The sequence below is a fragment of the Daucus carota genome, chromosome 3, assembly GCF_001625215.2.
Source record: "Daucus carota subsp. sativus chromosome 3, DH1 v3.0, whole genome shotgun sequence".
Classification (NCBI taxonomy): Eukaryota; Viridiplantae; Streptophyta; class Magnoliopsida; order Apiales; family Apiaceae; genus Daucus; species Daucus carota.
In genome coordinates, this window is record NC_030383.2 from 55,609,282 (window position 1) to 55,679,581 (window position 70,300).

Genomic DNA, 70,300 nt, shown 5'->3' on the forward strand with positions numbered 1-70,300 from the left:
TTTTTTTTATAATATTAGGCAGTTACAATGGTTATGATGCAGTAGATGATTGAGTGTGATGTAATACAAGAAACAAGGCTGAAACATACCATAACAAACGAAACTTTAAGCAATTATATAACTATGCATTAATCGCAGCAGGCGAAGAAGGCTTTTTTATTATTTAATCTTTTTTATTGTATCTATCTGCATCTCGATTTTATTCCATCCTTTGCTGATCATCATATCTGTGCTCTTGCTGGCGTACATGATCAGTGCTTGATCCATCTGGTTTTCAAATTACTCTGCCCCCTTCTGATCTTCATATAATTTGCGCACTTCCTGTTGTACAACATTATCACCAAATCCAATCATTTCTGCAATGTATTCCATCCCTTGCCAATCTTCAAATTTGGGCTCTCGCTGCGACACATGATTAGTACCTGATCTAGGATTTGGTTCCCCAATATATTCCATTCCCTGACGATCTTCATATTCGCGCTCTTGCTTCCACACATGATTTGTGCCTGATTTAGGATCTGCTTCTCGAATGTACTCCATCCCTTGCTGATCTTCAAATTTGCGCCATACATTATTAGTACCTGATCTAGGATCTGGTTCTCGAATATATTCCCTTCCTTGCTGAACTTCATATTCGTGCTCCTGCTGACGGACAACATTAGTACCTGATCTAGGAATTGCTTCTCGAATGTATTCCATCCCTTGTCTATCTCCAATTCCCTGGTCTTGCTGACGGACAACATTAGTACCTGATCTCTCTGCTTGTCGCATGTACTCCATCCCTTGTCGATCTCCAAATCCCTGGCCTTGCTGACGGACAACATTAGTACCTGATCTCACTGCTTGTCTCATGTACTCCATCCCTTGTCGATCTGAAAATCCCTGGTCTTGCTGAAGTACAATATTAGTACCTGATCTCTCTGCTTGTCTCATGTACTCCATCCCTTGTCGATCTCCAAATCCCTGGTCTTGCTGACGGACAACATTAGTACCTGATCTCTCTGCTTGTCGTATGTACTCCATCCCTTGCAGATCCTCAAATCGGTGCTCTTGCTGACTGACAATCATAGTACTACCCGCTCTATCCACGTCTCGAATTTTATCTCTCCCTTGCAAACCATCAGGAGAAATATCTGATGCTGATTTTCCCTCAATATATTCAACCCCTTGCTTAATAAACTCCATCCCTTTCTGAATACTCTCCATCTCATGACGCATTTCAGCATACATCAACAGACCTGACCGTATTCTCCCTCGAATATATTCAATCCCTTTCCGATTATACTTCATCCCTTGCCGAAAACACTCAATCCCATAATGCAGTCCTGCATACTCCATGCTTTTTCTTGCCTTTTCTTCAAGAATCTCCATTTCTTTCTGCATGATCTCCATCCATTGTTGAAGACTCTCCATCTGCTGCGGCACTATTGTTCTTCCTTGAATATATGTGATCTCTCGCTGACTAAACTGCATCCCTTGCTTAATAGAAAGCATTGCCAACTGCAGATCAGTATCCATAACTGATCTTTTTCTATAATTCGATAAGAAAATTGATGGAGCGAACTTTAATGGTGTGTGTTTAATAGACAGCTTGCTATTTCTGTGTGTAAAATCTTACTGTCATCTTCTTTGACTTTGTCATTAATGTCAATGTGCTGTACTTTCGATGGCTACCTACAGGATCATTCAAGTTGACTTTCTATTTCCATTAGATGCTTAATGTAAGTTGAATAATTAGTTGCAGTAGCGAGTTTGCGTTAGTTGTAATGTACTTGTTTATATCATTTCTAAAGATCATATCACCCCGTGGCCTCATATTGAGAAGAAAAGATCATCCTTTCCGTATCACTCTCTCAAAATCTCAAGGTGTTATGAGTCTCTCGCATGCTTAGAGCTTTGATAAAATGTTATGTAACCAATTCTCCCAATACCTCGAGATGCTAGGAAGGCTTACGAGGATCATATAGTATTAACAAATGGGTACAGTATTTCTCTATATATTCATCCTATTTAATAAATGGTTCAAGTTTCAGCTGTGATTCAGATTGAAATTGCAAGTACACACGGGTTGTGAATTATTGGAGTGCATGTAACACTGTAAGTTTCATAAGCAAGAAATTGGCTAGTCTCTGGTAACTAGTAAGAAAATTAAGTAATCGTATTCGATATAAGAGCAAAAATAGAATGAAACATTTTCTCACAGAAAATAATATAAATTTATATCTGACTAATAATAGTCAGATTACAAACTATTCTGACAAGGCTCTACTGATCTTTCAATTGCTTCCCATTTCTAGTTGAGTATCTTGTTCTTCCTTGAATATACTGCTTAGTACTTGCTGCGATACACGATTGATACCTCATCTTCTTTATCTTCTTGGCTCTCGGATATACTCCGTCCCTTGGCAATCTTCGAATTTGAGCTCTTGCTACCGTACAGGTTAAGTACCAGCTCTTATTGATCTTTTTAGTTCTCGAATATATTCCCTCCCTTGTCGTTCATCAAGTCCCCCTTCCTGCTTCTGTACTGGATTAGTATTCGTATCTGATTTTTTTGCTCTTTTTGGTTCTCAAATATATTCCATTCCTTGTCGATCTTGAAATTCACCATCTTGTTGTGGTCATTGTTATCAAGTCGACGACTAGTCGACAAGTCGTTTTATAGAAAAAGTCAACCAACGACTTATTTAGTCTGGCGACTTATTTCAACATATCAGTGTCTCCCTAATCTTTGTATCATTTCAACTTCACATTATTATTTCCTTCTTATCACTACTTTTTGGCTTCAGGCTATGTAATATTTGTATCATTTTCAACATATAAGTATATCCCTAATTTTTGTATCATTTCAACTTCACATTATTATTTCTTTCTTATCACTACTTTCTGGCTTCAATTTATATGTGAACTAACAATCTGCTACGTCGTATACATCTCCCTGTTGCTTATTATCTTTTACTTTTTATTCAAACTATAAACTAATGTATGTTCAACTATATTTTGTATATTAAATCTAGTAATAATATGTATAAGAATTACTTGTCGACTTTTTACGACTACTTAGGGGACTTGTCGACTAGTCAATAGTCGACAAGTCGTTTTATAGAAAAAGTCAACCAACGACTTATTTAGTCTGGCGACTTATTTCAACAAATCAGTGTCTCCCTAATCTTTGTATCATTTCAACTTCACATTATTATTTCCTTCCTATCACTACTTTTTGGCTTCAGGCTATGTAATATTTGTATCATTTTCAACATATAAGTATATCCCTAATTTTTGTATCATTTCAACTTCACATTATTATTTCTTTCTTATCACTACTTTCTGGCTTCAATTTATATGTGAACTAACAATCTGCTACGTCGTATACATCTCCCCGTTGCTTATTATCTTTTACTTTTGATTCAAACTATAAACTAATGTATGTTCAACTATATTTTGTATATTAAATCTAGTAATAATATGTATAAGAATTACTTGTCGACTTTTTACGATTAGTCGGGCGACTTGTCGACTAGTCAATTCCAAGGTATCCGGGCGCCGAGGCTCGACTTGGCGCCGTAATAAGCTTGGTTGTGGTACCGGTTTACTATTCGATTTTTTTGATCTGTCCGGTTCTCGTATATATTCCATTCCTTTCCGTTCTTCAAATCTAGGTACAAGATTAGCACGTTTATGTGATCGTTTTGATCTTTTTGGTTCTCAAACATACTCCATCCCCTGTCTATCTTTGTGCTCTTTCTGCGGTACTGATCTTCTTGATCTATCCGGTTCTCGAATGTATTCATTTCCTTGTCGTTCTTCGAATCTAGGCTCTTGTAGGCTGTAGCTGCACAGGATTAGTACGTTTACGTGATCGTTTTGATCTTTTTGGTTCTCGAACACACTCCATTCCCCGTCTATCTTCGTACTACGATCTTTTTGGTTCTCGAACACACTCCATTCCCCGTCTATCTTCGTACTCTTTCTGCGGTACAGGATTAGTCCCTGATCTTGATCTATTTGGTTCTCGAATGTACTCATTTCCTTGCTGTTCTTCAAATCCGCGCTCTTCCCCTTGTACAGCTTTAGAAGCTAGTCTTCTTGGTCTTCTTGGTTCTCGAACATATTCCTTCCCTTGTGGTTCTTCAAATACATTAGTCTTGTGACCATTTTGATCTTCTTTTTTCTTCATTTCCTTGTTCACTCATACCGGATCTTGTTCAACACTTTGATAGCAAGATCGATCAAGATCTCAGAAATTGTAACATATTAGTATGGCGCGCGTTTTGCTTAATGGTAAAGATCGTGAGGTTTTCGTTGACTTTGTTAAGCTCTCAAACCAAGTTAACATGCTAAATATGATTGCGATCATTAGTTTTAGACTTAGTTTTGAGGATTTATGTTGATAATAATTTTACAGGGGATTTAACAGATGTCAGAGAAAATGTTATATATATACCCAGAATGCAAACAATAAAAGAGCACATAAATTTATCCTGCATGCTTGTCAATAGGATGAACAATGACATCCAAGTAAAAACAACAGGGCTGTATATAATCCAAAATTCATTATACTTCTTCCAAATCTCTAATCACTAACATTCAAATACTCAAAAATCCTCAAAAAAAAAAAAAAGGAACTTAAAAGGAGGGTTACATTTTGACATTTGCTGACCACTCCAGAACTTATCTAAATCTAACGGTGCAGGCAAGCCATTCTGCATCAAAAAATTATTTGACCGCAGCAATATTACCTTTCACCAAATGAATATTCATAATACAATTCTATGTTAACTTGAAAATGTGCATACATAAGAACAGTTACACAAGTTCATTACTCACTAAGTGACTTTATCAAACCATAAAATTAATCCAAAAACCAAGCAACTCAATAACTCGAGAAATAGCAAGCAAAATTGTGTCAGGCAGACATACGTCGATTTACACAGTTTCACCCAACAAAGTACTACACTTTTATAGAGAAATTGATCATATGCCAGCACAAGAAAATCAGCAAACTACCAACTCTAGCTAAAGAACAATACCAAAAATCAATCTATAGTTAAAAGTTGAAACATTGCATTGCATATAATGTCAAATAAAGGATTTTTGCCCACCAAATAATCTCCGATACAATACAATTCATTTTAACTAAAATTCTTCAAAAACAAAACATAGATCTACAATTGCGAGATACAGATCAATCTAGGTTACAAAAACCTATCCAAACTGCTCCAAAAAATTTCCGACGCAACATATGGCATTCTCGAACAATATTCAGTAATTAACTAAATCATCTAATAAAATGCACGTGAAATCAGATCCAATTCAACTCGTATAACTTGAAATTGACCTAAATTGACCTTTTTAGACGCGCGTGACCACAGCAGGAGCCGCCGCCGCAGCAGCAGACGACGCAGCGCCTCCGAGGAACGACAAGAATCCGGAGTTCACCTGTTCCTGATCATCCAAAAACAAATCCTCCGGCACTCTAAACGCGCCGTGCGCGCACACAATCGCCAGTCCAACCAACACCGCCGTTATAATCACCGATCCAACGCTCGTCAGGAACACCACAACGATTGTACTCACTATGAGTATACCTAGGGTTTCGCGATCGGAGAAAGTACGGCCGAGCACCACCACCGGCTGATCCGCCGGCCTAAAAAGGTACAAAAACAGCCACGCGCCGAGGAGAGAGACGAGAACGATGAGAGAGAACGGATGAGAGAGGAGAGAGAAAGCGAGTATGACCGCGACTACGGTGAGATAGTTGACGCGGAAGTACGAGAAGTTCTTGCGGACGCGCGAGGCGGCGTCGGTGATGGAGTCAGGCCGCGAGAGAGAGGAGCGGTCGATGAGCTCGTACCAGGGGCGGCGTTGAGTGAAGGCGCGTCGGACGGAGGAGGAGAGGCGCGTGACAAAGGCGCGTAAGGCGGGGGTGGTGAGTGGGGTTTGGGAGTCTGGATTGGAGATTGGGAGAGGGGTTTGCTGGGATGCCATGTCGTGGCCTGTGGGAGAGTGGAGTGTAGACAAGTTAGCGTGTTTTGTGTTGATGTATGTATACACAGTGTAATAGTTTTGGAAGGTATATATTCCCTCCTTTGTTTTATTAAATGTGATCGCTTGAAATATTATTGACCGGTGAATTAAGTTTATTTTAAATTTTAGTTTTTCCAATAATTCTTATATTATAAATAGATAGCAAAAATTATATATATTTATATTATATTGTTTATAATAATTATGGAGTTGGCATGTTTTAAATAATACGGAGTAGGCAAACATGGAGCACTTTAATTATTTATCAATTAGCAAAAATATATAGGTAATTGTTAACGGAGGATTTTGGTTAACAAGAATTTTATGATTTTGAGAATTTAGGGTTTACGAAAAAAGAGCGGTTGAGCTTGAAAGATGTGTCTTGTGTATCAGATCTCATATCCCAATATGCCTGCGTACCTATGTTTTTTATAAAATCAAGCCCACGCAGTTCTGTTCTGTTAGAATTGAGCCTGTCTCGAAAGATTTTAAGGATAATGCTGAATTAATTTATTTTAATTTGATATAATTTTCGAGTTGTGATATTCTTCCGGATTTAAAAGATATCGTTTGGAGATATCTTTTGTGATAGTTGATTCTTTCCCCGTTTGAGCGAGGATAATTACTTGTGGCCAAGTAATTAATTAATAATCTGAATCAATAAACAAATTAGGGGATAATTAGAGAAAATAGGCTATGCTAAAATATGAGAGCATCTCCAATGGTGTTGGCTAAAAGTGGTTGGCTAAATTGGACCAGTAAGACATTATGTAAAATTCGTTGAAGCTGTAATCCCTTTTGTTTCGATGGTACTGGCTATATTGGTTGGATATATTTCAAAAATAGTAAGTTATTATTCTTTCAAGTTGTTATAAATAGAATGAATATTATCATATGGTAATATATAATACGAAATCTTGCAACAAATATTGCTACACGCCTGTAGTGGTTGGCCAAATATATTGGTTGGATATATTTTTAGACAAGGGTTATATGTGGTCGGAGTGAAGCAAATTTCACACATTATCTATAATTTTTATTTATGGTATGATTTAATGAATTTTAGCTAAAGGTTTTGATGGATTGGAGACATAACAGTAATCATACTTGATAAGCAACATGTTAAACCAATATATTTTTACTGTATAATTTACCTAATCATAATTATAAATAATTTTATAAAAATACATATCGTTCTCTTTAATAAAATTTTATATTATCAATATAACTAATGATAATCATTTCATTTATCACACTTGGTGATGCCTCTGAAACCATAGAGTCCACGTAAAAATGGACGGAAAGTAGTCGACCAGTGCCCAAAGGGTTATTCTGCTCTGAATTTAACTAGCTGAAAGATATATAGGCCCAGAAAAGTTGTCTATAGGCCCAGAGGACAAAAAGAGGCTTCTTTCTTACCATGCATAATTTTGGAATAATAATCTGCCTGTTCTGTCTCTTAAAAATAAGTGTTATTCATCTTTTACACGCATTTTAAGAATTTTAAGATAGTAAAAATTGTATTTTTAAATATTATTTTTCAGATTTCATATATTTCAAATAAAGTTATAGATGTCAAATTTTAATTTGAACTATTACATGTAAATATGTCTTTTTATTCCTCAAATTACTTGTAAAAAATCAAAACTGTTAATGTGCGTGCACGACTGAACACTAGATTAGGTTGACTGAACACTAGATTATGTTTTTCTATCAAATATATTTGGTTATTTTTTTTATTGATTATTTCTTGTAATTTATTATATTTTTATTTATTATAATATTAATATTTATTTGAAACAATTATGATATAAATATTAGATTAATAAATTTCTTTGAAATATGATATGATTTCTATATATATAATTAAGTGATGTAGAAATGTGATTATAAGAATTATATTGATATTTCTAGTCGGTTTTGGGAAATATTCTCTTACTACTTAGAAATTTTTATAAAATTTTCAGATTTTAATTCAAATCCGAATCGAACCGAAAATCGACGGTCTGGGTTTTGTTTTTAATCTTAGATTTTAATTTGGTCCGGTTTTGATTATGAAGAAAAAATTCAATTCGAATTTATTTTTTGTCAAAATCGAATTATAACGACTACAATAGCTGAATATGATTTGAAGATTCGTTTCGTAAACTAGTGAGAACATGGTTTTAAAATATTTGGTCCTAGAGTTGAACATGTTGGGTAAGAAATAAAGGTTTACACAACTTGCCTCTTGCGACATAGCAATGCCATGTTACTATGTAACTAGTCAACTGTTTTTCATTCGTTAACAAGATGTAATCACCAACTGCTTTCACTCCCATAAATTGGTAACGTACAGCTTTGATTTCCAGAGTACACAGTACTTGATAGTATAATAATATCATTCCAACTACTGTAAGAAGAATCGTGTGGAGTAACAAACATGCTTATCTGTTCATATTATTATCCCAGTTGACCTGGAGAATTCGAAGTCGTCGAAGACTCTGCATAATGTTAATTGACAGTGTAGCTTCTTCAAAATGCATATAAAGCAAGTTGTTTCAGTTGTTTCATCTCTTAGCATCCGTCCTTACATCTAATTTGAGTGCCTCAGCGACTTTTAAGTAGAGGTAATTTTCTTTAATCTTTCGAGAACTGGTCACTTAACATGTCGTGACTTGATTGCGTGACTACATTGATATGTTTTGGTGATTGATGATCAGGAGGAGAAATGGCTGGAACTGGAACAGGTGGTTCAGCATTTTTACGGCATGAGCACTCTATTGATATAATTACCCCGCCGCATCCACCTCTGCCGATCACTCCTTCTCCACCGCATCATCCTCGTTCTGCACCTAAGTTCCCTTCAGATATTTATCTTTCTGGTTAGCCTTTTTCATTGTCATTACACGTACGTGTTTTTGTGTTTATATATATATGTTTACAGTATCGCAATTCATTTACCTCAATGTGCTAGGAGTGCTACTTTTGGGTGCCCATATTTGGGGCATAGGGGCTTGATCATATTATATTTTAACATTCACCCAATTTTTAAGTATCACTTTAGCTTTGTGTCCATATTTAAATATAAGAATATTGAGGTTGCGGGGAGTAGAACCCAGTCTCCCGTGAGCTCAGTTGTGATACCATGTTAAGTGACCAATTCTCCCAAAATCTAAAGGTGTTAGGGAGGACTTATCAGGATCGTATTATATTCTTAACACAAACAATCCCATACGTATGAGTCTTTTAGGACGCCCAAGAACAAGAGGTTAAAATGCACACAAATAATTAATGGAGCTATAAATCTTCTTGACCATATTGTTCTTCATTTTTATCAGAGGATTGAAAGAGTTGACTACATTTTCCTACACCTAACTTTCTTTTCTCTTGTGGAAAACCGAGGATGAACATGAGAAGACATAAAATTAATAATAATGACCTCATAAAGTATGCTGGAGGTAGTTTGATTTAATTGATTTGGTGCAAGTAAATTTTTAGGTACCAAATGATGTCAATATTGTCTACTCTATTCTCTCTTTTTTTCCTTCTTCATTCTTCGATTTAAAAAATATTTATTCTTCAAATAATGAGACTACGATGTTGTGCACTAAGCTTTTATCTTTGAACTTTGTAGAGGATGAAAGGAAAAATTACCTAGCTATATGTTTGCCCCTCTATGAAGCCGCACTTAAAGGTGACTGGCAAACTGCACAAAAAATCATAAGCAAATGTCCAAAAGTGATTAATGTGAGCATTACCAAGAATTATGAAACTGTTCTTCACATTGTCTCGTCAACAAAGCATGCTCACTTTGTGGAAGAGCTGTTAAAGTTAATGAAACCTGAGGACTTGGATCTTCAAAACAAAAACCGGAATACAGCTCTCTGTTTAGCAGCAGCAGCTGGAACAGTAAAAATTGTTGAGATGATGGTGGAGGTGGAGCCTAACCTTCTCATGATACGCGGAAACAATAATATGTCACCACTCTTGATGGCAGCTTTGTTTGGACACAAAGAGATGGTGTCATATCTTTACTCTCGGACTGATAACATGACAGGCGGTGATTGGACTGATACGGATAGAATAATGCTACTAAATGCTTGCATCAGTGCAAAACTATATGGTAAGCTTTCTCCTGGTAGCAACATACTGACTAATAAAAGCAAGTTATTTATTAATCTTATATGTTTCCTATGTCATTTTGGAAAGAATAAGTGTGATTACTTTTCATTATCCCTTTTTATCTTCGATGCCAAATTAAATGATGCAAAACAGATGCACTGAGATCACAAGGGTTCACAAGAACTGACAGAATATAGTTAGCTTCTAATTATTGACGCCAGAACCTACAAAAAACCTAGTTTTGTCATATCTTATAGGTCTAATTGTATTGCAATAATTGATGATCAACAATTTGTAATATGGAAGACAACAGAACCCTTGTCTGGGAATAAGACCTGTTGAATTAGAAATATGCAGGACAAAAAGCCTTGTTTTTTCAGTATAGATATTGAGCTTGACATTTAGCGAAGTTCAAATATCCTGATGCCGTGTACCTGGATTCTGAAGTATCCCAGTTTAAGATCTTGATCATAAAACCACTTATTACTATAACTTCGGCCTCAGAATTTATCACGCTTTTCTGTTTCAGCGAATGACTTGTACTGTCTTGCTATATATTTACTGATTTGATTTACGCTGTAGTTCCATTTAAGTTGTTATAACAGTTTGTTAATTTTTGAAGATGTGGCATTAAAATTATTGGACAAACACAAGAAAAAGCTGGCATTGGCAACTGACAAGAATGCACTCCATATATTGGCTAGAAATCCATCAGAATTTGCTGGAATACGGCAGCCTGTTTATTGGAGACTACTTAATAAAAGTAAGTTTGATGCATATAATAGTTTTTTATATAAATAAAAAGGTTTAAGAAATCAAGAAGAAACCAACTTTCTAAAAGGAAAAACTGAACTCGCTTTAGGTTCTCTATGATGTCTACGATGTTTATTAATATCACTCGATTAATATATTTTTACAGTAATTCCTGGACCAAGAATAGGACCTGGTGAGAAGAAATGTCAAGCACTTGAAATAGTCAAGGTAATTTGGGGAGAGATTGTTCAACAGAAGGATGATGACATATGGGACATAATCAGAGGCCCTCAAGAGATTGTAAGAGTTGAAGAAAAAGACCAACCTAATGCTAGGTATGTTGAGAAAAAAGTACATCAGTCCCGGCTTCTGTTTGTCGCTGCTTCATTGGGCAACACTGAATTTTTGATCGAGCTTCTTCGATTGTGTCCTGAGCTGATATGGAAAATAGATGACTATGAACGGACAATTTTCCACGTGGCAGTTTTACATCGTCAGGAGAGTGTCTACAATCTGTTATACGAGATAGGATCAATTAAGGACCTTGTAACTACTTTTAGGGACACAGGTGGCAACAATATACTGCACTTGGCTGCTATGATGCCAGAACAAAATCGACTCCATATTGTGTCGGGAGTAGCTCTTCAAATGCAGCGGGAACTACTATGGTTCAAGGTACTGTCCCTTCTTTAGAACTTACCTCTAAGAAGAAAAACTTTCTTTTCTACCAACTAAGAAGAGTACCTTTTTTATATATTCTTTGGGGCAACGGCCAATTACAGACATTTAAATAGTCATGTACACATGTCTCCACAGAGGCATGAACCGTTACCTCTCATTACCATGAATAAGAGGGGCACCCCGTAGGAAGTCTAGCAGATCTGCCCTCCAATTTTCTCAAACTTACATGCTATTCCTATATGTTAAATCTTACCCTTCCGTAACAAGTTGATATGAAATTCTTTTAGGAAGTAGAAGCTATGGTGCATCCTTCTTTAAGAGGAATGAAGAACAATAAGGGAAAAACTCCCGAAGCTTTATTCAGTGCTCAGCATGCAGATTTGATGGAAAAAGGGGAAACCTGGATGAAGGATACAGCATCTCAGTGCATGGTTGTTGCTGCCCTCATAGCTACAATTATGTTTGCAGCAGCTTTTACTTTACCTGGTGGTAGCAATCAGGATAGTGGGCATCCAATATTCAAAAAAAGAAGTGCCTTTATGGTGTTTGTAATAACAGACGCCATATCATTGTTCAGCTCCTCAGCTTCGATACTTATGTTCTTGGCCATTCTCACAGCACGTTATGCAGAAGGAGATTTCTTGAGATCTTTACCTATAAAGTTGATGATTGGGCTCCTGGCACTTTTTATTTCAATTACTACGATGATGATTGCCTTCAGTGCGAGCTTCTTCCTAGTTTACACAAAAGGTATGAAATGGGTACCTTATCTGATCTCCGGATTGGCTGGAGTGCCTGTTATTCTATTTGCTAGACTTCAGTACCGTCTACTTTTTGATGTGGTTCGGACAACATTCAGTTCCAGGTTTCTGTTCAAGCCTAGGAAACATATGCTTTACTAAAGCATTCCATTTTTATTTATGTTCATTATTTGATATGTTGTGACAGTTTATCTTCTGCTCAAAATGTACTCTGGTCCCACTTCATATTTCAGGAATGTGAGCTCATATATTTTTTGTTGAACTCAACACACGAATACAAGTTCCATTCTTTTTCAATCTGTAAGGTGCTGACAAAGGGAAATAAAAGATGTTTTTGTTGGTTCTAGCATTAGTAGAATGTGTAATCCACATTGAATTTAACAGTTTACACTTTGCAGTCAGCACTACCTAACACTTGATGCTTTTTGGTCCTTGTCATGAATCTGTATATCCTACATAACAAACATACTATGGTAGTATGGAGTTTTGAAGTGCCATTCTGATTTGTGCACAAAGCCCCCTGTTGTGTCTAATGCCTCGCTGGCTTCAGTTCCTAGGAATCAATCAGCGACAAAATACTCTAATCTAATAACCATTATATGCCATCATCCAACTGGTTAGAACTGCTGCACAATCTTAACTCTGCATTTTATTTGAAAATTTGTCCCAACTCATCACAGGAAGAGTAGCTTATATGTAAAATGTGTGTGAATTCTGAATAAAAATAACAAATCAAGTAACGCCTGTAGCACAGGTGTGGATCAGTGGATGGGTGATGTAGCTGGTTAAGGTAACCTGTCCTTGTTTAGGAACTATGCAGATCATACTGTAATTAGTCAACTGCATGTTTTCATCAGATGATTGGCTTTCCCAAACCCCAGCTGTCGAGTAGTACATATATAATAACATTTTTACAACAACTCCAAGTATAATTGAGAATTGAATAACTAATTATCCAGTCACACATGCTTATCTGTTGTATTACAGTAATCATAGCCGATGTGGACAAGTTAAGGTCATGAAAAGTCTGCTGCTGAATGTTCAGTGACAACGTAAGACTCATCGCCTTCAATATAAAGAAAGCAGGGTGTTTCATCTCATTCTTGCTTACAAACAATCTATGCTTGTTTAGTGAAGGTGTATCAGCAGATTATGAGTGAAGGTAAGCTCCTTGAACTAACACTCCCATATTGACTCAGCTCTTTAATTTATCTTACTCTGCGCCTTTTATCTACTAATCTGTCTTGCTTGCAATGTTGAAACAGAAGGAGTAATGGCAGGGACAAGTACTCCGAAATCATCTGCTGACATTGAACTACAGCCACATCACTCTATTGACATCACAACAGCTCAACCAAATTTTCCTTCATCTATATATGTTTCTGGTATGTAGTCATGTTATTATACAAATCAAACTAATCGAACCTATGATTTAACGGTGCAGATGTAGGTCATGTATAAGAATTTTTCCAACATAATAATCACATCAAATTCTATAAACAAATGTAACTCTAATGCATTTAGCAAAAAAATAAAATAGATAACTATAGTAGAATACATATCAAAATTCTATAAACTGCATGATAAGCTCTGATGTAGAACTTATATTACTTAATTTCTTGATTGGCCTCCACAAAAGTCTCTGCTTCTATCTGTGGAAGCCAGGAATCTGATCCAGATAATAATATAACCATAAGAAGTTGTACCTGTGGACTGGTAGTTTATTTTGTGTCATATGAAGAAGTTTTAAGGCACCAATATGATGTCGATGACCGTTCATTTTGTTATTATAAAACAGAAGGCTCAACTCAAAAGCAAAAGGAGGTAGATAGTTAAAAATAAGAAGATTTGAAATATCAGTACCAAGCTCTTATGCTTGTATTTTACACAGATAGAGAAAAGTACCAAACCATCTGTTTGCCGCTCTATGAAGCTGCACTCAAAGGTGATTGGCATGCTGCTCAAGGAATCATAGGCAAATATCCACAGGTGATAAATGTGAGCATTACTATGTATCATGATACTGCTCTTCACATTGCATCATCGACGAAACACACTCACTTTGTAGAAGAGCTAGTGAAGTTAATGCAAGCGGAGGACCTGGAACTTCAAAACTCTTACTTGAATACAGCGCTCTGTTTAGCAGCAGCAGCTGGAACTGTTAAAATTGCAGAGATATTGGTAAAAAAGAACCCAAACCTTCTCACAAAGCGGGGAGCCAACAATATGTCACCACTCTCCTTGGCGGCTTTGTTTAGACACAATGGCATGGTTTCATGTCTTTATTCTAAAAGTAATAATATGACGGATGATGAGTGGACTGGCACGGACAGAGTAATGCTACTGCAGGCTTGTATCAGTGCAAATCTTTATGGTAAGCTTTCTTTAGGTAGGAACATATTATCAATTATAAAAAATCTAGTTATTTCATGTGTTATTAGCTTTCTTTACGTTCTAAATCTAAGTAAATTATATATGCATTTTGTTTTGGTAGATATATTTAGCGGTGTTAAAATAATGCACGCAGACTTGATTGCAAGGAATTTGTTAACACATTTAAATCTAGCCCTTTATGTGATGCCAGCATCTACCTAAATGAAAAGAAAGACACAAGTTTTCTTTATGTGATAACTGTAATGTTATTGCAATTATTTTATGGTCAATAATCTACAAAATCAAACAAGACAAATTGTCTGAACATTACACCGGTGAATTTTAAGGTTTTGTTTACTGTAAATTGTTTTTACAAAATTATGTCATAGGGGATTCATCAGCACTGCATGGTCTCAGAGTATATATGTCAATCTGTGGCTTTAGATCCAGGGTGATACTTAGCTGATACTTATTTTGCATTACTGATATTGTGCTTGACATTCAGAAAATTTCAAACATCTTGATGCAACACATCATGATTCTTAAGTATCTTACAATTAATTTAGTTGCTCCGTACCAGTTTCATAGTTAAGAGCTGAATCAAACTACTAATAAGGATTTATAAATTCAGTCTAAAATTTCTTATTCTTCCTATTTCATTGAAGGTCTTGGACTAGTAGATTCTTATGGTTGGCTTGTCATGCTATAAACATTAGCTTCACTTAATCTGTTACAGCTTTTCATCAATTTTGTAGATATTGCACTGAAATTATTGCACCATCACAAGAAAGAACTGGCTTTGGCAACTGACAAGAATGCACTACACGTTTTGGCCAGAAATCCATCAGTATTGGAGGAAACAACGCAGGCTTTTTTTTGGAGACTATTTAATCCTTGTAAGTTATCCACTGATAAATTTTTTTGAGACGCCTGCAATATTCTTAATAATTAAAAGATAGAAAAATTCAGGGGAGAGAAACACTTATCTTGTCTGAAAGAGAAAGAAGTGAAGCGATTCAGTGTCCTCTATGGTGTGTGTAACATATATATAGTTCATTTCAATAATATTCTTTTCTCACAGTACTTTTTGGACCAAAAATAAGTTCTGATCATAAGAAGAAATGTCAAGCACTTGATATACTCCGCATTATATGGAGGGAGGTTGCTAAACTGGAGCATGATGACATGTTGAACATAATCAGAGTCCCTTCAGAAACAGGAGATAAATGTCAACTTCTGTTTGTTGCTGCTGCATTGGGCAACACTAGATTTTTAGTCGAGCTTCTTCGGTTGTCTCCTGAGTTGTTATGGAAGAAAGACAACAATGAGCATACAATTTTCCACGTTGCAGTTTTACATCGCCAGGAGAATGTCTACAATCTCATATACGAGATAGGCTCAGGTAAGGACATTATAACTTCTTCCAGGGACTCAGATGGCAACAGTATACTACACTTGGCCGCCATGAAGCCAGAACAAAGTCGACTCCATGCTGTCTCAGGGGTAGCTCTTCAAATGCAAAGGGAATTACTCTGGTTCAAGGTAATTAAAGATTTATTCCTCAAAACATAAACCTACAAAGAGTACTTTCACTTGGAAATATCTCTATACTCCCTCTGTCCCAATCATTTCTTTACGGTTTCCTTTTTGGGATATTCCATCCAATTCTTTACTTTTCAAAACTTATAAAAATAGTCAATGGTCCCACAACTCTCCCACTTTTCCTCCCTTTTCACACTACTTTTACTCTACTATCTCTCTCCGTGCCCAAATCAACGTAAAGAATTGGCTGGGCCGGAGGGAGTAATTTTTATAGCTCAAATTTTGTGACAAATTACAATGATATTTTTCTATCAGGAAATTGAAACTGTTGTGCATCCTTCTTTAAGAGAAATGAAGAACAAACAAGGAAAAACACCGCAAGATTTATTCACTGAGCAGCACGCGGAACTGATGGAAAAAGGGGAAACCTGGATGAAGGACACAGCAGCTCAGTGCATGGTTGTTGCAGCCCTTATAGCCACAATGACATTTGCTGCAGCTTTCACTCTACCAGGTGGTACCAATGGCGACAATGGGCAGCCAATATTCAAAGACAGAAGCGCCTTCATAGTATTCATAATAACAGATGCTGTGTCCTTGTTCAGCTCCTCAGCCTCCATTCTCATGTTCCTGGCCATTCTCACAGCACGTTACGCGGAAAACGATTTCTTAGTGTCTTTGCCTCTGAAACTAATGATCGGGCTCCTAACACTTTTCATCTCGATTGCCACAATGATGATAGTTTTCAGTGCAAGCTTCTTCTTGGCTTATACAAAAGGTGTGAAATGGGTTCCTTATCTCATCAGTTTTCTTGCTGGTCTGCCTGTTGTTATGTTTGCTGCTCTGCTGTATCCCCTCTTCTTTTCTGTGGTTCGTTCAACTTACGGTTCCAGGCATCTCTTCAAACCTACAAAACACGTACTATACTAAAGACTTCCTCAGTTTGGCACGGTTAATTATAATTTAGATCACTTATTCATTTTAATATATCAAATATATTATCGATAAATTTTTAAACAAGTGGTAACCAAGTGGTATATTCAAATAAAAAAGTGATCTATTCGATAATAAGATAATACTAATTTTAAACTCGTGCGTGCGATTATAGTATAGATGTTTTGTCACAGGTTCATGTGCTGGTAGAATTACTGTAACTAGTTTTTAGGTGCACGGGATTGTTAATATTTGTTTTTGAACTTTTAATGTTTAATTCAATTTAAAAATGTTAATCACTCTTGTCTATTAATTCCTGATCATCCGATTTTTAATCAGCACTTCAGGGTATTATCATGCAAGCACTTCAGGGTGTTATCATGCAAACAAGAATATCGTGCTTGAGTTGAGGCTAAGATTTATACAATTTTTCCAATCATGTTTGAAATATAGTAGTTTGTATATATCGGTGAGATTAGTATGCTCCGATGAGGGCGGGGAGATATGACCTCGAAATTTGATAAAACATTTTTATAATACATTTTTATCTCGTCTCATCTTCGAAAAATCTCCGAATACCCGATTTGAGCGAGACGCGGATCGAATCGGGGTCGATGGGATACCCATCCCTGATAAAATCAATCAAATATCATTAATTAAAATCCTGAAAAAAAAATTGATCACAATTTTTGAATACCTGGCGATGTTCTTTTTTTATCTGTGATGCACAAGCGTGGGAGGATCGAAACAAAATACAAAAAATTATTGCCACACAAGCGCCACGTTAAGGCCACACCAACCACAAAATATTGAAATAATCCGAGCCAGATAAAAATAAGATTAGCCACGTCAGAAAATCTTTAATTTTATTTACACACAGTTTTTGGTACGTAAGTTTTACATTTTCTTATCTGAAACTGAAAGTCGATAATGAAACTACACACTCCCCGAGGACTCAGTTCTCTCCCACACTTGAATTTACAATTTTACCCTTCTCCTCATTATTCATGCACACAGCCTGAATGTAAATTCCGGCTACACTCGGACGGTGATTTTAAATTCATTTTGCCGACAAAACACCGCCGGATCATAAACTCCGATGATGTCAGCTCACTTGCGGCGAAGAAAACGAGGAAACACCGGCGGAATTTCATCTCCGCCGGTCAGATTAGTGATTCCGATGATGTTTCTGGTCATAACCGCCGGAGAGATTCAATTGCGAGACGGAGAGACGTGATTGTAGCGCCGTTGATTGCGATTGGAGCTAGTGTTTTGAAATCGGCCGTCGCGAGAGCTGACGAGAAGTCGCCGGAGAGTATTGCGACGGTGAAGAGTGCGGCGGAGACTCCGGCGGTGGTTTCTGTGGAGAAGAAGAAGGAGGAGGTGATAAATTCGAGGATTTACGATGCATCAGCGATTGGAGAGCCGATGGCGTTGGGCAAAGATAAGACGAAGGTTTGGGATAAGTTAATGAATGCGAGAATTGTGTATTTAGGTGAAGCGGAGCAAGTTCCGATACGTGATGATAAGGATTTGGAGCTGGAGATTGTGAAGACTTTGAGGAAGAAGTGTTTGGAGGCGGAGAGGTCGATTTCATTGGCTCTTGAGGCGTTTCCGTGTAATTTGCAGGAGCAATTGGATAAGTTTGTTGTCGGAAGGTGAAATTTCTTGACCGGAGATGATCATTATTTTTACTACATAGTTTATAGCTGTTTAATCATTTCGTTAGATTAATCTATGATGAGACAATAACCTTGATGCTTAGTACTGTATGTATGCCGCAGAATTAAAAGTTTACTATATAAATCATAAAAGATGTTGAAATTGGGCATCTACCTAGTTGAGCATTCAAATATAGCGGTTCTATGTTTATATATTAGAACTAAACCTTAGCATTGTAACACAAATTTACAATCAATGAATTTTAAGGGGAATTATTAGGCTGGAACAGACAGACGTGAGTGACTTCTGCACAATAGGCTGTAGATCTTATCCTTTTATAAATATATAGTCACGACTCGTGATTAGCATATGTATTTGTTAAGTATTTTTCAGTGTCATGAGAGAATATGATTAAACCCTAAGGCCGACTACGATTAGCACCATGTCAAATAATCCAAATCCAAATTTTATCTATTGTCCCAAAGCACACATTGTGATTTCATTAGAAGGGGTTCATCTGATTCTGAAATTTGACTGCTTGTTCAAGGTAACTGCTCTTTTGGAATTGTGATTTTCAGTGTCATGAGAGAATTTGATTAAACCCTAAGGTTGACTACACTTAGCAGCATGTCAAATAATCCAAATGCAAAAATTTTATCTATTGCCTCAAAGCACACATTTTGATTTATTCTGATTCTGAAATTACACTGCTTTTTCAAGGTAAGTCTTCTTCTGGAGTTCTGAATGAAGAGATAAATATTACATAATCACTGGAGAAACCATAATGTCTGACTTGTATTGCATAGCAGGATTACAGGAGAAACCTTAAAGTCTTTTGTACCGCATTGGCCACCTCAACGCTGGCAGGAATATGAGCCTCTTCTAAATTACGCCCGTGACAATCAAGTGGGCCTTGTTGCTTGTGGCACACCAATTGAGGTAATTGTACAAATTTATACAGTCAATGCTAAATTATTATTAAAGTTTTTTTTGGCACTGTACATTGCTTAAAGGAAAATGGGCGTTGTTTTAGTAACACACTCAAGGTGAATGTTTGTAGTGCTAGATTAGTTAGAACTGATCATTAATCAGGGGATAACTTATATATACATATTGCAGAACATAAGTGGTCTCCAAGGTCTCCAAAAAAATGTGGTCTCCATAGAACTTAACTCTCTCTCTCTCTCTCCGCATGCGCGCGCGGGGTTGTAATTATTGACTTTTTTTTTTTAATCTTTTCTTAAATCTGCTTACACCCTTTTCTGTCTCTTCATCTATTTCTTGGCCTTTATGAAACTGCCCTGCATCAAGTTCACTCATATCCTTTGAGGATGGTGTAGCCAGTATCACCTCTATTGTAATATACCCACTGTTCTAAAAAGCGCATTAAGCGGCCGTCTAAGCGGGCGCTTAAGCGGAATCGGAGTGTAAACGCTTTGATTTTCCATTAAGCGGGTGATTAAGCGTTTTCGAACATTAAGCGGCCTATTAAGCGGATTAAGCGGTCATTAAACGGATTAAGCGGTCAGAATAATGTTGACTTGCTAATTTTATATATTTTTTACATAAATATTTATTATAAATTTTATTAAAATTATAATAAATATTAAATATATCCTTTTTAATCAAAAACATTTTATGTTTAAATCCTTATTACTTAATTATATTATATTTTTAATTTTACATATAATATTATTATATATATAATTTTAAATATATATTATTAATCCGCTTAATCACCCGCTTAAAATTCCGCTTAAGCGTCCGCTTATCCGCTTAAGCGCTAGAAGGTCCCCTCACCGCTTAGGACCGATTTGCGCTTTTTACAACATTGAATATACCAAATGCTTTACTCCTTGAGATAAATAAAAACTTTTCTTAGATGATTTAATCTAATAAGTTTATTTTATCACTTTCATTTTATACTCTCCATAAGCTTTTTATGTACATGGTTAGATTTTCTTTAAACCATATAATTCTGCCATTAAATTTATTTATAATATCACTTGTTCACCTTTTATTAGGTTCTGAGGACTGTTCAAGCTGAAGGTATTCGTGGGCTGTCAAAGGCTGACCGCAAAAAATATGCCCCTCCAGCAGGTTCAGGATTTAGCTCTGGCTTTGCCTCCATCTCACGTCGTTCGTCTATGGATATAAATTCTTTTAATACAACTGGTACTTTTGGGCCAAGCTCATATCTATCTGCACAAGCCAAAGTTATCGAGGATTATACCATGTCTCAAAATATATTGCAAGCAGTTGCTGCTGGGGGAACTGCTGGTATGCTAGTAGTGGTGACAGGCGCAAATCATGTTATCTATGGATCAAGAGGATCTGGGCTGCCTGCAAGAATTTCAAAGAAGATGCAGAAGAATAAGCAAGTTGTTATACTACTTGATCCTGAGAGACAGTATATTCGGAGGGAGGGAGAAGTTCCTGTAGCTGATTTTTTGTGGTATTCTGCTGCCAGACCCTGCAGTAGAAATTGTTTTGACCGTGCTGAAATCGCTCGAGTGATGAATGCAGCTGGCATGAGGCGAGATGCCTTACCCCAGGTTTGTTGTCTTAGAGGTTGCTTAATTACATAGAGACATTTTTTTACTTCTGTTGATGAAAGTATGCTCATATACACAAATCCTCGTTAATGCAATAACTTTATGGTCAAAACTTATAGTATGTGATCTTGAACTATAACTAGGTTTATTAGGTTTCCTTTACATTCTTCAAGTTTTACAATGATGTTAATTTCTTTTGAGTCTATTCTATTAATGAATCTGTACCAGGACTAGACGTAGCTTTCAAATGGCAATGAACCATCAAATGAAACACAACTATATCAAATTCTGATATTGAAAAATACAAAAAGAGACCTACTTTACAAAGTTGTGCTAGGTCCAGTATATGATTATTGTAACGAACATTTTGACACGTTTATGCAGGCATACAGAACTTTTTGACACATTTATGCAAACTTGTGCTAGGTTCAATATATGATTATTGTAACGAACATTTTGACACGTTTATGCAGGCATACAGAACTTTTTGACACATTTATGCTGGCATAAATGAAGAGTAAATTTACCAGTCTCTGAACTTTTATGTAATGTACTTCTATTTCTAGGCTGGCTTGTTCTATTAATTAGGTGTACAGCTGCTGGAGGGTTGAGAGCTTTAAATAAGCACGTACACTGACACACACACACACACACACGATTAGTATGCAGGAAACTTAGTTAATATATATACAATCCATGTTACAAAAATTGTAATCCAAGATATGTGGTGATTTGGTTCTCATATAATAAGAAAAATTTCGAAGTTAAAAGGTTTTATGAAAACATCCTATGGCACACTTTTACAGTATAATATCGAGAATAATCAAGACTCTGGATTCTGGGAACATTTAACTTAGCTTCATTATATTAGGAAATTTTCTGGTGCTATTTTTCATTTAATTAGAAATTTCTACGGGACCAAAAAAGTGATTTGATCCTGGGAATTTGGTTTACTATATGCAATGATTGTCTATATTGTTATTACAGCAATTTCGAGGTATTAAATCAAGTAGGTTACATAAGATAATTTGACTGTTTAATTAGGTTTCCAAATAGCTTGTGTCTTTGTTTTTAAATTGACAAATCCTGTTTAATTAGGTTTCCAAGTAGCAAATTCTGTCTGTATTTTGATTTGATAATTCTTGATTATTAATAGATGTAATATGACATGCTTTCAGGATCTTCAGAGAGGACTTGATCTTGGGCTTGTATCTCCAGAAGTGCTGCAGAATTTTTTTGATCTGGAGCAATATCCTATGATTTCTGAACTTACTCATCGATTTCAGGTATGGTTGGTTTGTTGATGTTATGATTCGTTATCTAGGTAAGAATAGAACCTCCTCGGGGAATATAAGGTTTTCATCCCAGGCTAAACTGTCAAATTTCTTCTGATAACCATCCTTTTGCTTTTTATTTGATTTGATATTGAATTTAATATATAATACTAAATAATTTTGTATGTACTCAAGGCTGATCATTGCTTTCTTGTATCAGGGCTTCAGAGAAAGATTGTTGGCAGATCCCAAGTTCTTGACTAGACTTGCCATAGAAGAATCTATATCAATAACAACCACACTCTTAGCACAGTATGGAAAGCGTAAAGAAAATTTCTTTGAAGAAATTGATTATGTTATTACTGACACTACCAGGGGAATTGTGGTTGATTTCTTCACCGTATGGCTTCCTGCCCCTACATTATCGTTCCTTTCATATGCGGATGAAACTAATGTACCTGATAGCATGGAAGCACTGAAGGGCCTTCTTGGATCCATTCCTGATAATGCATTTCAAAAAAGTCTTGCTGGGCAGGATTGGAATTTGAGTCATAGAGTTGCTTCTGTCATCATTGGTGGCTTGAAGCTTGGCGGTGTTGGTGTTATATCTAGCATCGGAGCTGTGGCTGCCTCTAATATCTTGTATACAGTGCGCAAGTTTCTCAATCCGGCTCTTGCCAACATTCAAATGAACAAAAGATCACCTATCTTTAAATCAGCAGCAGTGTATGCAGCCTTCCTCGGAACATCAGCTAATCTCCGGTATCAGGTAGGGAGCTACTAGCTAGAACATTGTGCTCAACATGAGTTCCCATTATTACAGTGTTGCCTTGATTAAAACACCAATTCATTTAACGAAATAAAAAAGGAGAATGCTTTTGTTTTCCCCTTACATATAAAATTAAACATAGTGCCAATTATATTAGCACAGCTTCAATTTTTTGTTGGTGCTTCTGGGGGCAGGGTGTTATCTGATGGTCTTTCAACTATAAAAAAAAAAAAAGGGAACGATTAGGTTCATGGTTCATCAAATTTTTGTTATATCTCTTATACAAAGGTGAGAAAGAGAGCACTAGTTTCAATTTAAACTTCTTTTCACCTTGACAACTTCTGCCACTTTGTAGTCTCAACAAAAAGAATATTTTCCACTGCAAAAATCCTGTTCCAGTAATCTTCTTACTACTAATGCTGGTAATCTTAGAAAGTACTATTAGCTACTTTTAGTTATGATATATAATAATTATTATAATTCATAGTACTACTTAACTACTGCTATATTTACTTTTTCTGTTTTTGTTTACAATAAGCAGAAGGTATATGTTGCTATATATTAGAATACATTAATTCATGACTGAAGTTTGTATTAGGCATTTTTCACAGGTAATTGAAATTTTGTACTTGCCTTGATAAAATTTTTGTACTTGCCTTGATAAAAATTATTACACTGGTATTGCAGGTTATTGCCGGAATAGTGGAACATAGAATTTCGGATCAATTTTCTGATCAAGCATTGCTTGTAAATATGCTATCTTTTGTTACTCGAACTATCAACTCCTACTGGGGAACCCAGGTTAGATACATCGTATTACTAACAGTTCTTTTTTATCATGATTCATTGTTCTCAATATATATAGGTGATGGCACCTTGTTGATGTGGGTTTATTCTGTATGACTCTTTGAACTGCTGAGATGTCGAGAATAGAGACCATATTAGTTTGTTTACAGTAGGGGAGTGAGTCTCATATATGTGTATAATTATCTTATCTTCACGTTGTTTAGCTCATATAAATTTACTACTAATGAGATTAAGCAATCAAAATGTCTTCCATTTTTTGCAGCAATGGATTGATCTTGCCAGGGCTACTGGATTGCAAGCCAAAAAGAGTCAGCCAGCCTCTGATGAAGCTGTAAATACTGCTAACATCGCTGCACTGGGTTGCAACACTCCCGAAGATTCAAATATCGAAGATATCAACAGCACTGAGATGTGAGAACTCAACCCTATTTTCCAAATCTGTTATATGCAGGAGGGCTCCATATGATGAAATATTTATTTATATGTAAGCCTTACTCTCTTTCAACTAAATCATACTGTAATTCTTCAAAGTTTTAGTTAGATACGAAATAGGATTAGACTAAGCTGCTGAGGATAGAGAGTTATGTTTTTTTTCAGAGTTGCTCTGTTACCGGCAATGATTACATAGAACTCACACGCGGGAGATTTAAACAGCTTTTTCTATATGTTGAAGTTAACCACTTGTTTCTGTCTTTTACTATTGTACATTACTGTTATCTTCGCTTAAATGTTTTATAGACGAGCAACCTGTGTATGCAAAACCTTGACCTGAGCTGTTTTCCTAGTTTGTTCCATGACATTGCAATGTGTAAGGCTGTTAGCTTTAAGTAAAAAGGTATATACTGCATAAAAGCGGCTGGGTGTCGAGTTTATTTTGAATGTCACCTGCTGCCGTCGGGTGGACATAATTCGGTTATCAGCTAAAGGAGTATTTTTGGTGAGTGTGACAATTGATTAAATGTTGGAAGATGAGTTTTTCTACCACAGGTTTGCATCTAATCTATCTTTTAGTATGCGGTGGTTAAAAGAGAGTTTGGTCTTTCACGAAAGAGAGTTGGTTTTTGACAAAGTGATTTTTTTTTTTGTGACATACGTTTATTCATAGCATGCGTAGCACATGAACGTGAAAATAAAAAGGATTTTCTATGTGTGCCCAAGGGCACACAATAGTCCCTAACTCCAATAAAAATAGCTCCTTTTGATTGGTGGATGAATAATAAATGAAAATGGCCTCCCTGCATTCACATCAAATCCACCAATCAGAATAAGCCATTTTTATAGAATTTAGTGATGATTGTCACACAACTTATATGTCACTTCTTGCTTTTGAACCGAGTGTATGCCCCATTTTACTTGAGGGTGTTTTTTTTGTTTGGGTGCAAACCACATTGTACTTAATTTATTATTAGCTAATAAACAAACTATCGTAATACTTCTCCTGTCTGTGTCATACTCGTCTTTTCTTAACCACTGATCCAGTGCCTTTGTTTAATCCTCGCACGAAATTGAACTAATTTCACCTAAAATTCGGTATTATGCGTTGGTCCCTTCAAAACGAGACTGAGAGACTACCTGGAGATTTATGACTTTTAACACTTCTATGCTGTTGAATTATTTGTTTGGAAAATTATATATTATAAATTATTTATAAATTATTAAAATATAATAATAAAAATAAATTTGATCAATTATTTGTTTTGATGTTAAATTTGATTTTTATTGAGGGTAATTATATAATAAAATAATTCAAAAAATACATCCAACCAAATTGTGTTTTAAAGTCTTTTTTCAGTTTACGTTTAATTTTTGGGAGCTTCTGACTAATTATAACTATAAAACATAGGGAATTGATAAATAAGCTCCACATTTTACTATTTAAACTCCGATTCCAGGATTTATACTCTATTTACTTTTACTTTCTCCCCATATTTCATCCATATTAGTGGTGATAATGTGATTTGGATAAATAAAAAAATTGAAATGGAGCGTAAATAGTAAAGTTGAGAGCTTATTTATCAATTCTCAAAATGAGAAAAATATATATGTCCAGCTTAAAATCGAAAATGAACGGCTTAGAACCATGCAAACCACCTGTGAATTTACGCCAATGCAAACAACCTCTAAGAATGACCAGAACATTAGCCACTTTAATTAATTTCCAACAACCAGAACTTGAAAAACAATTACATAGTGTCACCAATTTCAATTAATTCTGGAGAGAGTTTGCTTACAATTTGTTCTACCTATATTTTAATTTTTAAGAAGAAAAGTTGTACAATATAAACTTCAAAGAAAGTTAATTTACAGTTGAGTCTACTGCACTTTTTTTAAAAATAGGTATACTAGCTGTTACATGAACCGTGTGGAACATCGTGCATGAATGATTGAACAAAGTTTTGGTTGCATTTTCTTCTTTCAGAGTTTTTTACTTGAGTTTAATGGTCTTGAATCTGCAAAGTAAACTTCTGAATCAATATTTTAGTTTTTATGTTAGGTAATTATATTTTAAATCATACTCCTATTATAGAGATTAAATAGCCATGTGAAGATGCGAAAATTCAGAAGGTTCTCTTGATAGAATCTTCTGATTAAGATTCAGACCAGTTCAGTTTCACACTGGACAAAGAAGTCAATATGTTTTAAGTTACTACAAGTTATAAATCAGAAGTTTTTCTGTAATGAAAAACAAGCTAACACTGCAGTTTATAATCAAGCTCTTATACTCATCTTTTCATTTCTCACTTCATTGAAAATCTATCTTACTGCAGTTTTTCTTATGCTCCATGCAGACTCATCTTATTATAGTTATCTGGTTGCATTATACACTCTCCGTTTTTTAAAAGATAAACCAAGAAAATTAGAGAAGATTTAAGAATATTTCAAAGACCAAAATTTTCTTTTGAAAGATTTTGATCGAAATCTACAATGTCCGGATCGTCTCATGAATTTCAGTCAACTGTATCTGCAGAAAGGTCGAGTATTGAATTTGACAGCCAGGAAGATGAAAACCAGCAGAGGATCGATTGTATTCGACCGAGGGATAGGTCATTTTCTGAACCTGTGCAAACAAGTCAAGATGAAAATCAGCAAGGGATCGATAATATTCGAGAGAGACTACGTTCTTATTCTGAAGATGTCCAACCAAGTGAATATGTAAATCAGCTGGAGGAATATAATCAACCAAGACTAGGCCCAATTTCTGAATTTGAGCAAGCAAATGAAAGTTCTACTTCTCAAGTTGTGCAAGTGGATGAATATGAATATCAACAAACAATAGAGGATATTCAGCCAAGAATGAGATCGATGTCTAGACTTGATCGAGCAATTGAATATGAAAACCACAAAGTTGACTTCATTCAATCAAGACCAAGTCCAATTCCTGAACTCGAGCAAGCAAATGCTGATGAATATGAGCAAGGGATCGAGCATGTTCAACCGAGACAAAGATCAATTTCTACACATATGCAGCCAGATGAATATGAAAATCAGCAAGGGATGGATAACATTCATTCGAGACTAAGTTCAATTTCTGAACTCGAGCAAATAAACGAATATGAAAATCAGCAAGGGATTGATAACATTCAGTCGAGACTAAGTTCAATTTCTGAACTCGAGGAATATGAAAATCAGCAAGGGACGGATAACATTCAGTCGAGACTAAGTTCAATTTCTGAACTCGAGCAAGTAAATGAATATGAAAATCAGCAAGGAATTGATAACATTCAGTCGAGACTAAGTTCAATTTCTGAATATGATGATCAAGAAGTGATCGAGTATGCTCCAAAACTACGTTCAAGTACAATTTCTGAATCTGAACAAGCAAATGAGTATGAAAAGAAAGAGATCGAGTATGATCATGTGAAGATCAATTCAACAACATATACTGAAATGCGGAAAGCACAGGAAGTACTTGAAAATCTCCAGCAGGTCGATTTTATTCAAACGAAATTAAGATCAACGGAGGTCACTGACGCACATCAACAAGAAAAGCAAGGCACGGATATTCCGTCAGAGCATGCAGATCAAGATGAACACCATCAAGGAATCATATATGTTCCCGCAACAGAAAGTTCAACAGAGAAAAGAAGTGAAGAGGAAATTCAGCAAGAGAAACACGACGAAGTGTTAAACGAATTTCCCGAACATAAATTTATTTTCCGTGACCTCAAATCTGATGAGCAGCTGCATTGGTAAATTTACGGAAGTGTGGTGATATAACGAATCCTTCCAGGATTACAAACGCAAATAAATGCTACAAAGGATTGTAGCATATGTGACGCTGCAGTAGAAAGATACGTGATGGAGATTTTTATTTATTTTTCTTGTTTGCATGAACTTAATTTGGGACTGTATAATTGTTCAGAGACTGTAAATTAACTTTCAAATATATCAAAGTATCATAGTTCTTCTTCTTTCTGTGACTTCTAGTGTCCTATCGCTTTTTCGGAAACTTTCTTTGAAACCTTCAAAATTGAATTTATCGTAACATCTGAGTCGATTTTCAGCGGGAGTAACTGGCTTCCAGCTCCATGAGCTGGATCAGTACCTAGAAAGGAAGTCCTCATTTCTAATTCACTATTCCCTTTCTTGACTTCATTCATTAGTTTCCTTAATTTGCCGGGTTAATAGCAATCGTTAGAGGGTTCAATCTATTTAGAATTACTAATAGGAATCGGGGATGAAGACGAGAAGAGGAGAACAAATTTGAGCGGGTCTTAGAGCAACTCCAACACGCTCCTTATTCAAGCTCTTTATCTGTATTTTAAGGAGGATTGTCCAAACCAAGCTCCAGGAACCTCTTTAACTCTTCCTCAAATATTTAAGACTAAGAGTCTCTCCTCTCCTTACTTCATTTTTTAATAAATCTATTTGTTCTTTCTAGTTTTATTACCTGCACTTTTCTCTATTCCTGTATCATGTGTACATTCATTAATAAAACAGCGGTTTCTTGGCAAAAATAAAACAGCGTTTTAGGAGAATAGATGAAGAAATCATTGGAGATGAAAGGTAATTCATCTGGTCCATTATATAGTGCGTTTGACTTTTTACACATATTTTAGGTGTTTTAACCCTATAGAAAATATTAATATTTTTGTAATTTTTTTTGCAGAATAGATATATAACATAAATATTTTTATTCCAAAAAACAAAAATTAAAGATATTAATTTTAAACATGTGGACAAACCTCATAAAGATCCTGGTAAAAAGTCAAACGCTCTGTATAATGGACCAAAACAAATAATAACAATTAAATGCTCCTAATCCTGTAGGCTGAGGCCTGAGGGCATATGTTAGCCATGCTGTTTTATGATTTGAGTGTTAAGGTGGTCACAGATTGAAGGAACCTGACTATCTGACTTGAGGTTGGAAGTTCCGCCTGCAATTAATCATGGCCAACGCTCCTGTTAATGTTCTGACATGGAAATTACTCCATCATAAATTGGAGCAATTGTTAGATACTCCATAAATGTAAAGTTACTGTTCTCATCATATTCAAGCTTAGTAGCTTACTACAGAAACTTCTGATCTCTTACTTGACACCAGTTATTCAATCTTCATACTAAATTCTTGACAGGCAGAATTTTAACAACTTAATCAGGACACGCTACTCTCTCAATACTCAAATGGACTTATTCCATTCAAGATCCAATTTAATCAATTGCAATTATTAAACGTTAACTAGAATACAAAAACTTAACAACCAGACGGGGACGACAAATTCACGAAACAAGAACTCATTGTAACAGTTCTCAATTTATTTCAATACAGATTTCGCAATTAAATCTACGAAATTGTAAAAAAGGGTGTACTTTTCAAACTTCAAAAAAAAAAAGATTTATTGACATTTAAGTCTACTGTTATTAGTAATGTACTAGCTGTTCGGTGAACCGCGTGGAACAGTAGATGGATGATGGAAAAGTATTTTGGTTCCGAGTTCAGACTCATTGAAAACTCGGGATCGGCTCTCCGCGACCGAAACTGAACTTTCGAGTGAGATGTACCTGGTTACTTAACATTCAAAATGAACTTCTGTTTATTTTCTATAACTAGCCATGTGCAGATCATGTAAAAACTAGAGGATTATGTTCTTTCAATGTATCTTCTGATGACAGTTCAATTTCACACCAGACCACAAAGTCAATGCTAGAAAGTTACTCTTTTAAATCACAAATTGTTCTGCAAGGAACTTACAAGTTTCCTCTGAAATCTATAATCTTGGTCCTCTTCTTCCTATCTTAAACTCAGCTTTTCATTTCTAACTTTATTCAACATCTGTCTAAACCAAAACTACTTGATCAAAAGCTGTGATGTCTGGATCGTCTCGTGAAATTCCCATGCCAACCGAGTATATTCAGCCAAGAGAAAGATCGAAATTTGTGCAAGCAAATGAGTTTGAAAATCAAGAGATTGAGCATGTTCGGCCGCGACTAAGTTCAATTTCTGAAACTGTGAGAACGAATGTATATGAAGATCAGCAATGGGAGCATATCCGACCAAAACATAGTTCAATTTCTGAACATGTGCAAACAAATGAATATGAATATCAGCAAGGGATCGAGCATGTTCGACCGAGACTAAGTTCGGTTTCTGAACGTGTGCAAGCAAGTGAAAATTGGATTCAGCGGGAGATCGAGTATGATCCAGCAAGACTAAGTTCAGTTTCAAAATATGTGCAACCAAGTGAATACGAAGATAAGCAAGGTATAGAGTATATTCAATCGAGAACAAGGACAATTTATAAAATTGAGCAAACAGATGAATATGAAATGCAGCAAGGGATTGAGCATATTCGACCGAGACCAAGTTCAGTTTCTGAATTTGTGCAAGCAAATGAAAATGAAAATAAGCAAGGGATCGAGTATATTCAACATAGGATGAGATCGGTTTCTGAACTCGTGGAGGAAAATGTATATGAAAATAAGCAAGGGATCGAGTATGTTCAACAGAGGATGAGATCGGTTTCTGAACTCGTGGAGGAAAATGTATATGAAAATAAGCAAGGGATCGAGTATATTCAACAGAGGATGAGATCGGTTTCTGACCTTGAGGAGGAAAATGTATACGAAAACCAGAGAATCGACCATATTCAACCAAGACTTATGCAAGCAAATGAAGTACATGGAAACCAGCAAGGGATCAACTACATTCGACCAAGACTGAGTTCAATTTCTGAACTTGCGCAAGCAAACGAGTATGAAGATCAGCTAGGGATTGAGCATATTCAACCGAGATTAAGATCAATTTCTAAATTTGTGCAGGAAAATGAATATGAAAATCAGCAAGGGATCGAATACATTCAATCGAGACTAAGTTCAATTTCTGAACTCGCGCAAGCAAACGAGTATGAAGATCATCTAGGGATTGAGCATATTCAACCGAGATTAAGATCAACTTCTAAATTTGTGCAGGAAAGTGAATATGGAAATCAGCAAGGGATCGAATACATTCAGTCGAGACTAAGTTCAATTTCTGAATTTGGGGAAGGAAATAACTATGATGATCAAGAAGCAACCGAGTATGCTCCAAAACCACGTTCAAGCACAATTTCTGAATCTGAACAAGCAAATGAGTATGAAAATGAGAAGGAATTGGAGTATAATTCAACAAGGTATAGTGAAATGTTGCAAGCACAGGAAAATGAAAATTTTCAGCAAGTTGATTATATTCGACAGAAACTAAGATCAACAGTGGTCACCGATGATGCATCATCAGAGAATGCAGATCAAGATGAAAACCGTCGAGGACTCAGACATGTTACTTTAGTAGAAAGTTCAACAAAGGAAACAACTGAACTCGAAATTCAGCAAGAGATGCATGACAAAGTGCTGGATATGTTTCCTGAACACAAATTTACTTCACGTGTCCTGAAGTTTGATGAGCACCTGCATTGAATGATTCCAGAATTACAAATGAGCAGATAAAAACTACAGAGTATTGCGCAGGCGTGATACTGTAGTAAAAAGACGAGAAGGAGAATTTTCTGTATAATTTGTTGTTTGCTTGAACTTGATTTGGTTTTTTTTTTTTCCGAGACTGTTTCCTGAAGGTCTAGCTCCAAAATTTTATAATAGCATTGTTGTTCATTTTCGTCTATACAAGTTGTGAGTTCCTTCTACTCTTGGATTCATCACAAACTTATGACTTGATCCGTAGATATTTGCAAGAAAAATGAGGAATTTCAGAAATGATTCCGCCTTCATTTCAGGGTCTTCTAGATATAAAATTTTACTGTGTGCAAAAGTATACGATCAACTTGACTATCACTGTCAGGTGCACCGCAAAATTGTGATTTCCGGGGCTCCGTGGATAACCAAGTTGTTATATGCACTTCTAATGCTTTGGGAATTCAGATTCGAAAGACACCTGATTTTCGAGAAAAAACTTAGAATTTGACCTGAAATCAAGATCTAAGAGATTTTAATAACCCAACTCAATTAAATCGGGTTTCTAGATTAATAACCCAATCCACAAAAAAATAATTCGAAACTCCATTCATAAAAATCATTTCGGTTTGGATCGGATTGATAGGTTTAATGGATATAGAAAAAACAAATAAAACTCAAAAATAAATTGGTAAGATAAAAGTCGTATGTTCTCGTAAAAAAAGAAGATATCAAATAACTAGAATAATTATTATTTCATTTATCACAAAGAAATTTTATTATAAACATATAACATGATCTATTATATGATTATTAGTATAAATTGATTAAAAAAATTAATTACTAGTATAATATAATATAAACATTATATTAAAATTATACTAAACAAAACTTGTGAATGGATAAATCAAACGACGTTGCAATCAATTTCAACCGATGTATATTAATATTCTGAGTACCAGGGATAATACCGAACACACACATACAGTAAAAATGATCATATATATTAAGATGAAACTTGTCCCTTGTGTATTAAATTGGATAAATGAAATGTACATTTATTAAATTTCTAACTCTTCTAATTTTAATCGGATCGGATTGGAATGAATTAGTTTGAAACAAATCGAAACCCATATCCAATCCATTAAAATCGGATAATGTATTTTTAACCCGATAATATATCGGGTTGGAAACATTTTTTTTAATTATATATTATATTTATATTTAGGTCGGGGTCGGGAGTTTATCGGATTATTTACGGCTTTTCGTGAATGTTTGGTGTGCTAGTTTTGAGGTACGGATTCTATTCCTTTTATTCAACGTTACTCCTTTTGATATATAATGATTTTGATTTGTCCTCTTTTAATCCGTCCGATTTGCTAAGTTTGTTCTGTGCTATTCCTTTGACTGTTTTGATTTCCGAAAAATATTTTAAAAATTTGTTTGGTTGAATCGATCGAAAAATGATCGATTTGGACGGATTAGCCGACCCGTGTACACCCTATTAGGGCTGAGAAAAAACTGAATTAAAATCGAAACTGAACCGAAACCCGAAGATACTGAGAAAAACCGATCCGAACTGAAAATTTAAAACCGATCCGATTTAAATGGTCGGGTTCCGGTTATATGTCTCAACCGAACCGATAAAACCGAACCGAACCGGTTATTAAAATATGATTTAAATAATAAATATTTTATATATAATTTATATAAATTTTTTAGAAATTACTAATATATTCGATCACAGAATAAATATTTTATTTGCTTTTCTATTTAGTAAATATTGGATTACTGGTAGACTTTAATTTATACTGGTGTTTTGCAGATGAGCCGCAAGTTGGAAGCTCTTCAGTTGTCTGCGCAGGCCTTGTGAAGCAGGAAATGATTTAAAACTTTTGCCTTGATGATTTTTTTGCTGCTTGGCGCTTGTTGATGCTCTGCAAGTCTGCCTTGATCTTTTGCCTAGACGATCCTTTCATTTATGTCATGTTTATGAAATTCTAACTTGATTCCCTCTGCTGGAAGCCTGGAACATAAAATGCATTCCTCCTATTATTTGTGTTTAATTACGATGTAAAATTATTTATTTTTGTATTGCAATTATCAGCCTATTTTGTATTCAATTCCTCGTATATATATCTGTTATTTTTGTAACCGAAACCGAACCGTTTACAATCGAACCGAAGTTTTTTAAATCGAAACCAAATCCGAACTGACAGTTGCAGTTTTCGATTTTAAAAGCCGAAGATATATGGTTACGGTTACGATTTTATTCAAAAACCGGACCTAACCGACGCATGCTCTCCCTAACAAGAACTGGAGTTGTCTTCATTCACATAAATCTATAATGGATTCACATATGATGAATATGAGTAACTATTTTATTGATTTATTATATGCAAAATAAATTGGTATAACTCTGTCATGGAATCTTTTGAGCTAAATCCAGAGCAGCTCCAGATCACACAGGACAAATAGTCGTTGCTTCATTATCGCCACTTTCAACTATAATCCAGAAGGAACTTACAACCATACAACCATTAGCATTGTACTAATTATCTTAATCTGCACAGAGTTGCGTACTATATAGCGCAGGCTAAAGATTTGCATGATCAATCAATGTCAACAGCAGATTCTTTGCTTGCTGATCCACTCCTCTCTTGTAGTAATTTGAACATCGACGGTATTCACCACGAAGAAGGCTCAACTGCTGAAGCTGAAAATCCACAAAAAACCGAATATAATAGAAGAAGAAGAGAAGAAGAACTAGGTCAGAAATATATCGAGGAAATGCATATGAGGAGACTGAATCAGCAAAGGAAAGAGCATATTCAACAGGCATGGAGATACCTAACCACAAAAAAAGAAAAAGAGGCAACGAGATCATATGCGGCTGAGAATGTACTTCAAGAGGCATGGAGATACCTAACCAAAAAAAAAGAAAAAGAACCAACGAGATCATATGCGGCTGAGAATGTACTTGAAACACACGTATATGAAGACCGGCAAGGGATGGAATACATTCGAGAGGTAGGGGACGCAAGATCACAAATGGTTTATGTTCCGGAAACAGTTGACGGGTATAAACAAGGGATAGAGTACATTCGAGAGGCAGGGGACGCAAGATCAGTCTCGACGGTTTATGTTCCGGAAACAGGTGACGGATATAAACAAGGGATCGAGTACATTCGAGAGGTAGAGTACTTAAGATCACATGATGGATACCAAAATCAACAAAGCTTCGGGCACATACAAGAGAAACCAGAATCACCTCCGCCTTCTAAAGGGCACATTACAGAGGAAACAGAATCACCTCCGCCTTCTAAAGAGCTGCAAACATATGAAAACGAAAACGGGCAAGGCATCCAAAATCAACAAAGCATCGGGCACATTCAAGAGAAAACAGAATCACATTCACCTTCTGAAGTGCTGCAAACATATGAAAACGAAAAAGAGCAAGGCATCCATCGTATTCGCGCAAAATTGAGATCATTCAGAAATTACATTAAGAATGTAATTCAGCGAATGCATCCGAAACGTTACATGAAAGGAGTGGGGCGAAAGCATTAGCTGGTGGCCCTGTTCTTCTATTTGCTGTGCTGCACTATCGTCTCATCGTCTACCAAATTAGATGTTGCATGACTGCAATAATCTTTGTGAAATGTACATTCCAAGTGTTTTAAGGATGTTCTGCATTTAATTCATCGTGCATAGACTTTTTAAACTTTGTCGATAGATCATACTCCATTTGGGAGAGCGTTTATTCTGAAGCACGCAAACCTGGGTACTGCCAAGTTAATCATAAAGTATCACATTCGATCTGTATCAATAAATGTAGCAAAATTTTCTTGTAAATCAGCAGGCGTGGCAAGCCAATAATACATCAACAGCGCGTGTCACTCCAGATGAACGTAGTAAAGCAATCGACTATGCTTTCAAACCAAAAAAGGAAACAACTGAACATGAAAATGAGCAAGATACTGAAGACAATTACTTGAAAAAAAAATATTAATTTCCTTTCCTGAACTACGATTTACTTCACGTAGCCTGAAGTCTTACGACTACTTGAATTTGTAATTTAGTGAAGATCCACATTGATCCGTGCAGGCTGCAACGCAATTGAAATACTTGAACGTGTGGTTTTATTATTAATACAGTAGTATTCTTTCTGTTACTTTTTCCCATTTTTTCTTTCCAGAGGAAGAAACTATTGCACCCCATTAGTGTGTTTGTGCTCACATAATCTATTCTGGAAAAAATTGAAACTGTATTTGTTGAAAATTCTATTGAATACTTTAGTAAGCTTTTCATATGGATCTTTTGAAAATGCAATCCAAGCATAAATTTACCAAAATTGTTCCATAGTTAAATTAAGATACAGAGATCGGAGATATTTAATCCTAAACCTGGATCATTTTGTGGCTGTTTTGCTGATTTTCTTGAGGCTGTTCTTGCATAACTTTGTCAAACTATATCTAAACATCAAGCTCGCTAACATGATATTAACAGGAGACTAAGGCAAACTATACAGGGTTATGGCTATACCTACTCGCTAAAATGGTTTTCTTTTTGACATTTTGTACAAAGACTACCATTAGTAATGCCAAGGATCTTCCCCTTTGAAACTTCATATTTGTTGTTGAATCACCAAGACAGAAACCGGTTTACTGATATCCGCAGAAGCTAGATAATCTCCTATTGGACCAAGCTCTGGCAAGTCAGTCCATTCCCATAAACCTGACAATGCCTGTAAATCCTCTTTATGACGTCGCCCTACCAAGATCAGGTCGAAAGAATCCATCAAATTTTTTATGATTGCAGTTGTTTCTGGCCCATCTTTCACTTTATGCTCCTGATATATTACATTACTCCGGTGTGTACTCTGGAACTTCATCTCTCTCAGAGATTCAGCATCAAGAAGTTTGTCCCATTGAGTGTCACTGCCTTCATCAACAGGAACAAGCCGAATAATTGTAAGGTTAATGGCTATTGAAAACATCATACGTTTCCCATATGCTAAAGCCTCACGATCGTCATTACCTCCCAGATATATTATTGCAACTTGATATTGCTGGTTTATGGGTACTTCCTGATCATTATCTGTTTTATGACGTATCTTACGACGATCCACGTAGATTCCTACTGAGCAAGGGGACATTTCAACAACTTTCTGGTTCATTGTCCTCACAATGCTACTGTCATAAACTACTTTCCCGTGCTGATTCCACTTACGATGAAAAGGTAGCACAATAAGAGCTGCTAATTTGTCAAAGGCAAGTGAACAGATATCTTGATCCATGAACATTGGTAATGACATGGCAGTAAACACTTGAACTACAGCGCTTCCTGTATATTGATGGCCAAAGCTTTCAAAAAGATCGATCAGTGGTTGAGCACCAGACTGATGCTTTTGGCCTAAGCTATGGTTGATGAAGAGTGGCGTGGCTCGTCCCACAAGTTCTACAAGATGGAGGGCGTATACCGAGAGGGGGGACTCCCTGGAAGGATTAGAAGCTTCTAATAACTTTATGGCAGCCAAGGCATCGTCCTGTCGATGGATGCAAGTCACCACTCGGAGTTCAGCATTAATTCCTGTGTGTATAATGCTTCTTCTCTGGTACCCAGTGTATTTTCTCGTGTAATCATTGAGTAACTGTACACTTATATGAGTGAATGTTGCCACAATGAAGAGTGATAATATTACTGCAGAAAATGCTACATCATCTATTGTCTGCACCACAAGAAAGTACACTCGTTAGTTTTTCTTTTCAAGATAAGTAAAAACATGATTTTCAACCTTTCTTTAGAGTACGGATGTCTGTGAATTCAAACAGGTAAAGATATCTATGGTCTGCAATGCCTCATGAACAGACAGACATAGAATATCTTCGCCTCTACCTTGTTTATAAGTTGGTTGATTTGGAATTTGTACCTGATTTCTGAAATTGAGGTCATATAGTGCAGCTTGGACTACGCCTTGAGCACCCATGATGAAGGCAAGAGTGAGAGCCTCTTTGACTGGAACACGTTTTACTAATGCCACAGAAAAAACAACCACAAATTTTAACGCGACAAGAATAAGGATGACAACCCATAAGAATTCTAGGTAACTGACATCATAAACAATGAATAGGTCAATATGTATAGCAGAATATGTCAGCATTAGTGGAGCTAGTAGACCCAAGACAAACGTCTCCAGTCTGTCAGTAATCGTAGCGCCTAAAGGGGGTCCATCAGGCACTGTCAAACCGATAAGAAATGGAGCGAATTGGTAAGGGAGCCCCATATTGTCACTGATTATAGCGGATGCCAGAACCCAAGCACAAATGATAGAAATGTAGATTCTCTTGGCTGGCTTCCCTTCTGGTGTTGACTGGATAATCAACAAGAACAAGGGTCGTGTGATCATAATGACACAAAGTAACAACGCATCAAATGAAGTGGATTGTACAGCTAACATAGGGTTTACTCCAAATCCAATTCGTAAATTAGTTGAGATCACGGCATAAGATGTGCTAGTCAAGTCACTTATTAATGCGGATGCCAAAGAAAGGCGGCCAAGCTCAGAATTCATGATCTTCAGGTCAATGAGCAGGGCAACAATCACAGGAAAAGGTGTACTAGTTAGTATTCCAGCAATTGTTTTAGTAGTTGGTCTTCGATAAAGGGGTAACAAAATGTCAAATTGGTTAGACATGTAAGTTGCTGCCATTATAGGGACGACTGATGAGACAAGGCCTATTGTCCATCCCTTCCTTCCGGCATTCCTTACTAAGCCTGGATCAATCTTCACTCCAACAAGGAACATAAACAAAATAAAGCCAATTTTTGCAAATGAATCAAGAATAGCATCATTAGATGGAAAAAGTTTCTCTTGTGTTTCCCCAATGATTCGTCTGAGAACAGTTTTCCCTAACAAAATACCAGCCTGCAATGAAATGCAGTAAAGAAAACTGAATATAGTAGTGTCAAATGAAAAGATTTCACTAGTACTGATCAGAAAAGTTTTCAACAAGAAATTAGACAGAATCTTCTCATTTGTTTGCATACTAAATGCGCACAATTTATCAGAAAATAACTCATTTGAGATTGGACAAGTACTACTGTACTAATACTCATTTGAGAAACTTATTTTACATTATAGAACTTGATTTGTCATAAGTAATACAAACATTACTGACTGAATGATGAGAAACTTTTAACCAAAATACATAATTACTTGGCATTCATCTATATTCTGCACCATTAGCTCTGTCTTTTGATATGTACATTAAAAAAAGTGCACGCAAGTACTGAAAAAATTACCAGGATTTCAGAGGTGATTCGGGGGACATTGAAGCGCTTAAGAAGCAAATGAAGCGATTGTGTGAGAATTGTAATGAGAGCCAACTGCAGAAGAAGACGGGTCAATGCATAACCCAGGAAGTTCCTATTTAACCCCACACTCGACCCCAACAAACCTCGCGAAGACAAATGTAAATTAGACTTGCATTTCTGATCAAATTCTCCAGGGAAAAATAGAACAAGATCCATTTTTTTGTATATTTATTATATATGTTAAAATATGATGGACCTCTTTATTGTTTGAGGCTGTGAAATGCAGCAACAGCAACGCAAGGGTCAGCCACCTAAGTTGTGTAGAAGAAACAAGTAAAACATTGAGAAAGAAAGATCAGAAATGCATGAAGGAAAAGAGGAAAAATTGTTGTGCATGGCGGTAAGAAAATGATATTGCATCTTCACAAACTCACGGTGAATGCGGAAATCTATGAGTTCTAATTTAATTGGATGGAGCATGTCACATTGGAACTGAATATGAGGAACCACAAAACATTACACTTTTTATGTTGCACCACTTGTACACTGTCCTTCATAAAAAGTGTAATCTTTTACGGAAATTTATGAGTTATGAGTAATGAGTAATGTGTTGGAAATTTATGAGTAATGTGGTGAATGATTCTATTAACAATGATTCTGTTGATGTTTTTGGAGATCGGGAAAATTCGCGTCAAATCTGAGGCGGTGATAATTATTGTAAAAGCTCAATTTTCACAATCGAAGATTATTCATTCATCGAGGGTTTATATTTTCGGCATGTCTATAGTTGGTATCCGGCATGTAGATAGCTGGAGTGTCGCTTCTCCTATCTCATTTTATGAGATTAGGAGTTCTGAACACTGGTCTAATATTGACTTTTATGTGATACGATCAATTGTGATGTTACTACTTTTCGGGATGCTCGTATTGCATCACTTGGAATATCTTTGAGTTCATTTTATCTTTAAGAATTTTAAAATTCTATGTGTTAAACAATCAAGAAACAAAACATCTAATTGTTTTTAGTATGTTATTTGTTTTCCAACCTGATTGTATGAATAGTTGGGGATTTGTCCTGACTATGTTTTATTCTGATTAATGAAAGTGTGTTTCTTTTCTGGAAAGAACAAACCTACAGTTCATAATTCATAAAAAACGAGTGATATAATTACCAAAACGCTTGTACTATGTCCGTCTTTCCGGATTTCTTTTGTAGACACACATTTTAAAGTGCATACAAAATATAGTTACATAAATTATATTTAAATTTCTTCTTTTTTAAAATATTTAAATATTAAATTTCTATTCAGAAGAAAAAAAAATTAAAATATTTTATGAAATAATATTTTATAGGAGTCTTTAAATACGGGGTGTTGACCCTAATTGTCACAAATGTAAAGAAAATGACCTCGGGTCACAAGTGTAAAGAAAATGACCTCAAATAACAGTGTAGAGCAGTGTGGGAGAAGATGGCAATCAGCTATCACTTTGTAAACAAAACGTTAAATGGTCTGGCGTTTATCCCTTCTTACGTTAGACGGTCTACTCCCTCTGTCCCTCTCATTTTTTTTACAGCTTTTTTTCACTCCTCAACACGCATTTTAAAACTCTTGTAAAATATAGTTTCGTAACTCATTTTTGAGAATTTTTTTTTGTGTATAAAAATTCAAACATCAAACTTTTATTCAAAAGAAAAAAAATAAAAAATAAATTATGAAACTATGTTTTTAAAGGAACATTAGAATGCGTGTCAAACTCTCATCCCCAAGGAAGGTAAATTACGAGGGGGACAGAGAGAATATTGTTTTGAAACTCTAAATACTAGTTCATAGTATCATATCACTTTCAAAACGCAGGAACATATTACATTTTATAGCATTTTTCAGATCAAAACACAACACGATCTACCTTTTTGGTTCAAATACCAGAATATTAGATTTTCCAACATTAATAATAGCATCTGGGATAACTTTTTCAAGCATTGTTATTTTAGGTATTAATGGTGGATTTTGCGACAACTAGAATCGTTTTTTTGTCCGCAAAATAAGCAACGCTCAGGTGAGAGGGGGAATATTAAACAACTACTGCTGGATGCAGGCAAGATTAATCTTCAGGGATATTAGTCTTGATGAGTACATGAATTTGAAAGATTAATTAGCAAAAAAATTTAAAACATGAATAAAAACAGCCGTAACGGCGACACACGCGCCGGAAAAGGCTGCCCCACTAGCCACAAAAAACTTGGGCCCAAGTTGCCGACAAAGCGTTGACCCCACAAGAAGCCAGATCAGATAGATCCTCATTGGGACAAGTTACCCGCAGTAAAAACCGAACACAAAAGATCTCCTCTAAATTCTATGTTCCCTCCACCAATCCCATCACGCCACGTGGATTTCAACACTTGTTCAATATCTGTCATTTCCTCCCTTAGATATTCTTTCTTCCCAAAATTAAACAATCTATCCATAATTAATCTTAAAAAAACCAAGCTCAAAAAAGTCATCAAACAAGTATTTATAAAGAAACTGAAAATCTAAGCATAAGGAAAAGAAGAACATAAAAATGGGAAATGCTCTGAGATTGTTGTATGGCCATTGCTGCAAGCCAACTACAGCAGATGATCATTTTGCAGGCCACCATAGCGTCTCTGCAGGCGTCTCCGCTCTTGCTCACGATCTCTATCAATTCGAGATCACCTCTCAGGTTAGCCCGGACTCAAATTCTTCGATTTTTGTATTTTTTTTAGCTGAATTCAAGATTTTAGTACCAATTTTATTTATTGGTGGTAAATTGTCTTGTAAATATGCTTGTTCAAGCTGAATTTGAACCGGTTCAATGTTGGTTTACTGAATTCTGTGAATTTTTTTGGATCTGAAGGTTCCTGATGGACTAAGCAAGCATGTAGTCTCATCCAAGAAGGCTCAGGCTAACTGGTACCATTTTTTCTTTGTAATAATTGACAGTCCTGCGCTACTTAGATATGAGCTCAAATTAGCAAAATAGGTTCTTACATTTTTGATTTAAAATAAAAATTCGTAATTGGCTAATGAAAAATGCTCAAGTGCTCTATGAGACAGCATTATCTCGGGGTAGTGTCTGCAAATATTTATCAGCTGTGATTGATTTTGAAGTTTCAATTCTAATATTTTATATAATGAAGGTATAGAAAAATTTCGGAGACGTGGAGAGAAGCGAAACCTCCACCAAAAACACCTGAAGAAGCTTCAAGGCTTATTATTCAGACTCTCAAGAGGCACCAGAAGGCTGATGTTGAGGTACTTTTTTTTTTTTTTTAATATCAAGGGAAAACCTCATTGGTGGGCTTTTACTTTGTACAGTATAAACTAGAAACCGGGAATCAGAACAAATCGGTTAAACAACCAATTCAGGATTTATATTGAGATTTATCGGAGATTTTCTGGATAAATCAGGAATTTTTAGTCAAATGGGAGTATAATCGGGGATTTTTTAATAAATCAGAGAGTTTTATAACACTGATTATAATGTTTATTAAATTTTGATGACAAAAGTGCATACCGGAAATTTTGCATCTGATTTTTTTTGATGATTTTGATGGATATCAGGGTTTATTGGCCTTCTATGGTCTCCCTCTGCCTCATTCACTAGTTGAGCTTTCTTCTGAAGTGCCACAATCTCGCCCAGAAGGACTCAAATTCGAATTGCATACCCTCCCAGTAAGAATCTTTTGTTTGAAATACATTGTGTTTTTTACATTTTCTGATAATTGGCATTTCTTTCGATTTGATGAAATATGGTTGACATTATCAGGTGGATGTAAAGGCTGTTGCCGACGGTGATACAGTAACTGTGTATGTCAGCACCATGGATCCAAGAGAGTCATCTTCTGTTCCAAAAGAAGTTCAAGTTGCTGCAGCACAACGAGCTAAAGCGCGTGCCAAGAGGAACTATCCAGAGGCCGATGCACTTCACAAGAAAATTACTGACATGGGATATCGGTTAGGAACATGTTTTATCACACAAGATATGTGTAAACATTCGATTTTCTTCCTCATCTTTACATTTATTTTTCCCCTTTCCTTTGCATTAGGATGTTGCCAATCAATAACGAGGAAGTTCTAGCTAAAAAATATCGGATTAGACTCAGGTATGAACAAGTATATATCACAATGCTAGTGTGATGTTGTGGTGGATATCTGTTGACAGTCTGAAATATATATCGCAGAGGAATAGATGCGCCAGAAAGCAAAATGCCGTACGGGCAAGAGGCCAAGGAAGAGATGGTTAAAATTGTTGCAGGAAAGTGCCTGAAAGTGCTGGTTTTCACTGAAGATCGGTATGGACGATGCGTCGGAGACATATACTGCAATGGCGTCTTTGTGCAGGTACCCTGTTAAACAAAAAGCATCAACCATGTTCACTGAATGTAAAATAAGTAGGTTACTTATGAACTTTTCGTACAGGAGTCCATGCTCAAGAAGGGTCTGGCATGGCATTACACGGCCTACGACAGACGTCCTGAACTGGAAAAAGTAAGATTTCAGAAATTTGATAATTTTTGCGGTTTAATTGTTAAAACAAACCTGGTGCTCAATGGTGAATTTTGTTGATAGTGGGAGAAGGAGGCTAGGGCAAAGAGAATTGGCTTGTGGGCATCATCGAATCCAGAAAAGCCATGGGAATGGAGGAAGAACAGACGTGACGGAAATTAACCTAGTTCATAGTAGAAACTGCAATGATCTCAGATTAATCAATTGAGCCTGAGAACTTGGCCATAAAGGCATAAACCAGTTTCCTCATCATGGTTGAGACGGCCACTAAAACAGCAGTGTTTCCGTAAGACAAACGGTCAAGATCATAACAGATATAACCAGGAAAAGACGCATAATTAACATTATTGGGATTATTGGTGCCTTGTTTTTAGTTAGATATATTGTTGCATCTGTTTGTCAGCTTGTATTATAAAAAAATTGTTTTGTAATGATTGTTAAATATTACTGACATATCATCTCAACAGACTGAGGAATGAAGTTTACGAAGAACTTTCAGTATCATACTGTTTTTGTGACAACTGAGAATTGCAAATCTGATTTCTTGTGCAGATAAGTTATTACATTTACAGAAATACAGCACCACAGAAAAATCAACTGAAAGAAAAACCTTCTATATAAAATGCAGTATATGGATTATCAGTGGAAATTTCAGTCCACGGGGAAAACACTATCCAGCAAACTAATCTAAGTGTGCATAATGTTTCTATCTTGAATACAAGTAGAAGGAAGAGGATCACCCAAGCACTGTAAAGGGTAGATGAGTTGCTGGTACAGGCTTTTGCTAGCCAGAATTCACTGCAGAAGTCAAGTGATTGATTAGAAACACGGCAGCAACAAGTCCTCAGCAGTTATAAAAAAAAAAAGAAAAAGGAATAAAAAGAGCAAGATGATAAACTATCATTAGCTTAATCAAATCCAAGGATATCAGAAGCGCTCATAAAAATAAATAATTCAACCCTGGCTTTTCCAGACAGCATCTTCTTGTTTTTTTTTTTTTAAATTACTACCTCAATGAAGCTATCTGAAAGACAGTGCTCTTAAACAACAGTAAATTACAATATAAGTTTGTCTGCAAATATAATTAGGTTTAGTTCTATCATGAGAAGCAAAAACTGGGTTTCCTAAGAGTGACATTCTCTCATTTTAATTGGACCTCGTAATTCGTATTGTGCCATGTGCTTTCGTGTTTCGTGTCCAGAATGGCAAACTCATATCCAACCCATTTAGGCTTCCTAGACTTTCCTGTTCCTGTACCGTACTATTCTTGTCGTTTTTTCACACTAACAAAAATTAAAGAAATGAGAATATTCTATTTTAGGATGTATATTTTGACATATAGTAACATATTTTGGATATGATTTTGCAAATATATATTAATATAAGTATCTTATATATAATGATATAAAAATATGTATATCTATTATATAAATACATAAATACTATGTGTTATATCTTTAAATATCTAAATCTAAACTTATTTATACCATGTACTTTCGTGTGGTATACCCAAGGGTAAAACCAAAGACGATATTAGATCAGGTTGTGCAATTATGTGTTCGTCTATCAAAAAGAGGTTTGTACCCGTATCCATATTTTTCATGTCGTGTACAAATTTGTCGGCCCTAATTTTATTGTCATAAGAGCAAGTCCAAGAGATGCATTACATGATGTCCTAAGTTAAAACTCAGGGCATTTGATAAAAAAAATTGGTCCAACAGTGTTCTAGTGATGCCTTATATCACTAGACAGCATCTTCAAGCCTTATTTTTAAGGCACCTCTCTCCTTCCCCTATCTTATATTTTATAATAAATTATTACATACAATCTCTTTCTTTCTCTACCTTATAATGTGCTCTAATGATGAAAGGACACCTTTAATAATAAAATATTAATTACATAGTTGGGATAAGGCACATTGTTGGAGTTAGTTAAATATGTCCTACATCATTAGGACATCAATTTTTGTATTATATATTTAAGGCTTGAATTAGGACACGGCTGGACTTGCTCTGAGAACATTAACACTACACGTATGCATACAGTATATACACATTACAAATATATTTTTATTTAGTTACTGGGACCTTTTTCAAAACCAGATGATACGCCAAGACAGGGCAAAAAATTTTACATGCGAGTAAAACTGTTCATAAATGGGTAAATTTTGATTGCAGGCTAATGAGGGTTTAGGTGCAACTGCAACTTGTAATCCAGCATTTTCATTGCATGACATTTATATTCGCAACTGATAAACTCCTGAAATGATCTTAAAGGATATTTCAACCACAGAAACTAATCAAACAGATTTGCATTGCTCAACAAACAAGCAAACCCATAAGACGTTGTAATAATACAGGAAACTAGAATAATTTATGTGACATTTATATTCGCAACTGCTAAACTCCTGAAATGATCTTAAAGAATATTTCAACCACAGAAACTAATCAAACAGATTTGCATTGCTCAACAAACAAGCAAACCTATAGGACGTTGTAATAATACAGGAAACTAGAATAATTTATGAAAATAAATACATAAATCAATAAAAAGTAAATGTGAGTGAGAGATTATTATTTGCTTGAAATTAGAAATCCATAAACTTAACAGAGCCAAGCTGAGTCCTCCTTGAACCCGATATAGTTAAAGCAATGTAAAAAAAAAAAATTAGGTTTCCAATTTTATTTATCACTAGAGTCTTCTAATTTTCTAATCCAAACAAAAGTAATATTCTAAATCTAATATAGGTGATAAAGTATTATTCTCCTGATCTATCCTTTTTTAACATACTTCTTTAATCTTTCTTCTCAACTTTTGTTTGACATATGCAAAAACTCGGTTGTACTCTATCAGTTTTTGTAGGGTCAATAATCAATTAGGTTATTCATTGCATCCAGAAGTATGAAGTAGGTACATGCAAAAAATTTAAGTCTCAATGTGATTCCAATTTCTTAAATGAGTTTCAAGTATTAGATTCAAAATCATGTCAAACAAAACGAGTAATAAGGATCTGAGACGGCATTCGAAATGGCACTAATAACTGATCAAGTATGAAATAAATAGGTTACTTGTTGAACCAAAAAGTCTCGGCTAGGTCAATCTATGTCAGAATTGGATTAATAATATTATATTTCATTATGTTTGGATCAGCCGTAATTTATTCCGAAGACCATAAAACATGAGTTGTCCTTGAACCAACGAATGAGAATTTTTAAAATCACGAATGATCTACTTGATAGTTCATTCGTTATTGAAGCCATGTCGCATGCTACCTCCGTGACTCACATCACTTGCACTTTTGATAGACCAGGATTCTTTTTACAAAAATCAATGGAACTATTTGAAAAAACAGTTACCACACTGAAACCAATTTGTTTGTAGTGACCTATTTGGTAGTTTAGGACGCAACAAATGACCTATATGAATCTTTGACCACTTTATTCTCCTGCATGTTTATTAACTATATAGGCTTTCATAGTGACTCATTTGCCAAATTATTTGCTACATATTTCACACAAATTCAATTGTCTTCAACTTAACTATTGTATGTAATTGTTCTCAACAAGTAGCAGTGTGTAAACCATGAATTAGGGATCTGAACAAGGATAAAACATGAGCATCACTCAAAGATCCGGGAGGTAAATTCTCTTACAGAAAAAGGATATGATGCATTGGGCCATTTAATCAGAATTAGTCGGAGTTTTCTGCTGCACGTTTTCCAAATTAAAAGATACAATCATGTCCAGTTATCTATAGGGTCAGAGAATTAAAACAGAGCATTATAAAATTAAGATAAGCAGGGATTAGAAAAGTATATATAATAAGCAGTACACATGTCACTTACTTTGTCATTGCTAATTTCATCATGCTTCAGCATTTACCTTATCCGAATCTGAGTCACTGGCATTGTAGCCTAAAGCATCAAACGAAACACATAAAAAACATGGCATAGCAACGAATCCAGTCCGTAAAATAGAAATTCACAAAAAAGAAAGCAAGCATCACCTGGACGCTTATCACCAACTTTTCGCGCAGACGACCTACTTCTTGAAGCCTTCTCAATCCAAGCATTTCCCTACATTATTCACACAACAAAACCCAAATCAAAACACATTCTTTGCACCAAACTTACACACCCCATAACCCCATTCCCCCCAAAAAAACCAGAATTTCACAAAAACAAACAAAACAATCTCATTGAGAAGATTCATCAAACACCTTGCGTGCATTCATAGTAACCCCATATCCACTATTATACATCTGCCCCACCAACACTTGCATTGTAATATCACCCGCTTTCGCCTCCTTCAACGTGTCCAGAAACCACCGCCGCACGCAGTCGTTGACCACCGCCGCCAACGGGAACCGTTCTTCAATCTCCGGCGAGCTATTTCTACTCATATTTTTATCCTTATTAATACGATTATTATTGCTATTATTGTGGTCCATTTTCGACTTTTGTTTTTCGGGTTCGATTTTGATGGATTTGGGCTTGGTGGGCTCGGGTTGGGGAACGACCCGGGTGGCGGAAAAGGGGTGGGAGAGCTTGGGGCGGTGGTGGTGAGAAGCGATGAATCTTGAAAGATGTTGAAGTTTTATTAAGGGGAGTGATTTTGCCATGTATTGTATGCAAAGGAGATGTGAAAAAGTGTGTGTGTTATTGTTTGTGGAAAATTTGGATATGGGATTTGATTAAGGATGGTGATGGCCTTGGAAAATAAAAGTTTTATTTTTATTTTGTTTTTTCTGTTTTGAAGCTTTGTATAGTTTCAATTTTGATGAAATTTGTCTTTTATTTTGGTAGCTCTCAAACTCTTTTTAGTGTCTATATTTTCTCTTTTAAAAAAAATATATTTTCTCTTTTCTTATTATAGTTGCCAAATCTAGCAGCTGTAAATAGAAGCCCTTCAACCATTTTCATCTTTGGGTCAGCAGCAATTTGTTTCAGTACCTCTTCATGCTTATTTTTGATTATTTCTCCCCACATTATCCTGACTATTTCAGCTGCTCTAGAGTCATTTATAGATCATAATCTTGGTCCAGGGAGTACTGAAACAAAAAAGTAACAGGTATTTTAGAGATAATAATGTGTGAGAAGCAGAACAAAAAAATGATAATTCATTCTTCATGACAATGTCCTTTTGCAACAACTGCAAAAGGACATCCTCCCAAAAGCTTACATTTTTGAGGTCTAATTAATTCCAAACAGATGTGAATGGTGAATAAATCACGTCAAATAGCAGACAGTATTGCAGCCGAACAAACAAAATACAAACAGAGTAGCTAATTTTACAGGAAACTACGCCATTTACTACATATAATTTATGACAGATATCTGGAGCGCCTCAACTTACGATGCAAATCAAGAATCCGTCCTAAATTGTTAGGACAGAAATGATCAAAAAGTGTTAATTGTGAAAACGAAGTCATCTTGCACCGGAACTTATGATGGATATTTCTGTCGCAAAATCACTATTTTACGACGGATATTTCTATAGAAAGTTTATGTATTATTATAGTGAGAATGTGGGGTCCACTTTTTTAACTCGCGATGCTCAAATGTAAAAAGTTCCGAAGGTTTTCCAGATTTACTATTTGAGCAAAACTGGTGGAACTTTTCCGTTGTAAATTGCAACTTACAATGAATTGTAGGCTTAATTAATTTTCATCGTAAATAGGCTAGTTAGCTGTAGTGTCATTCTTCTTTCTGTTACTAACGAAAGCTTTGGTTAAATTTCATGCAATAATTTTAATTGCGGTCATTAATAGCCAAATATTTGAAGCTTGTATAAGAGCTCCTTGCATCGATGGCCGGGATTGCACCTTTTTGTAATTAGTGTTCTGAAAATCGGTCTACGCGGTCGCATAGGTGCTAGGCGGCACCGAAACGCCCCGATTCGGACCTAGACGGTGAATTAGACGTTTTTTACAAAAATCGGTCCTAGGCGGTCAACATCCTGCCTAGGCGGTTCAAATCCCGCCTAGGCGGTCCAGGCGGCCAATAACAAAAAAAATAATATTTTTCATAAATAAAATCTAAAATTATGATTATATAATAAAAAATTAAGTATTCACTTGTACTTAACTTAATATCCTTTTAAAAAAAATGTAAAATGACTAATATTTTTATTTAATATTTTTTACACTATTTATAAGAGATTGATTGGTCTATTTTTCTTTAATCACATTTTTTATTGCATGTATCAAGTATTTATTTAATATATGATCTTATATTGTTTACCGGTTTGACTCTACTAGTAGTGAAAAATTGATAAAATTATTAAATTACATTTAATTATAATAATTTAAAAATAATATATGTCCCATTAATGCTCCAATTAATCTTTTCAATTAATCTCCGATTTCCCGATTAATCGCTAGAAGGAACCCCGACCGCTCTGGGACGCCTAGCGATTTCTGGAACACTGTTTGTAATCTACTAACTCCTTTTTTCTATTGTAATTATTAAAATATTTAAATTCAACTTTGTTGTTGGTTTTTCCTGTGTTCCAAACAACATATATTAGGAGTAAAATTTGTAGTGCATTGACCAAATATTTCGTATGCGAATCACGATTGATGTTGAAATATAATATAAGATTCATTCGGGGTCTTTCTAAAACATGTTAAAATTTTAGATGAAGTGGTTGATATCAGAGCTCAGCTCAACGATTGAACTGACATTTCCAAAATGATAAGCAGCAAAACAAAAGCAGTCATGTGTTTCCAATGATAAGCAGCAAAACAAAAGGAGTCATGTAAAGGATGCACGTTTCTTCAAATGTTTAGACAACAAACCCAATAGTCAATAGAGATCATATGAAATTGCTCAGTTAAAAATTTCATTAGCTAAACTTGCTTCGTCAAGTCGTTGAAGCACACTTAATTATGTGTACATGAAATACATACATCTTAACTTTTAGACCATTGATTCTACAGCCTCAGGAGTCAGGCCTCATGTACTTGGGTACTTAAGGCCGTTTTTATTTTCTCCACTTTCGGACTTATGATGATCACTTTTATAAGAAGCATAAATAGCTATAGCCACCGAAACAACATAAATGAGCAAAGCAAACCCAACAAGGACGCCAAGAACCACCACGGCAGCAGTGGATTCTTCGCACCCGCATGATAGCAACCCGACTCGAATTTCAATTATGTACACAATCGAAACAGACACCGAAACAATCCCAGCAACTGAGCCGCACGCAGATAACGCTAACATGAAGTCCTTCAAATCTAAATCAGGACTCGTGAAGGCATAATTACCATTTCCATCAAGGTAGAGATGAAGCTTAAGTACCTTGGCAACAATGCTTGACAAGATGAAGCAAGAAAATGCTACAACTTCACAGAGAATCAGCTTTTTGGCTTCTCTAGGACCTGCGCGACACTCGTGTCTCGAATCGAGGCTTTTAATGTCTGGCGTAGCCAAGGATAAGCCCACAAATACAGCCACAGTCAGTAGTGAATTCACGTTGACAAGATCATCCAGGAGTCTTAGATGAACTTCTTTTACATCAAGTCCCTTCTTCTTTTCGTCGTTACCCATGTGTAGGCCTTTGTTAATTTTCAGACCAGCTTCGAGAATTAAATCTGAAACCACTAAAACAAGAATAAATAATAAATAATTTTATAAACAAGAATAAGATAGATTTGTTTTTTAACAGGATATACACCTTGTCACACTAGGTGCTCTGAAATCTGAGCGAGTGAAGTTTAGCGAACATGAAGTCGTGAGCAACGACTTAAATAACCGAGAAGAGCGTCCATAAAAAAACATGAGTCGACCCAACCAAATTTAATATATTAGATTGTGTATCACTTGCGCGGGAATTTATTTTTCTGACATTCCTTACAATTATATGCAGAAATCTTTATGATGCAGCCGTGCAGGTAGTTATTGGGAGAGCAAGTTTTTCTTTAAATACTAAAAAAAATTGTTTTCTAAATCTTATTTTTTTTAGTAGAAAATCAATTCAATAATAAAAAGTCATACGACATCTACAAAAATAATCGCGTCGAACAAACATAAAACAGAAACAATTGTTGATTAATCCTTTTTCAGGAAATCACGCAATTTGTTGAAGATGAGATATTTACAAGCACCCTCTTCTCCACATTCCGTTGGAGTTAATCCTGTTTCTAAATCTTAAAGTACTCATCGATTTATATGTTTTTATCAGCGTTGTAAACAAGGGAATGGTACTTACTCTGTAAAGATACAAGATTAATCGAAAATTAATTAGAGATTAATCGGATGATTTATTGAACAATCAGAGATTTTACCAATTTGATGAATTAAGGAGGAACAACCAATTTAATGAATTAAGGAGGAACAAGGATTGAGTTACAATTCTCCTCTCTCAAAACCCTAAATTTCTCTCTCACCTCGAAGTAGCCGCCGCCTCTTTTATCTGAGAGGTTTTCATCGGCTTTCACACGTGCAAAGCCCAAATCTTGTCTTCTTTTATTACTGTTAGTTAATCTCTTATTTTCTTCAATAAGTTCCCAATTTATTTGGGTTTTGTTTGGTCTCTCTTTCGGTGAGAGTTTGATTTTTGTTTGGATTTTATGTGTTCATCATGTCCGGGATTTCGGACATCCAGGATGCCGAGGGAGTGGCGGTTAAGTGTTGTTGTACCCATTTATAAAAATAAAGGTGATGTTCAAAGTTGTAGTAATTATCGTGGTATTAAGTTGCTTAGTCATACAATGAAACTCTGGGAACGAGTTATTGAGAGCAGGATTAGAAGAATTGTTACCATTTCGGAGAATCAATTTGGTTTTATGCCAGGCAGGTCAACCATTGAAGCGATTTATCTGATTCGCTGCCTTATGGAGAAATATCGAGAGCGTCGTAAAGATCTTCATATGGTGTTTATAGATCTTGAAAAAGCTTATGATAGTGTACCACGGGTTGTTCTTTGGAGATGTTTAGCAGCGCGAGGGATTCCGGCGGTGTATATTCGGACCATACAAGATATGTATTCAGCGGCGGGAACATGTGTTCGGACACCTGTCGGTGATACTCAGTATTTTCCAGTTGAGGTAGGGCTTCATCAAGGGTCGGTATTAAGCCCCTTGCTTTTTATAATTGTATTGGATGTGATTACTCGTGACATTCAAGCTCCTATACCTTGGTGCATGCTTTTTGCTGATGATATTGTATTAGTAGCTGAGTCTCGGACCGAGGTTAATGTCAATCTCGAACGGTGGCGTACATCGCTAGAGGGTTATGGATTGCGATTGAGCCGTTCTAAAACTGAGTATTTATGGGCCAATTTCAGTGAGGAGATTCATGAGGAGGATGTAGCTGTATGCATCGCGGAGGCCCGTGTACCACAAACGAATACTTTTAAATATTTGGGTTCGATCATTCAGAGTAATGGTGATATTTCTGCGGATGTGACTCATCGTATTTTGACAGGATGGTTACGCTGGAGGTCTGCTACTGGTGTGTTGTGTGACAAAAATGTACCGTTGAAGTTGAAGGGTAAATTTTATCGGGTGGCAATTAGACCGTCATTACTATATGGTTCTGAGTGTTGGCCATTGCGAAAAGTTCAGGAGCGTCGACTAGAGACAGCAGAAATGCGCATGTTGCGTTGGATTTGTGGTAACACCATGACAGATCATATACCGAGTGTTACTTTTCGCCGTCTTTTAGGTGTTGAGCCTATCTCTAAGAAAATAAGGGAGGGGCGTTTGCGTTGGTATGGACATGTTAGGCGTAAATGTAATTCAGCGCCGGTTCGAAGAGTTGAACACTTATCGGTTCGGGGCAAGAGAAAGAGAGGTCGGCCCCGTCGCACGTGGTCTGATCAATTAAGTTTGGACTTGGGAGCCCTAAATCTCACGGGGGATATGACATTTGATAAGAATGATTGGCGACGGCGTATTAAAGTAGTTGAGACTCGGTCTCGTGGTTTACAGAGGTTTTAAGTATTGGGGTGTTATGCTTTAGGAAGAGGTTTGCACCAATCTCTCTTCTCCCACGCCTTTATCCTTGCAATTGTTTCCTCCACCGGACTTTGCCACTGCTGATGGGTAATGTTTCGGTAAGTCTCATGTGAATAAGGCCATGAGCTAAGGTATTGTAATAATATTGTATCACACACCTTTTTAATTATTGTGCACTAAGCCGGGGGTCTTCACGGAAACAGCCTCTCTATAGGGGCAGGGCTGCGTACATTTTACCCTCCTCAGACCCTGCTCTAAGCGGGAATACTGAGTACGTATGGTATGGTATGGTATCATGTCCGGGATTACAGATTTGCGGGGTTTTCATGGTGTTGATTCAGTGATAAAGGTTTGTATGGTGATGCATTTATGGTTGATTGCTCAAAACAATATCGGGAGTATTAGAGCATGTACATATCTCTTCAAAAAATCGCTTGGTTGCCTACCGAAAAAGGAAGGATTCAACGGCGATATGATTATGTGTTTGTTCGATTTTGATTATATCCGTAGATGCCGTATGATTTTTCATTATTGAATTATTTCCTTTTTTCAAAAAAAGATTAATTAAAAATTAACTGCAATTAAAAAAATAACTCTTATGGTCTTTTTGTTTCAAAAGTTTCTGTCAGGGAGAAAATATGGTTTCGAGACTAAAACCAATATTAATCTTACAAAGACCAAGACTATTTAAGTTGCCTTCATTTATATCACAAATTTCATTTTATTCCTTTCAAATGAACAAAACCTCAATCTTATGTTCATTTATACATCTACCCCAGGTGACTGACTGAGCGCCTAATTTATCTACTTTAGCCGAGATCTTCCGAACACAATATCATTTTAAAAGTCGGTGACTATAACTAAAAAATTTATAAATCATCAAATTGATTCACCTTCAAATTATTCAATTAATTATTTGATAATCTCCAATCAATTTAATTAATTTTTAATTAATCCTTATTTATTATCTTCATCGATTAAATTTGATTCTCAATTTTTTAAGACATTATAATTAAAGTTGATTCTCCATTTTTACTCACAACTAGAAAGTGATTGTTGCAAGTCTGCCAATACCGCAGTACCATTTAAAACCTAATTAACATGAGAATTTAGTAAAAAGTAGTAATAATTTATTTAGCTAAAGTTGGCCGGCTAATTAGACTGTGAATCTGTGATTCACGACTGTCAATATATATGTGATTCACATGTCACCAATATTTAAATATATTTTTATATTTTTATTGGCAGTTAACCGGTTAATTTTTATTTTGAAGAGAAGCAGTTGGCCTTTGATGATTTAGGAAACTACAGACTCATTAAGCTAACTTTAAGATGTGATCAATTACAATTTACACGTAACTAATTCCGTCCATGTTTTCGAATAACGTTCGATCCAGAAGAATATGCGCTTACGAGACGAAGACTATTAATCTTGTTTTTACATAGTCTTCTTGTTTCAAAAATTTTTGAGACAAAATTTTGTCTCGTACTATTAATCTTGTTTTTACATAGTCTTCTTGTTTCAAAAATTTTTGAGACAAAATTTTACATCGTCTTCTTATTTCAAAAATTTCTATCCGGAAGAACATGCGCTTACGAGACGAAGACCATTAATCTTTTATTCATGTACATGTCAACCCCACGTCACCATTTCGCGTCACTGAAGGCTCAAATTCGTATACTAGTACGAGTTAGGCCTCACGTCGTCCCTACTTAGCATACAAAATTTTGTAACCTGAAAGTCACTTTATCTAAAAAAATTCAATAACAATATAATAACAATATTTCTTTATGACTCTATCGATCTGAAGGGGCCTGCTGCACTAAACAAATTAGAGTGTGATTCACATGACACCGATTTTTTTTAAAAACATTTTATATTTTAATTGGAAGTTAACACTTGACCCTGATAACTTGAGAAACTATAGACTCACCACTGCTTCTAAGGCCTTGCCGCTGTATGACCGGTGGCGGAATCAAGACTAAGGTCCTGTTTGGAGATTAACTGTTAGCGGATTAAATTAGATGTTTTGATTAGCTGATTGAATTATATGTTTTGATTAGCGGATTGGATTAGATGTTTCTCATTAAACTGTTTGGTAAATAGCTGATTCATTAACTTTTTCTGACACAAACCAAAACCTCTAATCCAAAAAACTCCTAAAAGTAGCTTTTTCAAAATTAGCTTTTTGGACCAAACCTCTATTTCAATCCGCTAACTACCAAACACTAAAATTAATAGATTTGAGTGGTCAAACCTCTAAATCACTCAAACCTCTAATTTTTGTCCCAACCTTTAACTTCCAAACAGGGCCTAAGAGTTAGGGGCTCAAATTTCGTTATCTATACTTGTTAAATAGCTTTCATCATTATACCATCATTCAGTCATGCATCTCTCATCCTGTTACACTCATAAGTCTTGATTATTTTCATAACTGAAAAAACTATCCCAACAGTAGCAATCACAACAGGTAAAATCAGAGTTAACTCAAGCAGAAGATTCTATTTTAGGATGTATTTTTTACATATAGTAATATATTAATATATATTTTTGCAAATATATATTAATATAAGTATCTTTTTCATATAGTGATACAAAAATATGTATATTCAATTATATAAAAACATAAATACTATGTGTTATATCTTTAAATATTTAAATCTAAACTTATTTATACCATGTACTTTCTTGTGGTATACGCGAGGTTAAAATCAAAGACGACATTCGAGCTGAACTCGAGCCTATCAAACTGTTTACGAGCTGAGTTTCGAACTTAAAATTAAAAACTCAGTCGAACTCGAACTCGAGTTCGAGCCCCGAACTTTTCAGTCGAGCTCAAGCCGAGCCCGACAGTGTTCGACTCGGATCGGCTCGATTACACCCCTAGCGGGAGCAAAAAAAAATTATATTGACATCACTAATTCAACGGGGGTCGGAAAAAAATATACACTGTTTTTTTGAAGTTAGGGGGCTCTAGCATCCCCTGGCCCCCTCTGGTTCTTCCACTGTGTAGGACTTTGCTACATGACTTGATAAATTTTACTTGCAGGGACCTGCTTGCAACCTTGCCCACGTTAGTGATAGATCCTTCTGAAAATTTGTGAAACTTTGTGATAAACGGTACATGAAAGTTTGACATGCTACAATATTAGAAAAGTTCATATGATACATGTAGATGTGCCAAACAAATTGACCAACTTCTCTCACATTTAAACAGATACAAGACAACTTGAGACCTCTGACAAACCATAGTTCCGATACCACGTTGTGAACTACTCCATCTAAAACTTTAAGACGTTAAAGAAATGTCTTAAATGAATCTTATGTTATATTTCAACATATTCAGAAAACAGACAGTACAAGTACATTCCGAGTGGATATACAACAAATATTACATGCTTAATTCAGCTACGCAATTGATGTGGAATTTGCTAATAGAGCATATGTTTCCGATTCTTTAGAAGATACCGGGAACTGAATGTTGACTGAATCATGTCCAAAAGTAGGCGAAATTGCAGGCAAGCAAATAGAAAAACAGGCAAACTAGCTAATGCAGTGACTAGTATAGGTGCCCATTTCATACTTTCTTCGTAGAGGAGGAAGAAGCTCGCGCTGAAAGCAATCATCATTGTCATAATTGAGATGAAAAGTGTTGAGACTCCAATCATCAATTTCACAGGTAAGGATACCAGGAAATCTTTTTCTGTATAACGCGCAGTGAGAATGGCCAAGAACACGAGTATGGAAGCTGAAGAGGTGCATAATGATATTGCGTCTGTTATAACAAACACCGCAAAAGCTCTTTTACCCAGGTAAATTGGTAGCCCATTGTTTTGGTTGTTGCCACCAGGCAAAGTGAAGGCTACAGCAAACATAATTGTGGCTATAAGGGCTGCGACCACCATGCTGTGAGCTGCTGTTTGCTTCATCCAGTTTTCTCCTTTCTCCATTAACTTAATGTGCTCATCAGTGAATAATTCCTGGGGGCTTTTCCCTGCGTTGTTCTTCTTTGTTCTATCAACTGAACTCACCATTGTATTTACTTCCTGATACAAAGTTTCTAAAATCAGGGTCGCGCTCAAGAGAGAACTAATTCTTAAAATAAAAACTTAGAACCATCTGTTGTAGAATCCTTAATTTTAAATAGATTTTCATGATCTAAATTAAAATACACGTTTTTTTGTATCATTGTGTGTGTTCAAATATAATTCTAAAATATAATACATACGACATTTTTTGCATGTGCAATTCTGTTGCAGAACCGTAATTAATACCAGAAATAAGGTGAAGCGTTCTAAGGGTAGTTAGACTGAGGATTCTAAGAGAAGCATGACCCTTTAAAGTTATATTATTGTACGCTTAAACAAATTTGGTAGGCAATGTAAGATGCTACATCACATCTAAGAATTTGAGAAACAGATATATCATACTATATGAGATTTTAGGAATATCTACCTGAAACCATATCAGCTCTCTTTGCATTTGAAAAGCTGCTCCGGACACAATATTAAGTCGATTTTGCTTTGGCAATATGGCAGCTAAGTGTAGAATGTTATTTCCATCTTTGTCAACTACCCCCAACTTCTTGGAGCCAAGTTCATAGAGTAGATTGTACACATTCTCTTGACGATGAATAACTGCAACATGAAATATGGTGTGCTTATTCTCGTCTATTTCCCATGTAATGTCTGGACACAAGCGGAGGAGCTCAATTATGAATTTATGATTTCCCAATCTAGCAGCTGTAAATAGAAGCCCTTCAACTTTTTTTATACTAGGATCACCAGCAATTTGTTTTAGTATGTCCTCGTGCTTCTGCTGAACAATTTCTTTCCATATTATCCTGACTATTTCAATTGCTTTGTGGTGAGCAAAGGGTAGCCTTTGTCCAGGGATTAGTACTGAAACTGAAAATAATCAAATTATTAGAGAGATTGTAATGTGAACAAAGTGATAGTAACAGAAAAGGGATGTTCTGCTTCAGGCCAATGTGCCTTTTCCCCTATACTACATAAGCCATAGAAACACAGATTATATAGGCCAAACTCTTTCATTTAAGATGTATAAAACTTTGTCTAAGAATTTTATCTGGAAAGAAATGGTTTGAGCACAGTAACACATGCATATTGCTTCATTGAATGTAATTGTTTTTCTTTTTTAGAGTGACTCTTAAAGCTTCTTTAAGGCGATCACATTAGCTAGTCAAAAACTTACTTGTGTTTATCAGTCTTCGAAGAGCCGTTTGTCCTTGAAATGCAGAAGCATTAGAAGCCAAATACCTCAGTACAAGTGTTTCTATAGTTAGGATTCCCTTCTCTCTTGTATCGATTAATATCTTCAAAGCAATATCTGCAGATTTTCATATATTATATGATATGGTACTACTGAAAATCACTTAAGATACTAATGATCAAGAAAACTACAGAAACAAATACACACACAGTCACAAACATTACATGGTTAGGCCTAGCATAGTAGCACTCACATAGGAAAACAACTTTTATTCGATAGAAAAAGTTATGGTCCTAAACAGAGTAGAAAGAAAAAAATAAGGGGCTGTGTGGAGAGAGTTTCAAATTTACCAAGCAAGCCAAAAGCAAGGCAAGAATCCAGTATACGAGTTTTATCTGAATAGTTCCACTTGAGATCTACCAGATCAGTCTTGGAATAGATATGTTCCACCATGTTTCTGTCTCCTGAATAAACTGCACACAAGAATGGTAAGTCACCCTTTTTACGTATCTTTAGAAGCCCCTTATTTCTTCTTAGCAGAACGTCAACCATTTCGACAGTTGAAGCTACTGCCAAGCAGAGAGCTGTCGACCCGTCTCCATTCTGAAGCTCCAAGTCCTCATCATTCATCTCGTTCACCAGCATTTCCGCAAAGTGAATGTGTTTTGTTGATGATACAATGTGAAGAACAGTTTCTTCATTCTGTGTAATGCTACTCCTTACCACCTCTGGAAATTGTCTTATAATTTTTTCCGCAGCAGGCCAGTCACCTTTGAGGGCAGCATTGTTCAGAGGAACACATATTTCGTTGTACTTTTGTCTTTGTCCATCTGCATGAATAACAAAGATCAGAACCTCACCAAATCTCTATGCTTTATTATTAAAACGTTCGATCCTGACTCACCCCGAAAATTTATTGGGACAGATACTCACTTGTAAAGTAATACTCACTTGTAAGGCTATAAGCTATATTTGTAAAAAAAAAACAAAAAAAAACATAATAACTACTCCCCCCGTCGACCCGCCCTACCATTTGTTTGAAATGGGTTGGATTATTGAGCACATATATTAAGAAAAATGTATAAAGTACCTGAGAATATAAAGAAAATTAGAAAAGTGAGTCAAATGAAAGAAAGCGGTTGATGTAGTTAATTTTGACATTATAAAATTTTATTACTTTTGATAAAATTTGAAATGTAAAGGATCAGAAGAGACATCCAAAAGGACAAAAGAAGCGTAAGACAATGGTTGGAGCCGAGGGAGTACAATTTTAAGTATGATATATATATATATAGGCTAATGATCAAATACATATCACTAAATGCGAACCTTAAATACGAACTAAGAGAAAGAAGGCCTATATGACATCACTCACCCCCTAGATTTCATCACCCATTCGGGGCCCACTTCCGACCCCACTCAATCCACCTGGGACCCACTAAACCCTTACTATGGCTCCTGACACCACCCAGATAGGCTCCGGACAAGCTAAAGAGCCAATACTTTACCCCACCCCCTTCCCACTAGGGCCCGCCCCCGTCCACTAAGCCCCACCTAGGTCTTGTCAAGGCCCACCTAGGGACCCATTTCCGGGTCCCACAAACCTCCCAATATTCTTAAAAACATTAGTTCGTATTTAGGAATGTATTTAGTAGTATGTACTGGAGTAGGATTCTATATATATATATATATATATATATATATATATAGGCTCATGATCAAATAGAAATCACTCTTAAAATAAAAACTAGAAACCAGTTTCCATACCACTATTTATAACTACGAGTATCACTAATTTATACTGCACTAATCACTATTTTTATACAGTATGTAAACAGCGATTTTTATTATTGAAATTGAGAAAATCTACTTATCTAAACTATTGATAATCGATTATAGATGATCAATTTCATCCATAGGAAGGTTCTTGACGGTAGGAAGCCGCAAGATAAGTTGTATGATGATGGTAAGTAGTCGTTAGTTTTGTAAGTTATGATGGAAAGTGTATGTGACTATTGGTGATGATAGACAATGGTGGCAAGTCATGTAAACGTCTAGTAATGGTGGTAAGAGGTCCATTATTACGATTTTGGTGAAGATGATGGTCATATACGTTGCATATATGTGTATATATATATATTTATATCCGCGAGATATGCTATATATAAATTAGTGATATGTTATGTACAAATTAGTGATTTCTGTAGTTAAAAATAGTGATAAAAAGCTGTTCAGAAACCGGTTTTTAGTTTTTAGGCTAATTTGGTTTCTATTGGAGTAGGACTCTATATATATATTCTAATTATATCATACCATTGAAAAACAAGTAAACATGCATAATTTATATTGTTCTGCAAAATATTTGAAGAAATGCTAACCGTAGAACGGAGAAGGCTTTTTCGATTGCAACTTTTTTGGGGGCAGCGGGGGCGCTAACGGTAATGTTGACGGAGCCTGTGGAGGCATTTCAATAGAATGGTGGCCTTCAGCCTCCATTTTTCGACTATTAATTGTATCTAAGGCCCGATGTCGTGGCTGCATTACTGTCTGCTGAGCCGAACCATTTGAACTTGGTATAGCTACTTGACTTGGTTCCGTCTTTGAACTTGGTTTGTACAAACTAGCCAATCTAGTAGGCAGACGAGGCGTTGGCTGCACTAATGTGATCTGTTGAGCCGGATCAGACATCAGACTAGGTTTCGCCGTATCTAAACTTGTTGCAGTACTTGAACTTGTATCCTCCATTTTTACCTGTTTCAATCAACACTTGTTATATAGCTTCCTAGTTAAGCTGAGAGAAATGTAATAGAAGTAGAAGTTAAGATACCTTTAGCTAGCTACTTCAATGCCCAAAGTATTTGGATATGGAGTCATGTACATTCATATATCAATCCATATATATAGTAAACTTACACGCTGTGTGGATCAATTCAAAATTATTGTTTCTACCTTACAGCTCAAAACATGCAAATATTAAAAGTATTATCAAATAATTATCTGATTTATAATGGATGATAAAATTATCTCTCTTTTTTTAAACTTTCACCTAATTTGGTAAGGTTACTTACTAAAAAAGTTCGAAATAGAGATTTTTCATCCGTTGCCTACATTCGTGATAATACTATAAGATCAATGAGGTATATAACTTGTAGAACTTCAAATCAGCAGGAAAGTTTTTACTGCAAATTTAAACGAATTTTTTTTCTAAATTCACAAGAAAGTCTGAAAAATGTAGGGCTAAGTAAACACTTAGTTATTACCATGCAATACAACTAATCTCCTTCTCCTAGTTAAACCTATTTCACAATTCTTCGTAGAAAACTGTCTTGTATTTACAAGAAAAAATAGATCAAAGAAGAGGTTGATGTTCGACAAAAATTTGACTTTGTAATTCTATATTCAGTTTTCCACGCGATATTTGGAGGTGCATATGCAAAATAATTTTTAGAGGTATTGAGCATTTTTGTCTGGCTTAACGTCCGAGATTTTAAACTATTTTCAACTTCTAATTAAAAAATGTTTATTCGTGCAAAAAGTCAAAAATCGATTGGCTTAAAACCACAAATAAATTACAAATTGAGTTAAAGTCACAAGTTAATTAGTTTGAGTTATATTTTGAGTGTTTTAATTGTTTTGAACTCTTTAAGATAAAAATTATCTATAAATCATAAGTTATCCATAAATCACGTCTATTTCTTTTAATTATATTTTTAATAATCTATAAATCATCATCAATAAACAAGAAAAATCCTAATAGATATTTTAGGTTTCTAACTTGTCATCTTAATTAAGGTCATATTTGTGTGGTAACTTATTTTTGAAGACTCAAGGACTTTTATAAAGATAAGGGTTTATTTCAAAAAGAAATAAAGTTGTATGTATTTTATCTTCAAATGTAAGCTTTAATTTCTAAAAATTAATTTCACCAAAATTACATTAAAATTATATGTCAAAATTTTAAGTTATGTCAAACGAACTTATCGTCTACTGGTAATTGAGTGGGAACATGGCAGGGTTTTTAGGTAGGAAAATGTTTAGATGACTCTTCATCAGAGTCAAAGAATTCTGTAGTAGTTATATTTGGGGCATGCATGATTCAGCAATGCTCAAGATACATGGCTGCGTTAATTTCAACGGAAGGGATATCATAAAATTCCTATGAGGTGATCAGAGGAAATGTCGACCTTTCTAGCATTATTATATTCACATATACGTAATTGTTTTTGTTTTGGTGACAGTTTTATTAGCGGGCTATGTATTCAGATGAAAACGAAGAAGTTGTTAATAAATGCCTCAAATGCAGAAACTCATCTGTACTATACTATAATAAATCAACATTGGGTATAATTTGTCGTCAACATTGGGTATAATTTGTCGTCGAACAAAATTTTGGTACCAACATGGGTATAATTTGTCGTCGTACAAAATTTTGATTTGGTCATGTTGGTTTGGTGATCTGCTTTATAACTAAAAGTCTGCTACACATAGAATTTTCATACGCTTACATCTCTAAACAGTTTGATATATTACAAGATAAAAACTCCACCATTATTCTTTTAAATATAATTTATAATCAGTTAAAAAATAAAAAAAATAAATTTACTATCATTAATATATATTACTATTATATAATAATTAATAATTAGTTTTAAATTATATAACCGCCCGTGCTTTGCACGGGTTTAAGGGTTTAAGGCTAGTTCCAATTAAAACATCACATGTCTATGTACATCATTTCGTACACAATTATGTGAATCAAATATTTTTCTTTATATATTGTATTGTTGTTAAGAACTTACTATGAAACAAGTTGTGGAGTTTAAAAGTTCAGTAACAAATCATTCCTTGGGAGGCAAATTTACAATTCTTATAGTAAAAAGAACACAACAAAAAACTAAAAATTAGAGATATTTTATTTAAAAATAATAATGAATTTTTTGGGGGGACTGTGATGTCATTGACCCTTTAGTAGTCTTATAACTTCTCTTTGCTTTTTTGTGGAGGGTGCTCGGCTGCTCGCTCGTTTCATCTCGTGTATTATCATTCAGTATCAGAAAATGGTTCAGGATAATTCTGGTGATCGATGAGACTCTCAAGGTTCATACTTGAACCGATAATCCGACAAAAATTCGACCCGCAAAACACAGATTTCAGCTTTTCAAGTTTAGATTGATATATGGGTTGACTCAAAATCAACCTAAAAAGAAGAAGTCATTTGCAGTAAATGAAATATAAAAATGTTATATATCTATAAAAATGACATATATTTATATTTTTTTGGCATTACTTATTATTTAAATTTAATAAATATTTTGATATGATCTAATTAAAAATCAATTACTTAGTATTAAAATCATATTTATTTATTTATAAAAAAAATATTCACTATTAAATAAATTTTGAATTGGATCAGGTTCATGCGAGTCGGTTCGAGTTATCGGTGGGTAATGGGGATCAGTTCGGGTTCGGTCGAACTTAAACTCAATGAGACGATTTGTATAAAGTTATAATAATGACTTATGACTTGTATTGACTTAATGAGACATGTATATAAATGAAATTATCGTTTGATAATTTTATATTATAAATAACTTGCAAGTTATTAAAAATATAATACTAATAATAATAAATGTAATAGATTATTTATTTAAATGATTGGAATCAATTTTTATTGAAAAAATGTCTTAAAATTAAAATATTTTGTTAAATAAAATATGTCATCCTATCAACTTTTGGGTTAATTATCAAGTTGGTCACTGAAGTAGGCTTAATGTATCAAGTTGGTCACTGAACTCAAAACAGTATCAAGATGGTCACTAAAGTCACCATAAATATCAAATAGGTACCTTGAAATATGAGTTCAAGCAGTAAAAATATTATTTATAAAGTTTTACACATTATCTTTAAATGTTACCACAACCAACTAAAAGGTTATGACTTGTAGTATTTAAAATCATATATTATATTTTATCAAGTTTATTTATTATTTATATATTATTATATAGTTATTTCTTTGTTTTAATTAAAAATAAATAATAAATAACTTGATCAAATTTAAATATATTATCATTAATATTAGAAGTCATAACCTTTTACCTGATTTTGGTAACATTCAAAAATAATATGTAAAACTTTATAAATAATATTTTTACTGCTTGAACTCATATTTCAAAGTACTTGTTTGATATTTATGGCCACTTCAGTGACCATCTTGATACCGTTTTGAGTTCAGTGACCAACTTGATACATTAAGCCCACTTGAGTGACTAACTAGATAATTAACCCATCAACTTTTAACTTTAAGTCGAGTTTTTTTAACTCTAAACTGATTCTTTAACTTAAATTTCCCAAACTCCGGTACTTTACCTCTTCCTCTTAGAATAATTAACAGTAAATCTAAAATTATATATAAATGAAGTTTAGACTCGATAAATAATTGCCCCCATTTTTCTCTTCTAACAATAATACCATTTCATCAATTCGGATAGATAGATACAGTATTATACAGCCCTGGAAGTCTGGAACAGGTCAGCTTACTACGGATCTCACGAAAAACATGCAAGAAGGTGATTGGTTGACTATTTGCATATTTTAGTACATTATTGTTTTAGGTTGATATCATGACGATACTTTTGTGACGTCACAGTCTTCCTTCATGGGTGATGAATACTGATGATTAAATTTTGCCAGAACAGGAACAGCTCAGAAAACACTTTTTATTCGTTATATTTACTAAAGAAATATATATCATTCGTGAATGTAATGTTTTTATTTCTTATTTTTGTGAAAGTCATCACCATGTGTTCATTATACCAAAGAAAGCAAACTTTCCAGAAGCCATCATGCAATAGAACAAATAGTAAGAAGATTATTTATGCAATATATCTGTACATATGTAATGTAATAGTAGCTTGAAAGTTTTAATTGTTTCAAATTATTTATGGAATATTGTAACTTGAAAGTTTTAATCTGATTCTGTTTTAGATTATTTAATTATGGGAAAGAGTGGCACACAAGTCTCTCTGCACCTATAAAAACCCCAATAGATTGTAGAGTTTTGGATCATCTAAACACAACCTCCTTTCCCTCAATACTACAACCCTACCTCTCTTTTGGTGATAGTTTTCTTGCTCGATTTCTAACTCGGTGGTGCCATTCTTCAGCAACGATCGAATGATAAGTGAAGGCTGTTTATACACTATTAAAAAAATAAAGGTTGTTGCAAGCAAATGTAGTTATAGACCGTTTTGTTGGAGTCCACAAATCCAAACACGGGAGAAGAATATAGTCTTGACATGATATTGATGAATGATGTCAATAAATTAACTATTACTGATCTATGTTTGTTGGTTATTCTTTTATAATATTTATTTTGTTCATTGGACATGTTTGTTGTTGTTGATTTTTATATGATTTATTTTGTACACACGAAAAATTATTCATGCATCATCTGTTTGCTCCGTTCAAGCAACTTTTAAGTGAAGGTTGTTTATACAGTATTAAGAAATAAAGGTTGTTAAGCAAGGGTAGTTATAGACCGCAATCTCACAGATTTAAGTTAGATGTTTTTGTGCACAATCAATCCAAAAATATTGGGGAAGGTGACAATGTAAGAAGTAAGAACATGATTACTTTTCAAAAGAAACACACAAATAAAATTAAGATTCGTCCATGCTTTAAATTATTAATCACGTGTATAAATTTATTTTCATTTTTTCACCATGAATTATAGTCTATATATTAGTATTAATATTACATCAAGATTTTTATAATACAATTTATTTTATCAAACAAATATTAATTTTGAAATATTAATATACTTTTATAGACAATCACAAAATTATTTTATTTTACAAATATTAATATTGAATTATTAATATAATTTTTATAGGCCGCCGCAACGCGCGGCTTCTCAACTAGTTATTATAACTAGATGAGAATCCGCGCGTTGCGACGGCCTATAAAAATTATATTAATTATCTAATATTAATATTTGTAGAATAAAATAATTTTATGACTGTCTATAAAAAGTATATTAATGTCTCAAGTTAATATTTGTAGGATAAAATAAATTTATATTATAAAAATCTTGATGTAATGCAAATACTAATATATAAAATTGCAAAATTGGACTATAATTCATGTTCTTACATTGTCACCTTCCTCCAATTTTTTTAGATTGATTGTGCACAAAAACATTTAACTTAAATATAACCACCCTCCTAAAAGTTGCTTGAACGGAGCAAACAGATAATGCATGAATAATTTTTCATGTATACAAAGTAAATAATATAAAAATTAACAACAACAAACATATCCAATGAACAAAACAAATATTATAAAAGAATAACCAACAAACATACATCATTAATAGTTAATTTATTTACATCAACCATCAATATCTATATTCTTTTCTCGTGTTGTGGATTTGTCGACACCAATATAACGGTCTATAACTACATTTGCTTGCAACAACCTTTACGGTAACAGTCTTCACTTATCGTTGCAAAAGAACGACACCTCCGAATTAGAAATCGAGCAAAAGAAAAGTATTTCTAATTTTTGATTTTTTTCATCCAAAAATTTGAGAAAATTAAAAAATAGAACGGAGCGATGTGAGAGGCGCCACCTACACGCCCCTCGCTTCTCCTTTACAAATCGAGTAAGAGAACTATGAGGTAGGTTTGTGGTATCGAGAGAGGAGGTTGGGTTTAGATGATCCAAAATCCTACGATCTCTACGGGTATTTATAGGTGGAGGGAGACTTGTTTGCTACTCTTTCCCATAATTAAATAATCTGAACAATATCTGATTAAAATTTTCAAGCTACTATATTCCATAAATAATCTGTCTTTCCCATAATTGAATAATCTAAAACAAAATCAGATTAAAACTTTCAAGCTACTATATTCCATAAATAATCTGAAACAAAATCAGATTCTGAAACTTGCTTCTAATATATCCGAAACTAAAAAAGGTAGTTCTAATTTTTGATATTTTTCATCCAAAAATTCTTCTAATATATCCGAAACTAAAAAAGGTAGTTCTAATTTTTGATATTTTTCATCCAAAAATTCCAGAAAATTTGAAAAATAAAACGGAGCGATGTGAGAGGCGCCACCCACACGCCCCTCGCTTCTCCTTTATATAAGTATATTGATTTTGTACTATGGTTTTATTTAAAATCACCTAGCGTTATTAAAATAAAACGGGAATCGGTCAATAAGGAAATGGATTGGTTGCGATACGGGAAGATGGTTTGTTTTAATGAATTAGTCCATTTGTATATTGACACTTCCATATGCTAAGGGTATATTTAATTGAAATTTTACAGATTTTTCTACATTCATGAAATTCGAGAATAATTAATTCGAATTGTCAAAATAACCTAAAGAAGGTTTTCCTGTACGTTCATCGCAAACCATTGCTAGATCTCAATACGTCCAGTGGCAAGCACAAGCTAGAAAACACACGGCCACACCCTCGTAATTCCAATACCCGGATTCGGTGTAAACCCTCTTGTAATACTCCAACCGTCCCATGAACTGATTATTCCTAAACGGGTCACGAAAGGTATAACGAACATACCGTGTCTCTACGTTGGATCAAAACCAGGTTAAAAGGATTAAAAACTTTAATTCATTAGCCATCAAACCCGCCCAACCAGCAACCAGAGCTGTATGTATTATATAGACAGCCAGCAATCGATCGGGATCATTCAAGACAACGGTACACGATACCAAGGCAAACCCATGGAAATACCCCTTAGATCAAAGAAAAAAACACTACTTAACTTTATTGCACTGGGAAAGAAAGACTATGATCGTGTTATGGACCACCCCTTTCAGGGGATGGTTTAAGAGCAATGGTTAATATTTGTTCTATTCTGTTGGTAATAATGGGCCAATTTCGTTTGTCGGAATAAAAAGCTTCTGGACGATAGAGGATATTTGATTATTTTGTGTGGGACTGGATGAGAGTGAAAAGCTGCTGACGATAGAGACAGATTTTTGTCCAGATGAGTTATCTTATTAATAATTCAGGGGTGTATTCGATTGGGATTTTAATGAATTGTTTTTAGTCTATGGATTTTAATGGATTGCATGTGATTTTGATTTCGCGCGAATTCTTGCCAAAATGTCGCAGAGTTGATAGGATTTAAGTACAATGCTTCAAAATTCGATGGATTTTGATGGGATTTCAAAAAACTTAAAATACACTGAAGAATGTCACAAAATCCATCATTTTATGAAATGCAACGCAAAAAATCCATCAGTATTTGAATACCATCAGATTTTAATGGATTTTGAACAATCCCAATTGAATACCATCAGATTTTAATTGATTTTAAACAATCCCAATTGAATACCACCAGATTTTGTAGCATAATTTAAAATCCCAATTGAATACCTCAAAATTTTAATGGATTTCAAAATTCAAACAATCCTAATCGAATACACTCGGATTTCATGAATGCAAAAAAAATACTTTAAAATCCCAATCCAATACCCCATTCTTAATAACACTAATATATCTAATTTTTTAAATTATTTTACATATTTATACTTTTTATAAATTTGAAATATTGAAAATTCGACATTTAAAAATATTTACTTTTAAATATATGTTAATGAGCCTAATTATCAAAAAATTGACATTTGTATTTTCAATTTAAATATTTAAAATATATATTGTGTTATTGAAAGTATTATAATTTTAAATAAATAAAACCCACTGCATATAAGTATATGATAACAAAAAGTATAATTTGTTTTTAAATATCAGTCCGCTAAAATTTATTGTGTATACCAATATTAATTATTTAGCATAACATCTCTATTAAAATATAATAATAGAATATATGTATAACTTCTAATTTGATTATCACTTTCCATCATAATCATTAAATTTCAACTCAAATTGATGAGAAATATTTGGTACAATATTAAAAAAATTGATTACATGATTTAGGTTTCCTTTCTTGCCTGCTTGGCAGGGGGCTTCCACCGGATCTCAACCGGTAGAAAGCTCCAAATTTTTTATTTTTTTGTTTGTTTTTCCTTCTTTCAATAAAATTCGTTTAAAATTTTTTTCTTCAGTTTTGGTATTAGTTTCTGTTTTCGGATATAAGGA

The 70,300-nt window shown here is 35.0% G+C and overlaps 9 protein-coding genes and 1 long non-coding RNA gene across 13 annotated transcripts; 5 read left to right on the forward strand and 5 right to left on the reverse strand.

The window, feature by feature from the left end:
- Positions 1–5,042: 5,042 nt before the first annotated feature.
- LOC108211071 (PRA1 family protein B3) lies at positions 5,043–6,056 on the reverse strand. Its single transcript, XM_017382562.2, has one exon. It carries the CDS (start codon positions 5,986–5,988, stop codon positions 5,353–5,355), a length of 636 nt encoding a protein of 211 aa, XP_017238051.1. The 5' UTR covers positions 5,989–6,056; the 3' UTR covers positions 5,043–5,352.
- A 2,173-nt stretch (positions 6,057–8,229) lies between these two features.
- Positions 8,230–13,450, forward strand: LOC108215240 (ankyrin repeat-containing protein ITN1-like). Of its 2 annotated transcripts, XM_017387649.2 has the most exons (7): positions 8,282–8,636; positions 8,730–8,891; positions 9,644–10,132; positions 10,754–10,894; positions 11,051–11,559; positions 11,853–12,315; positions 13,314–13,450. In XM_017387649.2, the coding sequence occupies exons 2-7, from the start codon at positions 8,738–8,740 to the stop codon at positions 13,346–13,348; spliced, it is 1,791 nt and encodes a 596-aa protein (XP_017243138.1). In that variant the 5' UTR covers positions 8,282–8,636; positions 8,730–8,737; the 3' UTR covers positions 13,349–13,450. The 2 variants fall into 2 exon arrangements, with proteins under 2 accessions (XP_017243137.1, XP_017243138.1); XM_017387648.2 differs by lacking the exon at positions 13,314–13,450 and having other exon boundaries at positions 8,230–8,636; positions 11,853–12,668.
- LOC108215242 (ankyrin repeat-containing protein NPR4-like) lies at positions 13,349–17,261 on the forward strand. 3 transcript variants are annotated; one of them, XM_064089487.1, is made up of 6 exons: positions 13,349–13,488; positions 13,592–13,711; positions 14,218–14,715; positions 15,455–15,595; positions 15,781–16,241; positions 16,557–17,261. In XM_064089487.1, exons 1-6 carry the CDS (start codon positions 13,479–13,481, stop codon positions 17,169–17,171), a joined length of 1,845 nt encoding a protein of 614 aa, XP_063945557.1. In that variant the 5' UTR covers positions 13,349–13,478; the 3' UTR covers positions 17,172–17,261. The 3 variants fall into 3 exon arrangements, with proteins under 3 accessions (XP_063945557.1, XP_017243139.1, XP_063945559.1); XM_017387650.2 differs by having other exon boundaries at positions 14,218–14,700; XM_064089489.1 differs by lacking the exons at positions 13,349–13,488; positions 13,592–13,711 and having other exon boundaries at positions 14,218–14,315; positions 14,395–14,715.
- Positions 17,262–18,071: 810 nt separating this feature from the next.
- On the forward strand, positions 18,072–24,933 carry LOC108214993 (protein RETICULATA-RELATED 5, chloroplastic). Its single transcript, XM_017387283.2, has 7 exons — positions 18,072–18,832; positions 19,646–19,775; positions 20,861–21,391; positions 22,570–22,677; positions 22,886–23,434; positions 24,122–24,235; positions 24,504–24,933. Exons 1-7 carry the CDS (start codon positions 18,105–18,107, stop codon positions 24,654–24,656), a joined length of 2,313 nt encoding a protein of 770 aa, XP_017242772.1. The 5' UTR covers positions 18,072–18,104; the 3' UTR covers positions 24,657–24,933.
- Positions 24,934–30,550: 5,617 nt separating this feature from the next.
- Positions 30,551–32,134, forward strand: LOC108212716 (uncharacterized). The gene has a single exon (XM_017384434.2). It carries the CDS (start codon positions 30,551–30,553, stop codon positions 32,132–32,134), a length of 1,584 nt encoding a protein of 527 aa, XP_017239923.2.
- A 4,618-nt stretch (positions 32,135–36,752) lies between these two features.
- Positions 36,753–39,658, reverse strand: LOC108212717 (cation/H(+) antiporter 3). The gene is made up of 3 exons (XM_017384435.1): positions 39,431–39,658; positions 38,058–39,053; positions 36,753–37,856 (listed from the first exon to the last, which is right to left on the reverse strand). The coding sequence occupies exons 1-3, from the start codon at positions 39,656–39,658 to the stop codon at positions 36,753–36,755; spliced, it is 2,328 nt and encodes a 775-aa protein (XP_017239924.1).
- A 2,232-nt stretch (positions 39,659–41,890) lies between these two features.
- LOC108215340 (staphylococcal-like nuclease CAN2) lies at positions 41,891–44,475 on the forward strand. Its single transcript, XM_017387798.2, has 9 exons — positions 41,891–42,145; positions 42,320–42,375; positions 42,603–42,717; positions 43,027–43,137; positions 43,232–43,419; positions 43,512–43,568; positions 43,647–43,806; positions 43,885–43,953; positions 44,035–44,475. The coding sequence occupies exons 1-9, from the start codon at positions 42,005–42,007 to the stop codon at positions 44,131–44,133; spliced, it is 996 nt and encodes a 331-aa protein (XP_017243287.1). The 5' UTR covers positions 41,891–42,004; the 3' UTR covers positions 44,134–44,475.
- An 89-nt stretch (positions 44,476–44,564) lies between these two features.
- LOC108215341 (uncharacterized) lies at positions 44,565–48,688 on the reverse strand. Its single transcript, XM_017387799.2, has 4 exons — positions 48,190–48,688; positions 47,977–48,046; positions 47,816–47,884; positions 44,565–44,769 (listed from the first exon to the last, which is right to left on the reverse strand). Exons 1-3 carry the CDS (start codon positions 48,589–48,591, stop codon positions 47,835–47,837), a joined length of 522 nt encoding a protein of 173 aa, XP_017243288.1. The 5' UTR covers positions 48,592–48,688; the 3' UTR covers positions 44,565–44,769; positions 47,816–47,834.
- A 2,101-nt stretch (positions 48,689–50,789) lies between these two features.
- LOC108213694 (uncharacterized) lies at positions 50,790–51,831 on the reverse strand. Its single transcript, XR_010290576.1, has 2 exons — positions 51,651–51,831; positions 50,790–51,567 (listed from the first exon to the last, which is right to left on the reverse strand). It is a non-coding gene; the product is annotated as an uncharacterized LOC108213694 (long non-coding RNA).
- A 5,281-nt stretch (positions 51,832–57,112) lies between these two features.
- On the reverse strand, positions 57,113–62,050 carry LOC108212718 (uncharacterized). Its single transcript, XM_017384436.2, has 6 exons — positions 61,995–62,050; positions 61,546–61,918; positions 59,518–59,997; positions 59,150–59,284; positions 58,391–58,842; positions 57,113–57,981 (listed from the first exon to the last, which is right to left on the reverse strand). Exons 2-6 carry the CDS (start codon positions 61,910–61,912, stop codon positions 57,367–57,369), a joined length of 2,049 nt encoding a protein of 682 aa, XP_017239925.2. The 5' UTR covers positions 61,913–61,918; positions 61,995–62,050; the 3' UTR covers positions 57,113–57,366.
- Positions 62,051–70,300: the final 8,250 nt, after the last annotated feature.

Bases quoted from the DNA above. Each gene is read 5' to 3' on its own strand.
- LOC108212717 (XM_017384435.1), bottom strand. From the start codon at position 39,658: ATGGATCTTGTTCTATTTTTCCCTGGAGAATTTGATCAGAAATGCAAG. The intron at 39,054-39,430 runs GTAATTTTTTCA...ATTTCATTGCAG, and splicing joins GAATCACCTCTGAAATCCTG to GCTGGTATTTTGTTAGGGAA. The intron at 37,857-38,057 runs GTACAAATTCCA...CTTGTGGTGCAG, and splicing joins ACCTCAATTTCAGAAATCAG to ACAATAGATGATGTAGCATT.
- LOC108211071 (XM_017382562.2), bottom strand. From the start codon at position 5,988: ATGGCATCCCAGCAAACCCCTCTCCCAATCTCCAATCCAGACTCCCAA.
- LOC108215341 (XM_017387799.2), bottom strand. From the start codon at position 48,591: ATGGCAAAATCACTCCCCTTAATAAAACTTCAACATCTTTCAAGATTC. The intron at 48,047-48,189 runs GTGTTTGATGAA...TGAATAATGTAG, and splicing joins TTACTATGAATGCACGCAAG to GGAAATGCTTGGATTGAGAA. The intron at 47,885-47,976 runs GTGATGCTTGCT...TTGATGCTTTAG, and splicing joins AGTTGGTGATAAGCGTCCAG to GCTACAATGCCAGTGACTCA.
- LOC108215240 (XM_017387648.2), top strand. From the start codon at position 8,738: ATGGCTGGAACTGGAACAGGTGGTTCAGCATTTTTACGGCATGAGCAC. The intron at 8,892-9,643 runs GTTAGCCTTTTT...TGAACTTTGTAG, and splicing joins TTCAGATATTTATCTTTCTG to AGGATGAAAGGAAAAATTAC. The intron at 10,895-11,050 runs GTAAGTTTGATG...ATATTTTTACAG, and splicing joins TTGGAGACTACTTAATAAAA to TAATTCCTGGACCAAGAATA.
- LOC108215242 (XM_064089487.1), top strand. The intron at 13,712-14,217 runs GTATGTAGTCAT...TATTTTACACAG, and splicing joins TTCATCTATATATGTTTCTG to ATAGAGAAAAGTACCAAACC. The intron at 16,242-16,556 runs GTAATTAAAGAT...TTTTTCTATCAG, and splicing joins GGGAATTACTCTGGTTCAAG to GAAATTGAAACTGTTGTGCA.
- LOC108212716 (XM_017384434.2), top strand. From the start codon at position 30,551: ATGTCTGGATCGTCTCGTGAAATTCCCATGCCAACCGAGTATATTCAG.
- LOC108212718 (XM_017384436.2), bottom strand. From the start codon at position 61,912: ATGGAGGATACAAGTTCAAGTACTGCAACAAGTTTAGATACGGCGAAA. The intron at 59,998-61,545 runs GTTAGCATTTCT...TTATTCATGCAG, and splicing joins AAAGCCTTCTCCGTTCTACG to ATGGACAAAGACAAAAGTAC. The intron at 58,843-59,149 runs GTAAGTTTTTGA...GATTATTTTCAG, and splicing joins TCGAAGACTGATAAACACAA to TTTCAGTACTAATCCCTGGA.
- LOC108215340 (XM_017387798.2), top strand. From the start codon at position 42,005: ATGGGAAATGCTCTGAGATTGTTGTATGGCCATTGCTGCAAGCCAACT. The intron at 43,420-43,511 runs GTTAGGAACATG...CCTTTGCATTAG, and splicing joins ATTACTGACATGGGATATCG to GATGTTGCCAATCAATAACG. The intron at 43,569-43,646 runs GTATGAACAAGT...TATATATCGCAG, and splicing joins AAATATCGGATTAGACTCAG to AGGAATAGATGCGCCAGAAA.
- LOC108214993 (XM_017387283.2), top strand. From the start codon at position 18,105: ATGAAACTACACACTCCCCGAGGACTCAGTTCTCTCCCACACTTGAAT. The intron at 18,833-19,645 runs GTGAAATTTCTT...ATTGCATAGCAG, and splicing joins GATAAGTTTGTTGTCGGAAG to GATTACAGGAGAAACCTTAA. The intron at 22,678-22,885 runs GTATGGTTGGTT...TTCTTGTATCAG, and splicing joins AACTTACTCATCGATTTCAG to GGCTTCAGAGAAAGATTGTT.